At 40.7% G+C, this 70,613-nt stretch overlaps 6 protein-coding genes across 7 annotated transcripts in view; 3 read left to right on the top strand and 3 right to left on the bottom strand.

Moving 5' to 3' along the window:
* Window positions 1–4,701, top strand: part of LOC104443986 — a 4,956-nt gene extending 255 nt beyond the window's left edge. Inside the window, exons 1-6 of the mRNA XM_010057555.3 lie at window positions 1–186; window positions 404–555; window positions 781–890; window positions 2,242–2,327; window positions 4,097–4,201; window positions 4,285–4,701. The exon at window positions 1–186 is cut by the window's left edge and continues 255 nt beyond it. Of these exons, the coding sequence (XP_010055857.2) occupies window positions 77–186; window positions 404–555; window positions 781–890; window positions 2,242–2,327; window positions 4,097–4,201; window positions 4,285–4,402 (681 nt within the window). The 5' untranslated portion in view covers window positions 1–76 and the 3' untranslated portion in view covers window positions 4,403–4,701. The remainder of the gene's footprint in view (window positions 187–403; window positions 556–780; window positions 891–2,241; window positions 2,328–4,096; window positions 4,202–4,284) is intronic.
* Window positions 4,702–18,615: 13,914 nt separating this feature from the next.
* On the bottom strand, window positions 18,616–20,371 carry LOC104443987 (ethylene-responsive transcription factor ERF061). Its single transcript, XM_010057556.3, has one exon. The coding sequence runs from the start codon at window positions 19,906–19,908 to the stop codon at window positions 18,940–18,942; it is 969 nt and encodes a 322-aa protein (XP_010055858.2). The 5' UTR covers window positions 19,909–20,371; the 3' UTR covers window positions 18,616–18,939.
* Window positions 20,372–41,916: 21,545 nt separating this feature from the next.
* LOC104443988 (endoglucanase 6) lies at window positions 41,917–47,178 on the top strand. The gene is made up of 9 exons (XM_010057557.3): window positions 41,917–42,539; window positions 42,750–42,962; window positions 43,235–43,435; window positions 44,762–44,851; window positions 44,968–45,132; window positions 45,364–45,648; window positions 45,813–46,161; window positions 46,254–46,304; window positions 46,394–47,178. The coding sequence occupies exons 1-9, from the start codon at window positions 42,339–42,341 to the stop codon at window positions 46,690–46,692; spliced, it is 1,854 nt and encodes a 617-aa protein (XP_010055859.2). The 5' UTR covers window positions 41,917–42,338; the 3' UTR covers window positions 46,693–47,178.
* A 147-nt stretch (window positions 47,179–47,325) lies between these two features.
* On the bottom strand, window positions 47,326–50,025 carry LOC104443989 (probable protein phosphatase 2C 8). 2 transcript variants are annotated; one of them, XM_010057559.3, is made up of 4 exons: window positions 49,274–50,025; window positions 48,229–48,334; window positions 47,777–47,823; window positions 47,326–47,689 (listed from the first exon to the last, which is right to left on the bottom strand). In XM_010057559.3, the coding sequence occupies exons 1-4, from the start codon at window positions 49,898–49,900 to the stop codon at window positions 47,513–47,515; spliced, it is 957 nt and encodes a 318-aa protein (XP_010055861.2). In that variant the 5' UTR covers window positions 49,901–50,025; the 3' UTR covers window positions 47,326–47,512. The 2 variants fall into 2 exon arrangements, with proteins under 2 accessions (XP_010055861.2, XP_010055860.2); XM_010057558.3 differs by having other exon boundaries at window positions 47,326–47,823; window positions 49,274–50,015.
* A 7,766-nt stretch (window positions 50,026–57,791) lies between these two features.
* Window positions 57,792–62,798, top strand: LOC104443990. Its single transcript, XM_010057561.3, has 6 exons — window positions 57,792–58,119; window positions 59,229–59,383; window positions 59,657–59,874; window positions 60,251–60,860; window positions 61,628–62,134; window positions 62,245–62,798. The coding sequence occupies exons 1-6, from the start codon at window positions 57,944–57,946 to the stop codon at window positions 62,352–62,354; spliced, it is 1,776 nt and encodes a 591-aa protein (XP_010055863.2). The 5' UTR covers window positions 57,792–57,943; the 3' UTR covers window positions 62,355–62,798.
* Window positions 62,799–63,164: 366 nt separating this feature from the next.
* On the bottom strand, window positions 63,165–70,211 carry LOC104443991 (mitochondrial inner membrane protein OXA1). The gene is made up of 10 exons (XM_010057562.3): window positions 70,022–70,211; window positions 69,033–69,542; window positions 68,485–68,575; window positions 67,212–67,259; window positions 66,540–66,598; window positions 65,351–65,426; window positions 65,133–65,264; window positions 64,634–64,741; window positions 63,897–63,951; window positions 63,165–63,781 (listed from the first exon to the last, which is right to left on the bottom strand). Exons 2-10 carry the CDS (start codon window positions 69,518–69,520, stop codon window positions 63,522–63,524), a joined length of 1,317 nt encoding a protein of 438 aa, XP_010055864.1. The 5' UTR covers window positions 69,521–69,542; window positions 70,022–70,211; the 3' UTR covers window positions 63,165–63,521.
* Window positions 70,212–70,613: the final 402 nt, after the last annotated feature.

Here is a 70,613-nt window from a genome sequence, read left to right as displayed (position 1 = left end):
TCGCCGGTCGCTTGCCGCCCTCAGCACAAGGGCTCGAGCCTGGTCCGAGGGAATTCCAATCTCGCCTCCCTCGCGAATGGAGGGATTGAAGGTCTCGGATGCGAACCTGGTGGTGTGCGTCCACCCCTCGAAGGGCCACCGGGTGTCCGAGGCGGTGCTCCGCGAGCTCAGCTCTCACCTCTTCCAGTAAGCTTTCCCGTCGCCCTGTAGTTCATTGAGGATTGTACTGTCTACGATCGCTTTTAGCCGTTGCGAATGAAGGGCATGATGGCAAATGGTGAGGTTTTTCTTCAGGACGGGAATAGCTGTTAATTCATTACTCCGGTGGTGGAATCCATAATGCCTGGCTCAATTAGCTTTCCGTGGCACTGATTATAATTTTCGAGTATTGTCTGTTTTACAGGTTTAGTGAGATTTTCGACGGAGTGCTATTGGCTTACGATGTCAACATTGTCGAAAAGAATGCGAAGATTCTTCCGGGGATCCACCCATACTTCGGTGTGAGACTTAAGGCGAAACTGCTGCTATTCTCTCCCGAGCCAAATATGTTACTAGGTAGATTAGTCATTCGCAGCATCTTCTGTTTTTTGATACATTCGATTTCGTGCATCGATGATTGCAATGCTAATCTGGTATAATTGCGCTCCCTGCCTCATGCCGTCACTATCTCTGGGAGGCTTATTGGAGCTCTTGGTTTTCTTATTTGACATGAATAGATATATGTTGTCTGTTGGCTTCTCTCTTTGGTTTTGCCATTGATTTTCCTTATTTTATTTTTAGAGGCCAGGGTTGTGAAACTTACACCAGAATCCATTCATGTCATTGTCCTTGGATTTGCATCTGCCGTAATAATTGATGAAGACATTCGTGAAGAATTTGATTATAGAACTGTAAGATACTCTTGGTTCCTTTTCTTGTTATGCTTCAGCTATGTGATCTTTCTCGTACGGTGAACAGGTTTATTTGATTTTCTCCTCAGCATGTTTTCTGTTCATTTTTTCTCTTTGTATAATATGGTTATTTGGTTGAGAGACCCTTTTATGTAATGGCCTTTATGAGCATAACCCATTTTGATTGTCTCTACCATTCATGGTTTCAAGCTAACTTGCACTGATGACTGGCTCCACTTAATGTTCTTTTGGCAACTCCCTTTGTAACAGACTGAATCATGCGGAGGTGATTGTTACAAGGACATTTAGCCACCAAACTGGTACTTTGAGTGCCAGTCAGCCTCCACTGGCTATAAAACATCAGTCTAAGCATTCATTGCCTTAGTTGCCAAGTCCTTCCAACCATTTGTAGATTGTAACGTTTTAGTTTGATCTTTTGTGGTATTGGATGGCCTTAAGATGGCAGTGCAATCGAGTACATGTTCTTTTTGGTATGATTCAGTTTACCTTGCGGAAGATTTGGTTGGTTATAATTTTTCCAGGTCAACTTAGTCACAGAACATTGTACATGATTAGCAGTATCTTGTCCTGGAAGACGATAAAAAGGGAGAAGGCCACCAAAAACTCTAAATTATGTCTATTGCGACACATTTACTCTAAATTTTTTTCCTTGAGACCAAAATCCCAAATTTGTACCTGTGTGACACATTTACCCTCCATTAAGGTTTCGTCAATGAGCACCATTAAAAATCTAGCTACATTGATGCCAAAAAGCAATTGATGTTTGACATGGCGTTTATGTAGCTTAAGTGAAATAAAAACGACATAGTTTGACTAAAAAATCATTTGATGAAACTTTGATGGGGAGAGTAAATGTGTCACATAGGAACAAGTTTAGGGTTATTTATGTCACAAGAAAAAGTGTAGGGTAAATGTTTCATATTAATCATTGTTTGGGATTTTTTATGTAACAAAAAAAAAAAAATTAGGGTAAATGCGTTACACTGGGCGTAATTTGGGGTTTTTGGTGGCTTTTCCCTTGATAAAAATATATTGTTTTTCTTCGTTTTAATCACCTTTCCTTGCTAATCATTGAGACATCTTAGGTGACAAGAAAGGAACAAGCTGTACTGGCTTGATATGCTTAAGTTGAACTGCACTAGGCCACACAATAGTAATTGTCACCTTTACATCTGGCATGCAAGATATTCAATGAGCAGATTAAACTGAAGAAAATTGCCCGCAACTTTTCATTTTGTTCTTTCTTGGTGAAAATTTGTGATTTTGCCTTCTCAAGGATTTGCATTCAGTTTTGATGAGCATAATGGCTGTACCAACTAATATCTTGCAGAAGAATGGTAAGGAAGTATATTGCAGCAAAGTGCACAGGCGACACGTTATAAAGGTTGGAACCATGATACGCTTTTTAGTAAAGAGGTGACATTTCTTTCCAAATGGCTGTCGTACATCATTGTTTGCTGATAATAAACAATAGTTCCTTATGTCTTTTGCATGAAGCTTTTAGTTTGTTACAACTACTGAACTTTGAATGCTGTCTTTTTTATTCTTTTTTTAATTTCAAACTAGAAGTGCTGCTCGAGGGGCATTTTGTTGCCATGTACATAGTATTTGAATTTTCCTGTGGTCTTCTTCAAAATAGCTAAAGGCCTATCATGATGTTTCTTTTTCCTTAGAAAAATCAACGGTATTTTAGCCAGTGCGAAATACAATGTTGTGGCCAGAGTCGAAAAATAGATATAAATGAGGAGATTTTGAAGGAACTCATTGGTGAAAAGGGATGGGAGGAACTTGGGAGACTTTTTTGATACATCAATTCCTCTTTTGCACCAATACGCTCTCAATGTTGGGTATCATGCATTTTAACATTAAGAGATCCTGTCAATTAATAATCACAAACCTAAAGGTGCTATTATCTTGTTGATTGTTGTAATATAGCATCAAAACTAGAGAAGTCTTGCGTTTTGAAAGGATTCCTATTATGCTTTTCCTTTGAAAGAAATCCGCATTTCATGATACTTGTTTCTTGGGAAAATTTTGACTTGGTCTAATTGGTGACAGTGATTCTGGAAATTTGCATTTGACAATACTTTATAAGATTCTCCTGCTGATCAGTTCTTGTATGGTAACATAAAACTACTCTTAGCTACATGATACTGCACATGACTATGGCCTTGAATGTGGTGGTCATCAGCATATTAGAATGGTAAAATGGGTCTGTGACTAATGAGCAGCAGCTTGGAAATGGTTTTCTGAGAGGGAAGCACCATTAGATGAGGTTTATTGTAGAGGGATAGCATATGGGAAACGATTAGATAGTTAACGTAAACTGAATAAAGATGTTGAAAGGAGGTTCTAGTCTTATTTCCATTTGGCTATAAAAAGTTCTCATTGACCAGATACAGGATGGTGAACCATTTTTTTTTTTTTTTTAAAGCACAATTTTTAAATGTGAGATCAGTAACAAAGTTTGAGGCTTTTTTATCTTTACCCGACCCATTGCTTCATACCTATGAAACTGCCATTACAATCGCTATCTCTTATCTGTGACAAGTTTGATCAGATCAACACCTGTTGTGCTCATTGGAGTTCATGTTTGATACTTTTTAACTTTCTACCGTGTTTTTTTCATGATGGTAAAACTGCCTTTGATTTCGACCTCTATTTTGACGTAGCTTGACTTGTCACATTTCACATCAACATGGGAATTATTTAGTTGAATGGCACTTCCAATAACCTTTTCCACATATATGTGATTTAATTCCCTATTTAGCTGTTGTCTGGCTCTGTACAGTTTGTTGACCTATTGATAAATGTTTATTATTTCTTTTTAATAAATAAATGAATTTCATTGAGGAGCATCAGTGGGGTGTCAACCCATATACGAAGCTATTACAAGCTTAAAGGAAGAGACGTTTGGACTGTGTAATTTACTTTTGAACACTATTACTGCGATCAGCTCTTTAGGTGGTTTATATTATTATTGAACAGGCACAATGTTGGTGTCTTGTTTGCTGTTGTGGTTCATAATTTTTTTTTTTTTTTTGGGCAAAAGAACAGTTTTTAGAGCATTAGGGTCATTGCTTAATGGATGTTGTGATGTATATATTGGGAGCATAAGGGTCATTGCTTATTGTATGATGTGATCGTAGATGTATTTTGAGAGCCTGAGGATTATTTCTTTGCAGTTTGGACAAGGAAGTACTGCACATTTGTGGTTCCCTAAAACCATCTAACACAGGAAGCATTCATTGGTTGGATAAGGATTCTGAAGAAATATCCCTCATAGATAGGTATCTTTCACAACTGGGTTTTCCTTGAATTAATTGTTGTTATTAAAGTATCTATAAGCTGAAATTATTCCATCATACCACAGGAGTGGTACAAAAAGAGAGAGGGAGAATGAAATGAAGATGCAGGAGCATGCTGTGGTAGGAGGGAAGAAATTTCCTTGGGCAATGGCCAAATTAAAAAGTCCAAGAAACGAAGATTAATAGAGGAGTCTTAGATGTTGGTTTTTGTCAGGTGCGGGTTATTTTATTTGCTTACAGGGAATCTCATCATACCTGAAGTTTGTGATGCTTGTGATTTTGTCAGTGATCTTTCTTTCTCTACTCCAAAAGTTTGTACTGCTTTGTTAGTTGTTTAGCTCAACTTTATTGTAATTTTGTATAATCTCTTAATGTTTATGTTTATGGAACTTCTAGATGCACAACAAATTCTAAATGGACACTTGACCTGGTTAAGCCGGCTTGATGCCAAGAATTTTGAAGCTCTGCGAAATTACTATTAAGATCTTGTTTGTTTTCCTTTCCCTATTATAAGTGGGATGTTGTTGTCCATTTCTTTAGTCGTGTTTCGTTCAGAGGTTTCCTATGTTGAGCGATTGGCTTTCTAGAATACCGTTGCACATATGATTGTACCTTTTCCTTTTAAATTGATTTGATGAAGATTTTTAAAATCTGGCGAGTCATTGCTTTCGAAATGTTTGATTCAATTCATCTTTTAGCGTAATGGTTAAGAAAAACTATGTAATTACTTAGAGCTTCAAATAAGGCCCGAGGAATTTTCCTGTTTCGGGTTTGTGATAAATTCTGGGTTATTACATTGGGACTCATAGTCCTAGATTAGTTTTAGCATCTGCAGGGTGTCTATTAATAATTTTCTTCGACAATGGGGAGCAACAGTGAGTTGAACCGAAAACTTGGTGAATTAAATTCCTAGTCCCACAACAAAGAATAAAATTTTAGGCTTCACGCCCAGAGTTGCCCAGAATCTCCCAAGCGCAATCTAGCCCTTGTGATGGATGGATCGAAGGTCTCGGATGTGAACTTGGTGGTGTAACGTTCGTCCCTCGAAGAGCAACTGCGTGTCCGAGGCGGTGCTTTGCGAGCCCAGCTCTCACCTCTTACAGTAAGCTTTAAAATCTCTTTGATTAAGTCTTACGAGATTGTTGTCTTACGAGATTGTTGAGGGTTTCACCTCTTCAAGTAAACTTTGAAGTCTCCTTGGTTAAGCATCTTACGAGATCGTTGAGGGTTTCCAAGGACATGTTTATTGTTCAAACTGGTGATCCGAGATCAGTAATTCTTTAGTTTATTGAGGATTGTACTATAAATGATCGCTTTTAGTCGTTGAGAATGAAGGATGTGATGTGGACGCGGTGAGGTTTTCTTCAGGATGTGAATACCTGTAATTCATTAGACTTGGTGGTGGAATCCATAATGCCATTAGCTTGCCATTGCTCTGATTATAATTTTCAAGTATTGTCTGTTTACAGGTTCAGTGAAATTTTTTATGGAGTATTGTTGGCGTTGATATTGTCCATAAAAAATGCATAGATTCTTGGAGGGGTCCATCCATACTTGCTCTTTATTTTTTCCCTACTTGCGAACCCATTCTCATCGATTCCAATCCATTCCTGCCTCCTTCTATGTTGATGAAAATGCAATAATGCGTGAATTTCCATTCCCCAATTTGTATCTCCATCCCATCTCATTCCCCAAATTTGGCATTCTGAAAAACTAGGCACCTCCGAAAGGGAATGGGGAAAATTGGAATTTGACGGATTTCAAATGGACACGTGTCCTCCTCCCCAGAGGATACGACAAAGATTTCTTGGGAAGGTGGAGAGATGGAGTTTTGGAGTAGTCCTCCTGCTTTTCTTGATTTATTTTTTATTTTGGGTGTTTCCATTTTGAATTTTTGCACATTCAGGGCCTGAAAACTCTATCAATGTCCGTGTGATCCCAAAAGATTGGGAGAACACATTCAATGACCCTCGTGTGGGAATGATTTGAAGTGAGAAGTTACTAAAGCATAGCTTCTTTTTGGTGTGAAAATGGTTGGTATTCTCAGTAGTGAGGAAGAAAAATGTTCACTTCCAACACGTACCGGGGCACCTCATTAGGGAATTATTGGGGATGGAATACCCCTTGACGACGGAGCTGGCTTAGGTAGTCCAAAGCCTCCTGGTTCCTTGGCTGTTTTCATTTTGAATGTTTTGCACAAAACTCCATCAGATCTCCGCGTGGTCCCAAAAGACTGGGAGAGTTTCTACCCGCACTCCTAGGCTAAAGGCTGCCTTTTCGATTTATTGTGCTGGTTTTTGTGTCTCTGTGTGTATAGGTGTAGATGTAAATGTCACAGAGTCATGGCAAACTCAACCTACTCCTCTTTTAAAAATGAAAAAAAAAAAAAAAAGTTCTCCAAAGCTTCACAATTTCTGCGCCACGCGTTTCCTGCTCACATGCAGAGGACTTCAATTTTTTTTGGTTTATGTAATAATTACATGATGATTCAACACTATCGGTTATCTACGGCTGTCTCTGTGACATGTATAGAAATCCGCGACAAGCTATTTCATAACACGATTTTTCGACCTTTCAAAGGAATTACTTTTTAGTCTTCCGACATCATTAATGCATATCTTAAAACTACTTCAGAATTTTTCAGATTCACAACAGAATGGTTGCAGAAGAGCATGATGGTAGAACTGACTCATAGTGTTAAATTAACCATATAGTTCTTGCTTTCTAATATCATTGGACTTTCTAAAAAGAGAGCTTTATGTTCAAACTTCAAAAACTCCTTTGTAATTGACTTGCTTCTTCACAAGTCAACTTGATATGTTGTATTTATATCTTATCCTTTATAATAGAACAATAATGTTGCTCATCTTGATATTGAACATTTGATTCACTTTGATTTTTCAACCTAATTTATGGATCTTGTAGCTACTTAATTTTAGTGAATTTTGGCTTTGGATCAAGATTGAACGTTGTGTGAGTTAGAACAAGATGCCTGAAAGATCGAATGTTATAGTCTTGCATTCAACTTAGGGTTTTTCACAACCTTTTGTAAGGAGGGCTACGTCCACTATTTAGCTCTTTTTAGGTAGTGGTATTCGTTGTATTCGGTTCCTAAGTTAAACTGACTTCATACAAAATTCAATATAGCTTTGTCTTTGCATTGAGCGTGCAATTACAAGCACAAAATTACACACCGATGGTGACCCAAAAGCTGGAAAACAAAGGCTTGAGAAGGAACCGGAGAACTGGACTTACATATCATTGCATGCAATTTCGTTTCTTATGGCAAAATGGACCAGACATTGCAAATGCAAGATGGGCAGGAAAAGATCGAAAGTGAAAGCGCAATTCATCAGAGAACCCTAGGGTTAGTCGAAACAAAAGTCAAAGCTAGAGATTCACGATTTATCACATCCACTTCCCCGTTTGAGCAATTCTTTCTCCACCACCACTAACTGGCATGGAGCTTGTCCCATGTGAAATCGATTCACATTGAGTTGTTTGCACGAATTCATGTAGGCAAACCTTCTTAAATCATTAACCCTAAAAGATATAAAGAGGAGGAGGAAGATGCTACCCTGTTCGTGCACTCATCACATGCTATATAGCTCTCTACATGTAGAGTGTAACTTAAGATACGTTTAATAATCATTATGTTTTTGGAACAATTTTTTCTTAAAAATAATTTCTTTTATTCTATTTCATAGAAGAATTTTTGAACATTTGAAAGTATTTGGTAATTATTCAAAATTTCCATTTCGAAATAGAAATACGTTTGTAAAATCTCAAATTCCTTTTGAATTAAAATTTCTTTTAATATTTTTAACTTTTATCATTTTTTTTTTTTTTTTTCTTTTTTGGGTTTTCTTCTTCCACGACGATAGTTAGAAGGACAGCCAACGTCGACTGGCTCTCCTTGGCCTTTTTGTTTTCGAAAAGAAAAATTACGAATTTAATGTGATTTGACCTTTTCTCCGAACACGATCCGGTGTACGGCAAAATCATTGAAGAAACCTATCCACCGTTCTGCAAACGCGTTATACCCTCTTCTTCTCTCTCTCTCTCTCTTTCCTTTTGGATACGGTCTTGTCTTCATGGCGGGGCCATCCAGCATTAAAGACGTAAAGATTCCCACGAGGGGGCGATCCTTTTTTTTTTTTTTCTGGAACGCACAGCTGGTGAAAGGACACTCCGATCTTCAACTTCATCAATGCGGTGGTGTTGGGAGAAGTAGAAAAATTAATCCTCGAGGCAGTACCGTCGCTCTCCCCTGCGATTACGTTTCGGATCTCACCCGTCTTCCCGCCTACCCACCTCGTGCCTTTCTCTCTTTTCTGCCCCACCGATTTTGTCTGCTTCGATGTCACTGTTATCTCTTCATCTCCATCTCTCCCTCTAGCTTGATCTGTGTTGGTTAATCTATGGGCATTATCGTTACGTCTAATGACATCGTTCCTAAGTGTCGGGGTGTGAAAAGAGAGTTCGGACGGGAACATGGGCTGCTTGTGGAAGAGAATATATCGTTCCTCGTTATAGTGGTTTGCTCGAAACTTGCTGTCACAGCTAGTTGCGACCCCGATCGAGAGATGGATAAAAATGTGCCACTCTGTTATGTATGTTAGCTTTCCTTGTGACATGGATGATGACACAGGTTGGTGAGCGAAGATGCCTAGAAAAGCATTTCTCGGTAGGTTTAGGGTACTATTGAAAAGAGGAACACTCGATATTGAAATTATTGGATTGTTGATCTTATTTAGTAAACTCCTAGTAATTTGAAAAAAAAACAAATCAAAATCGACCAAGCCGGCCGAGAGTACTCTAATCCGTAGAAACCTTGGCAGAATGCCTTCCGTGGGTTTGGCTCTAACTCTTCCATGCTTCCTTGGCAACTTTTCCAAAAACACTGCACGCCAACTTCACAATAGAAATAAACTTATACTGACTTAGTTGGCGGACGAGATGTGACATGCATGTACATCCGAATGCATCCAAATTCTTCCATCGAGTCCATCCGAACCGAGTACGCTCGCTTAGGGATAAGCATGCATGGTATTGATCACGTTCACACAATGTATTCTGTCCGAATAACATTTTTATTTAAACGAATTTTTCTTTTTCCAAATTTGGATAAGATGGGAATGGGCGATGTGCCATCAATTCATCAGTCGGCCGCTTTGGAATTCAGCGGGAGCAAATGGGCCTTGCTGTGGAATCTTGGAACCTCCCGCAAGGAGAGAAAAAGTAGAGTTTTGGCAGTGACCGGACAGCCTCGCGGGTCGCTGGCTGTCCCCTGTCGTGTGGTCCCCACTCCGACTCCTCCTCCTGTGATCCCGACACCCTCCGTTCTCGCCGCCCTCCGCGCTTCCGTCACCCACGTGTCGCTTTATCACCCCCCCTTCTCCCCCTCCTCCTCTCGGACCACGATATCATGGACGTGCCAAAATCTCGTGACTCCGTCAGAAAGATCGATCCTCTCAATCTCTCTTTCTCGTGTCGAGGTATGGTGATCGCGTATCCCGTTCTCTACCCAAATTTTCGTACTCGGTATTTGAAATTTGACTCAAGCTCGATTGGATATTGATTTCTGTGTATAAGCTTGGCTCCATTGGAGTGCCAAGACATTAGAGAATAACTTGACTCAATTCAATCATAATCTACTCGTATTAATTAAGGTCAAGTATTATATGAACTCTTAACAATTTTTGGATCAATTTTTATGCCTGTTACATATGTCGAAGAAAAAAAAACAATAGGGATTCGATTAACTACTTGCGAGTAACTTGATGTATTTTCACTCGTGCCATGCCCCAAATTTTGCCATTTTTATCATCACTCGATCCATTTTTCCCCTTTTGTCAATTAAAAAAAGAAATAGAAGGACTTATGATGTAAGGGTGATGCCAACATGATGTATGGAGTCTTGCCAATGGGGCTCGGGTCAATCGGGTCGTCAGGAGTCACAGGTTCCAAATGGCATCCTTTCCATCCAACACTTTTTTGTTTGTTCTTTTTATCGTATATTTTCTTTGGCTAGACTCTTTTTTCTTTTTTTTTGTCATACTTTGGCTGGAATTTGACATGTATAACTTTTCGTGATTATTATATCAGAAAATTTACTTCTAAAACTTAAATTATAAGGTGGAGAAAAATTGCATATGTATAAAGAGCATATAAGATCTATTGTTAAGTAACGTGGGATACTTCGACAATTATTAGCATTATGGAACATAAAAAAAAAATGGAACAAAAACGAGATAGTGGCTAAGACGGCGTTAGTATAATAGTTTGTTTCAATCCAAACTCCGATCAAATCATGTGATGTAAGAGGAAACAAAAAAGAAAAAGAAAAGAGCCAATGAATTTAATTCTATCGACTAATCACTCACTTTCTACATCTCCACACTTGGGACATGGACCATACGTGGTCTAAAAACTAGGGCGTTCCTGTAGCCATTTCTTCCTCAAAAAGGCCAAAAATGGTAGGGATGAGGAAGTTCATCCTCATGTTCCGTTTGCCTTGCGACTCAGATCTAAACACTGATAGGTTTTTCCTAAATGACAAGATAAGATGCGAGAAGCATCTATAGTTTTATTGATGTGATGTGCGTGGGTTTAGCAACGCATGCCAATCAAGAAGTTGAAAATTATGTTGAAAAATTGCGATTTAACATGCAATATCTACCATTTATGTTGCTGCCAACGAATTTAAACATACGATTATAGTAGCAATATAGCACCAATAATAGTGATTCGGCGGACAAGGTCGATGAAGTGATTTCTCATTGAGGTATTCTTGCAATGCAAAAGGATCAAATTACATGAGACATGGTTATGTTTACTACACTTGACAAGAGTGAACGTGGTGGCAGCAACAAAAAATGGGGAAGAAGAAGGTGAAGGCGGCAATAGACCTTGCGAATGATTTTTCTTGGCATTTGGACATATTGATAAAATCGAGATTAAGGAAGATAGTGACTAAATACGGACCATTAAATATTAAGAGAAGTTTAGAAACAATACTCAAGGTTTTGGTGCAAAGTTCGAATCCTTAACCCGCCTAAACCAGATGATCATATACATCGGCATCCGAAATGATGGAGCTTGCTAGTTAGGTCTCACCATTCAAACCAGTCCTTCGTGATCATTAATACTTGGTGGACGATGGCTGAAAGGGAAGCTTTTAGTCAAAGCTTAACACAAAAATTAAATAAATGGGAATGTCATATGTGACCCCAAGTCACGTCAGGCCTCTACTTTTTCTTCCACCACGGCCATGAGCTGTCCCTCCACGAGCAAGAATCGATCCAAACTTGCTCTTTTTTCGAGGTTTTATTGCATCGTCTTTCGAAAGTCATCGCTTGCTGGACCCCCCGTCGGTTTGACGATTCCGCTATCAATCCCAAATCCCATTCCATCACTTCCAGAAACCCCCTTTTCTCCTTTTTTCCGGGGGGTCTCTTCGAATGGGCTCTTTCAGAGACTTTGAAAAGACATTTGATGATGAGTGAGGCTGACGTCGAGAGGCTTTTCGTGGCAATAACGGTGGTTCAGACTTGGCTCTCATTGTGGTTAGGATAGGATGTGGAAGAATGAGCAAGAACCCTAGATCGAGGGTAAGCTGACTTCGACGCCGCACAGTGGCCGACGGGCACCGCTGACGCCGCACGAGATGTGTCATCCGTAAATGCGCCCTTTTGCTTTATGGATAGAGGCTTATGTAGGTGGTGCAATAGTGAAGTCAATAAGAATGTAGATGTATAGACACATCAAGCTTTTAAAGGAAGCGGCCATGCATTTAAGGTAAGATAGTATTAATTACTTAGAAAAATACAGTAATGAGTTGGTAATATTGATATAAGTCTCATGTCACACCCTCTTTTGTAATATCTCATAAATATATGTGGAATGTCGATGCTCTTGAATTAGGTGTGCAGATGTAAGTGTGCACTGGATATGCACCTTATATTCCATTTTTATTATACTTTGAGCAGTAGAGGAGATCCTGCTTGAGTTTTAAGTTGGAGATTGACCTAAACTTATGGAAGATTGATATACATTAATCAAGCAACTCAAGCTCAAATATGCTGACATCAATCAAGTCAAGTGAACCTGAATGAGGCTAAGCCTTGTGCTTCTAGCCAAAGTCTAGTCCATGATAAAAATGGTCAAGCTCGACTCTACTATTTTGCCGAGTTTGGTCGACTGACTTCTTGATAATCTTGACGTTCAATGCTATTGAAGTGACTCCTTCCCAGCCGTTCTTCCACGCAATTTAGATTTCACATGCAGTGTCCAAACAAATCTGATTGAAAATGTTGAGAGTTAGATGGAAAAACTTGATGGAGGTGAGGCGTGGGGTGTGAATCCAAAGATTGTAGGCTATAGATAGTCAACAACAACACCGGTTGATTAGATCTCAATTATGAGATGACCTTTTTGTCTCGTGAAGATTTGGTAAACAATACCAATAGGATTTTGCTTGGCATTGGTAGGATCTTTGAGCTTTTGCCCCAATGGAATTAAGTAAATGCCAAATACCTAAAACATGCTTAAATTCGCCATGTAGTGATCTCTACTTCTCATTTCCAAGATGAGTCCTCTTGGAGATAATTCATCACATGTACCTAGAGCACATGGACTCAATAGATATTGGCCATAAAATCATATAGACCCACGTGGGTGGACACAGTTCAACGGCTGGTAAGCTCCAAGCTCATGTGCAACGGACAAAATTGGGTTTGGCACTCTTCTCTTGCTAACCCTATTTGCTTTGTGAGGTGCAATAATTTAGATCCATGAAAAGATTCCCTTTTGACTAATTTGTCCATGAAATTTTCAATAATGGCCCAACCAAATATTGACAAAATGTTGTGCCCATATAAAAGTGATGATCTTCAATGTTTTTTTTTGGGGCTACGATTACTCATTAATCGGCACACCTCAAAAAGATCCAAACTTTACTTCCTCTATCACTATGTTGCGGAAACAAGTGATCGAACAAAAAAATAGATAGAACACAAGACATGTTTTGGTTGGATGATCCACATTCATAGGGGTAATAGCTAAAAATTCCATTATAGATCAAGTGATACAACATAAATTACAACCACACTCAAGTCATTAACACTCTAAGTGTTTTTATGCCTCAATTACATCCAATAACTCACATAATGTTTTAGCTTAACAATTCTTCATGAAATAATCTCTTTATCTTGCAAAGGAATTCACAAATCTTACTTACAAGATTTAATTGATTTCAACGCATTCGAATATTTTCAAGGTGTAATTCACAAGTAGCAACTCTCTTTGATACTCTTCAGAAAAAAAAAAAAAAAATCCACTTCATATATGTGCGTGCATGCACGCGTAAGAATTGGATCAAAAATAAGAAACCTCTCCTTAGAAAACGTAATCCAATTAGGCAACTCATTCAAAATAGAAAACCTACTTGACTTAGAAACCTTCCTTTTCGGGCTCAAACTTGAGACATATCTCAACAATATCCACCTTAGCTCAAGTTTGAGTAAAGTCACAATCGCTTCTCTAGATTTCAAATATATTTGTTATTCTGCCACAGCCCTATATATTGCCACAAACATCTTCTAAGTTTAAGTCTCGCTTGAACTTCGCAATAATTATTAAAATACGAACTCCACCTGCACCTTTAATTGTTCCACAAATATTTTCCAACACAACTTTCTCTACCACAAATAAAGTAAAACTATTGTTTCATGCATATGTATCAGGAGATCAAATACTCAACTCATTAAACTCAACAGTTACAATAATTGTTGGCTTTTCAGGCTTCACCTCGCTATAAGCATAGAACTATCGCTACCTCAAAAGTTTTTAGTTGTAACTCCATCTTGAGCTAAACACTATTCAAATGCGTATGAACACTGCTATAAACACTCCTACTAAGAAGTAATGAAGAATTGTTAAATGTAACTTCTTTGCTAATAACATTTGAATTTAATTTCGGGCACCACAACCAATAGCCTCACTCACCTTGTGCATAACCTAGGAAAATGTACTTTCTTGCCGTTCCACCAAGTTTACCATCACTTGTTCGAACCTAATATGGACAACCAATTATTATAAGAACATAATTTAACCACACTTCTTCGGGAGTCCAACATCCAATCACAATTGAAGGATATCTATTCTCAAAGTAGCTTATCGTATTAAGCGCATTTGCCAGAAATCTCTATTTGTACTAGCACTAGAGAGTATTTTATAGGCCATCTTTAGTAATATTTTGCTCATTAACTCCGCAACATATTGTGATTTACTAGTGCTGGTGTGATGTTTCACTTTGCCTTCCTTCATGTAGAATTTTTCTAACAACTCCAAATAAAACTCCATACTACTGTTAGTTCGCACATGTACTTAGCCTAAATATGGCACTCTTTCTTGAAGAAAATCTAGTTAGCCTAAATATGACACTTTTTCTTGAAGGAAATCACGAAACTTGCATATATCCAAGTGAAAAACTTTGCAGTCCTCGTGGTTAACCCGACAATAGTACTGAAATGCATTTTCCACTATTGATCTAAATCACAGCACCTGCATATGTTCGATTCATCAACAGCATAACCACTCAATAGATTCCTTTCACTTAGAACCTTCAAACTTCTATTATTAATGTATTCTAAATGCATAAGCTACAATTCAGACTCTCGAAAGATGCATTCAAAGTCTTCGCGATGAAATTTGTCATGTCTCGCCTTGAAGCTTATATAGGCCACTATGTTTGACTTTTTATTTTTTATTTTTTCATTTCACCAAGGCACCTTGAACACTCTTCAAAACTCCACATTCTAAAGCATACCAACACTTAGCTAAATCTAGGGTACTCAACAAATCAGGTTCTTCTTCAATTTTGGAATGTGCCTCACCATAGTCAATGTGCTCACGATACCGTCATGCATTCTAATTCTAATATTACTAACTTGGAATGTGCCTCACCATAGTCGATGTGCTCACGATACCAAAATGCATTCTAATTCTAATATTACCAACATCCACAACATCACACTTAGCGTTGTTTTCCAACTGTACATTACTACTATCTATGCACTGATAAGTAGTAAATCAGGTCTTATTTGGTATAGCATCAAACTAAGAACCAAAAATTCCAATCCATCCATCAATCGACAATGCTTAATAACATACAAAACATAATCAACACTATATGAATTATTATTAGCTATTATGACAATATTATCAAAATCTGAAATAGGAAAACTCTCCTTAGGAAACGTACTCTAATTAGGAAAATTATTCAAAATAGGAAACATTTTAAAAAGGCTTCAGAGTAGGAGTGCATAAAAATTACTCAGGAGCGCTATGTCCTTGAAAAGGGCTTTGGTCTACTTCTAAAGCATGTTATTGTATAAGTGTCCAGTCGGTAGAGTAAAAAGACAAACTGCTGCACAGTCAACTTTTCGAGTCAATTGGTTGGCTGATGATGCAAGATTGGTCAGTCTGTCGGTTGCACTATTTCCTTGATGTCCCATGGACTCTTCTTATCCTCCATATGCCAGAGTCTGTGAACCCATGAAGTGGGGCATGCACATGCATGCTGATAGACAATTAAATTTCAATTGTCATTGTTTCTATCAAGAGAAACTTGAGATGTTTGTTATGCTGTCGCTGTTGTCTCTAGAGTCCATCCAGCTTCTGATTCCTGGAATGGAAATACTGACCCCATTAGAAAATATGGTCGCGTGTGTCACGGCATCTAACATGATCTCATAAGGTTTAATTTCCTGATTTTCTTTTATCCCATAGTTCATTTCGTTTTCTGGAATTGCTATTGAAGCAAACTATCCTATTGGGCTAACAAGTTGTATTTTCATGATAGATCTGGATAAAGAGCATCAAATGCTTCAGGAAACTGGACCCCTATATGCAAGCTCTCTCAGACATATATTGCCTCTTCTTTGCAGCATAAGCAAGGACTGCGGATATGCATTGAAGAGATAATTTAAAGCTCAGTTTTCTTGTTGTTCAGAAACTCGTCTCCCTCGAATAGTATGTCAATTTTACTATAAGATGAATATAAGCTAGCTGGCGAGTGGAGACTTTCAGGTAACTTTGCATGCCTACTTGACTATTCTCTGACCCATTGACCTGCAGGTTTCTGAACACATGGACCATTTGCTAAAGGCGCCATTTTGTGTACAGCTGAAAACGGGTGCAGTGGCATTAGAAAACAAATGGCAATTTTCTTGGAATCTCAGATCATGTCTTTTTCCTTTTCCACGTCCACGTTATCTTTCAATAGCATTAACAAATTGGTCCTTAGTAATATCACTTCATTTATTTTCCCTTTAAGCCAGGTCACGTTTCTGTCCCAATTGACCCGAATAATTGCGAGGAATACGGACCTACCGCAGTGCCGGGCAAGTTTCGTACACTTGACCAATACTGATTGCTAGGAACTTAATCTCTCCCGAGTCATCCATTTTTCCGCGACCATGAGGCCTCAATATGAGTTAGCCATTAATAATCAGAGTTCAGTGCCTGTAGTTTCCGAAAGAATCATTTTCTTAGCTGCTGTTTCTCATGTTGGAACACTGGCTGGTGAGAGAAGCATATTTCACATTTTCCGTTCGTCTTCCTCATGAACCGTCATGTATGTACCTTGTATTGAGTACTTGTTCAAGCTGAAATTCATGCTTCTTCAGTTATAGCGATTGATAAAGCCTATCATTCAGTCGTTCAGCTTTCTGATGGTATATAAGACAAATAAATCAAGTTTAAATCATTCATAAGTGCAGAATATCTTCTGGTCCGGCATTACAGTGTCTAGAATATCCTCCAGATGTCACAGATGTAGATAGAATGACGTGTGCCCATGGGTTCGCTCTTCTCTAAAACAAAAGAGTACTGGTTCGCGGGTTCTTATTTGAGCTTTTTTGCCTTACAACTTCTGCGAGAACTCAACAGGAGCTGATATGGATGATGGAAAGAAAATAAATTATCAACTTTTCGTGTTTCCACGTGTGACCAGTTAGCAGTTACGCATGTTTCACTTTCCATTTCATGCCAAAACTGGACAGAACCTCACTTGGAAGAGCAGCGTGATGCTTCGGATCATCATTTTTGCAGCCCTTACTGAGACTTGCATTTCATCCTGCCAACCATTGAATTGGTTTGATGATAGGACTACGTTTTGACTCACTATCTGTTATTTCAATTGGTTCTGGCACTATCCTACAGATAGATTGAGAAATGAAAGATTCTGAGCCCCTTCAAATGAGGATTTGCTGGAGTCATCTTGACTTGCACTTGCAGTTCATTAAGCATGATCACTTGCATTTCTCGTTTAATAAAGGAAAGAGAGAGTCTGATCAGTTCCTAGCGAGTCCTGTTCTAAGCAGGTCACTTGGTCGCTGTTCCGTGCACCTTTTCCCTGATATTATCATCTGTCCGAACATCCATTTGAACAAGGGGAAGCAGTAGATTATCCGTTCAATTCGAGAACGTTCCATCAAGCACATGCTTTCTGTTTCTTGCAGAGGAGATAGAAAAGTGCATACAATTGTCGCCTGCAGCAATCAAGGAATAACTTAAGTTGATAAGCGTCCATCGTTTGTTTGCCTCTGGCGCTCCTTTTGCTGGAATGCTACCACAAGTCCTGGTTGTTCGTGCATTTAACGAGGAAAATGGGAGCGGCAAGAGTTTTCCTGTAGCCATCCCATATCAATTTTCCATTGTACGGAACTAAGGGTGCTTCATTGCATATGTTTTTCATCTTGTGAATGCAGCATATGTCGTAACGCTCTCAAAAAAGTAGTCACTTTATGCTCTTTTCACCAACCATCAAGATTATGGAGGACAGATAATCGTGCTGAACGAAATGGAATGCGCTGAGTTTTTCTGGGTATCGCCTAATTAAGATCGATTGCGTGATGCGTGGCCCATCCTCCCCCCAATTTGCATTGTTCATGTCCTTGTGTCACAGCATCGTCAAGTTGGTCCCAAAAGAAAAGATTGCACGGAACTAGTTTTGCTGAATCATCGATCCGAAGACGGGGCTGGATATGGAGACTTGGTCTTTCCTATCTCATTCAAGTAGAGGATCAGAGATAGGACCACAACCTGTTAATATGACAACCTGTTTACATGTTGCTTTTTCATCAGAAAGATGCGTGGAGGATAAGTCGTTACCGTGGCTGAGCTCATTTCAGGATTAATAATGCTGCAGCACCTATAAATTCCACCCTCCTGTCCAACAGTGTACCTTTTCCTCCGCGGAGGCCTCCTCAAGAAAAATTCCACAGTTTTTCCCAAAACGATTCAGATTTCATAGATCTGTAACAGCATAGTATATAACAATCGGTTCACGCTAAAAGATAGATCGCTACAACACTTGGAAATCGAATATATAAGGGACTCGACAGATACTCCATGTTATATTTCCGTGTAATTGGGAGGGCTTACTACACGAAACGTTATCGTCCTGATACACGAGAGAGCCAGACGAGACAGAAGGACTGGTACTCCACATTCAATGCCCAAATTAAACGAGAACGAGAGAGAGAGAGAGAGAGAGAGAGAGAGAGAGAGAGAGCATCCTGACAACCTTAAGAGCCTAAGAAAACCATGAATTTACAATTGAAGCGGACTAAGTTCCGATTATGTAGATAAGATTCCTTCCTACTAAGCGCAAAATTCCTCTGCTATTCATGCCAAGAAAAATTTCCTTACATCTAATTTGCAAGCACTTCCCAGATCAACTCCGGATCAAACGACGGCATTTTAGCAAGCGAGCATCCTTCACTCTCTGACTCCTCAGCAACGACCGCCGAGCCATCGACCGAGCAAGAAGGCTGCGAATTCTCACACTTCCAAAACCCATCCTCCGAAACGTCAGATGCCATCAGCTCGCTTGTCCAATCCTCTTCGCCAAGAAACAGTGGCGACGGCGGTGACAACGTCGACGAAGAGCAGGACGAATCGACTTTCGTGACTTTCTCGCTCTCGCTCTTGCCACCAACACCGCCATTAGAACTACCGCTGCTGTTCTTTGCACTCTTCTTGGCCCTCTCCCTTTTCACCTTCTGACAAATGGCCTGAATCTTAGCATCCACCGAGCTCTTCAAAGCGTTCAATCTCGAGCCGTCGCCGAACCCCAACTTGCTCGGATCCTTAAGGTTCGGGAAGTTCAACCTCGCATATTCACCTCTTAATTTATAAGCAGCCCTATCATATGCATAAGCAGCTGCTTCAGCAGTGTCGTACGTGCCCAACCACACTCTCATCCTGTTCTGCGGGAGCCTGATCTCGGCCACCCATTTGCCCCAATGCCTCTGTCTCACACCCCTGTAGAGCTTCTTCTTGCATGGACTCGGGTAAGCGGTCGAAAACACCGAAGTCCGAAGCGGGGTCGACGTGTAAGAGAAGTTTGACGATGACCCGTTTCTCTGAGTGAACTTGTGGAGGAGATCTCTTTGGAGGAGATAAACGGAGGAGCCCAGTGGCTCAAAAACAGAGGGGCTGGTGATTGTGCTTGGGAGTGCAGTAGGAGCTGGTGTCGGTGTTTGTGATGTTGATGAACATAAAGAGAAGATCGAGTCTATGGTGCTGCTTCCGCCAGCTAAAATCAGTTGAGACAGCGATGATCCGATGTCAATGTTGTTTTGTGAGGATGAGTTCTGGTCTTGTTGAATCATTTCCATTTCGTTATGGAAAAACCGGTGTCTTTCCCTCCCTTTTTTATTTCCCCCGGGGGTTAAAAACAGGGTTTTTGCAGGGAGTGAAGTCTAATCTGAGGAGTGGAGGAAACGGTCAGGGAAAAAAAAAAAACTAGCCCTTCTTTTCCTCTAGGATCAAGCAAACAAAGGAGCTTTCAAATCACCGTTCAAGAATTGCAAAATATGCAAAAAGAACTTGAACACTAGGATTCGGCCAAAGTGGCAAAGTGAATGGTGTTCAAGAAACACAACGAAAAAAAAAAGGAGCAGTAGGAAAGAACCAGAGAATTGTGAGCAGAGAGGTGGGAAAACAGCTACAGGAACATAGGCTGAGAAATCACAGGTGGAGGATCATCATCTGAAAGGGAGAGTCTCTGCATAAACAGAAGCATCTGAGAGCAGTAGACATTTGGAGTTCTTGAGGGGAAGGCATCTTGTGTTTTGTGTTTGGGTTTACTATGCTGGGCCTGGTTTTGATTCAGCAGGGTCTATTTATAGCTGCAGTGGGAAAACTCTCTCCTTTAGATTTTTTTTTTCTTAACTGTCTTCCTTCCCATCTTTATTGCAATTACAACCTGGAAGACTATTATGGAGTGACTCTTATACCCTTCTGGCTTTCTCATTTGCAATTAGGCATCTTCTTGTATATAGGAATATGGGGTATCGAGAAAAAGATAAAAGGAATGTGACAGAATTATGAGGAATTGACAAACGAATTAACTTAAAAAAATTACTGCATTAGGTGATACATTTGAAATCGGAATGCATCTTTTTATTCGTCTGAGTTTTATTGTTTCAAATTGCTACACCCAATTGAAAATTAGATCGATGTACTTGTCATATTAATTACTACATTCAACCAGTTGGAGTACATGATGGGTTTGTAAGTTTGCTCCCGAACTACTATTTGTCCTTCGCAATTGAAATGAGTTTTGACAATCCATCCCATGCCATCAACATACCACATGCAACACATGATTGGCTCCTAGCAAAGTGGTCATAAAATCACGTAACCACTTTCCTTAATCGAATAACGTGTCGCCATAACATCACAGCCCGGCTAAATATTCTCAACTGAAGATGCGATCACGTGGCGTGATGCGACTTCTATGGTATGCGTGATTTTGTGCGAACCGACTCGGCACCTTCTAAAGGGATGGGGGCAAAATTGGGATTTCACAAACCTCAAATGGACGCGTGTCCCCCTTTCCCTAGAGTGTAAAAAATCTTGGGAAGGTGGGGGAGATGGAGCTTGGAGTCCTCCTAGTTTTCTCTATTTATTTTTCATTTTGGGTGTTTCCATTTTGGTTTTTTTGCACATCAGGACCTGAAAACTCCATTAGATCTCCGCGTGGTCCCAAAAGGCTGAGAGAGTTTCGATCCGTACTCCTGGGCTAAAAAGCTACTTTTTCGATTTATTGTGCTGGTGTTTGTGTGTATGTGTGTGTAGGTGTATGTAGATGTAAATGTCACCAAGTCACCTCAAATTCGACCTAACTTTCTTTGAAAAAACTCCCCCCAAAAAAAGTTCTCCACAGCTTCATAATCTTTGCGCCACGCGTCTACTGCTCACATGCACAGAACTTTAAATTTCTTTTTCTTCTTTTTTTTGCCTTGAGTAGTTTATGTATTAATTGCACGAATGATTCTATACCATCGGGTAATCACGATTGTCTTTGCGATGTGTGTGGACAAATAAGCGATCCCATAATATAGTTCTTCAACCTTTGAAAGGGACCGCTTTTTAGTCTTCTGACATTATAAATGCATGTCCCTCAGAAATTTTCTAGGTCGGGGAATTCACGGCAAAATGGCAAATGGAAGATATGCTCACAGAACCAATTTATTGTGTAAGATTAAAATTATAGTTCTTCCTCTCTAATTTCATTGGGGCTTCAATGAACAAGAGCTCTAGGTTTGAACTTCAAAACCTCTTCTACAACTGACCTACCAATGTCACACATTGTATCTATACCTTCTCCTTAAAAATACAACAATAATATCGTCCATCTCAATATGATAAGTCTCGATTCTCCTTGATTTTTCAACTTAATCTATGGATCTCGTAGTGACTTGCTTTGGAGTGCAAAAAGCCCTGGAGTAGTGAATTTTGGCTTTGGATCAAGATCGAACGCAAGGTGTGTTAGAAGGGGGTGACCAAAAGATCAAATATCTAGTCTTGTATTCAGATTAGGGTTTTTCACTCCCTTATATAGGGAGGGCTAAACCCACTATTTAGCTCTGTTAAGTATAGGCATTCCTTTGATTTGGTTCGATTTGATTGCTAAGTTAAAGGAGTTCATACCAAATTAAATATAGCTTTTATCTCTGCTCTGAGCATGCAATTATACACATAAAATTACATATCGATGGTGACCCAAAAGATGGAAAGAGCTTGAGAAGGAATCGGAGGATTGGACTTATATATCATCACATGCAATTTCGTTTCTTGTAGTAAAACAGGCCAGACAATTCAATTGCAAGATGGGCATAAATAGATCGAAAGTGAAAGCGCAATTCATTGGAGAACCATAGGGTTAGTGGAGACGAAGTCAAGGCTAGAGGTTGACGATCTTACACATCAATAGTTTTCACATCCATTCCCGACGCAAGCAATTCTTTCTCCACCACTAATTTGCTATGGAGCTTGTCACATGCAAGAACGAGCCACGAGGAGTCCATTTGCACGAATTTGTGCAGGCAAACCCTTCTGAATTTGTAGGCGTAAAAAATATAAAGATGGAGGAAGATGCTACCTTGTCCCTACCCTCGTCACATGCTACATAGCTCCATACTTGTAGGTTATGAAAAATCACCTAACTTATGGAGTCACTTGATGGCCAGCCATTTCATAGACTAGAGAGGATAGGATCGAGTTCGCACCAATAGTTATTTCTTTTCTGTATAGTTACAATTTGAATCGAACGTCGTGAACGAAAATTGGATCTTCAGGAAAAAGCTTAGAAAGGCAATCAAAGTTGATCCCCTCTCCTCACCGTCTTCATAGTTTTCTATAAGAAGAAATACAAACTGAATGCAATTTGACTTTTCCTCGGAACGCGATCCGGGTGCATGGGGCGAGATCATCGAGAGAGGAAACCCTAGATCAACATAATGACGTAACCGGTGGCTCCCAAAACGCGATCCACACACGTTATATCTTCGTCTTTCTCTCTCTCGACCCCTGTTTGGACTCGGAGAAGATGACGGATCTCTCATCTTTCGTGGGTGGGGTCTCCCATCATTAAAGACGTAAAGATGTCCACGAGAGGGTGATCCTCTTGTTTTCTGGAAGACAAAGCTCGTGAAAGGACACTCACCATCTTCGACTTCATCAATGTGTGTTCGAAGGAGGAGGAGGGGAAAGGAAAAGGGACATGTGTGGATGCATGTGAGCAAACCTAACTCTCCAGCATGGTCCCAAAGTCAATCCTCAAAGCAGTGCCATCACTCTCTCATGTTATCACATTTCAGATCTCGCTCACCTCCCTCCAAACCCAACCCCACCTCGTGCTTTTCTCTCTTTTCTCCCCCACCAATTTTCTTTGCTGCCATGTCGCTGTAATGTCATCCCAAATCTGCCCTCCACCGGGCTCACCTTCACCTCTCTCTCTCTCTCTCTCTCTCTCTCTCTCTCTCTCTCTCCCCGTGGAAGTTGAGACAGTTTTTGCATGGGTCTCTCTTCATCCTTGTCGAGCATACTCATTACATCTAATGGTATCGTTCCTAAGTGTTAAAAGTGTTAAAAGAGACAGCTTTCGCATGGGTCTCTCTTCATCCTTGTCGAGCATACTCATTACATCTAATGGCATCGTTCCTAAGTGTTAAAAGTGTTAAAGAGAGTTAGGATAGGAATATGTCTTTTGCTTGCAAGGAAAATATCGTTCCAAGTTATAAAGGTTTGCTCGAAACTTGTTGTCATGGCTAGTCTCTACACCGATGGAGAGATGAATAAAAATGTGCAGACTTGTTATCTACGTTAGCTTTCCCTCGAACGTGGATGATTAAACGTGAGTTAGTCAGTGAAGATGTCTATAGAAGCATTTCTCGGTAGGTTTAGGATACTATTGAGAAAGTAGAACATGTCATGCTTAGTAAAAAGAAGTTAGCTGCTTGGGAGAATGACTAATATACTTGAAAACGAAAAGAATTAAACTCCTACCATTAACGTGTTTGGCTCTCACCCTCCCATGCTTCTTCAGCAACTTTTACAAAAGCATCATATATGCCAATTTTGCGAAAGAAAGAAAATGACATCGATTTAATTGAAAGATGGAATGCGACAATGACGTGACGTATCGAAACACGTACATTCGAATGCATTTGAATTCTTCGGTCGGGATCAGCATGCACAAGGTGGATCACAGTCACACATTGTATTATTTTTTTTCGAAGAACAATTTATCGAAGAATTTTATTCTTTTCCCCACTTTGGATAATATTGGCAATGGGAAAAGCTTTGGAAGATGGCGGGAGCAGATGGGCCCTGCCGTGCAATCACGGAACCTCCCGCAAAGGAGAGAAAAAAGTAGAGTTTTGGCAGTTATCGGACAACCTCGTGGGTCGCCGGCTGTCCCCCGTGTGGTCCCCACCCCCTCCTCCTCCTCGCTGATGCCGACACCGTCCGTTCTCGCCGCCCTCCGCGCTTTCCCTCACCACGTGTCGCTTTATCACCCCCCCACCCTTTCTCTCGGACCACGATATTTTGGACCTGCCAAAATCTCGTGACTCCGGCAAAAAGAAGGATCCTCTCCGGAACGATCGCGTATCCCCGTTCTCTACTCAACTTTCGTACCCGGCACGTGAAATACGACTCGAGCTCGATCGAGTTTTAATTTAAGTCAAACTCGACTCGATTGTAATTAATTTATAACTCAACCTCAATCTTGATTAGCTCAAATGCTATATATATTATAATAATTTCCGAGTCAATTGTAGCTTGCGTGAGTTTATCGGGATCTAAAGCGCTTAAGCTCTACTCGACAAGACGATAGAGCATTTTGAACTCGAGTGTGACTCCATATCGGGCAAGCAAATCTCGAGTCGAGCCCACACCTCGAGAGTAACTTGACTTAATTGCACTTGCAGTACCGACAGGTTTTGGCATCGGATTGGACAGCTCGAGTTCCACATACTTACCAAGAAACAAAGTTGGTCAGGTTTGAAAATGAACTCTAATTCAATGGTGAAGCTTTTAGCTTTTTCCAATCGAGCATTTTTCAAATTACTTTGGATTTCCTCAATGGTCATCCTTTTTATGTGAAAAGGGGATGAGGAAGTCAATTCATCACCTCTTTATGAATGTTTAGTTTCAAATATGGTGTTCAACTTGCACATTTTGTAAAGAGATAAGATAAAATTAAAAGTTAAAATAGGTATAAAAAAAAAAGTCAAGCAATTTCTAATCCTAAAAGTGCATCATTTCTTGAAGTCAATACCATTGCAGCATTGTAGATGCAATGGGGTGCCGCAAAATTTGCCTTTTTTTCCCATCACTCGGTCCATTTTTCCTCTTTCTTCGACTGAAAAAAAAAATGTCACAAACTCTAAACTTCCACTTAATGTGCAATCTCATCCCTAGACTTTGAGGAGAGGGGATCAACTTTGATTGCCTTTCAGTTTGTATTTCTTCTTATATTGACCAATCTCATCCCTAGACTTTGTTTAATTTAATCCATGAATTATCGATAAATGTCCGATCTAATTTCTGATTATTTGAAACTTGACCAATTTCGTCCTTCCGTTAGTTAAAGTTAACGGAATTGGCTCACATAGCTTTTAGTCTCTTAAATATAAAATAAAAAAAGGACATGTGGAATATTCACATGGAAATTACCTTTAAAACAGGTCAAAATGTGGCAACCGTCCAAAACAAAGATACAAAACCACTTCTTCTATCTGCTTTTGCAATCAGTGCTTTCATCTCCAGTTGACCCCTAATTTGTTTTCCTTTTTAAAAATATATATTGAATCATAATTCTAGTAATCTAACTTAGTTTCATGTCATCAATTAATACGGTTTGAACAAACGGAAATGAGCAAATCGAAAATTTATGAATGAAATTGAACATTATATGAAAGTTTAGGGGATCATTTGTGACATTTTCCCAAAGAAAAAAGGACATATGATGTAAGGGTGACGCCAGCGTGATGTATGGAGTCCTGCCCAAAGGGCTTGGGTCAACCGGGTCGTCAGGATTCACAGGCTCCGAGTGGCATCCTCTGCTTTTTCACATGTGAAATTAACGTCCTCCATCCAACCCTTTTTTGCTTTTTCAAAAATATTTATCATGTCATCACACAACTTTTCATTCATTATTTAGAGAGCTGAACCCTAAAACTTAAATTATTATGTAAAAGGAGATTTTGTGACATATAAAAAGTATATGAGGCTCATTGTTGAGTGACTAACATGAATCAACATCGTTAGCATTGGGAACTTTGCGAAAAAAATTGACAAAAAAAAAGGAACACGAAATAAAAATAGGATCCTATTGATTCGAACTACAATCTAATTATGTAATGTACAAGAAAAGAATAAATGGGTTTGATTCTATCGAATAATCAGTCGCTTTCTGTAGATTTATATATAATGTGAATTATCGGGGATTTCGGTGTTGCTCTTTATTGGCGGTACACTTGGAACATGCCTTAGAGGACATGGTGTCTTCATGCAACATGGGCTGCACATGGTCTGAAAATTAGGACCTTTCTATCGCATTTGCAAGAAGTCAAAAATGGTAGGGATGAGAAAATTCATCCTCATGGTCCTTTTGTCTTGCGAGCCAGATCCGACTCCGATGGAGTTCTTCCTAAATGACAAGGTTAGATGCAAGTACCTATAGCTTTTCCCCATAGTGAGAAAGGGGAAAAAATAAATAAAACAAAAGATGTTCGTTAAGGCTTTATTGATAGTGATGTGTGTGGGTCTAGTATCTCATGCCAATTGAAAAGTTTGAGGTCATGTTGAAAAATGCAAATGACCACGCCATGGCGACCAATTTTATGTTGGCATGGATGAATATCAACCATTGATCGTATTAGCTTCGTGGCATCCAATAACAATGATTTGCTGGACCTCGTAGACATGGTCGAGTCAATGAAGTGATTCTCCATTGAGGGATTCTTATGGTGCCCAAGGATCAAACCACAAGGTATATGTATCAAACGCGATGCCGGCATGATTGTGTTTACTATACCTGACTAGACTAAAGGCGATGTTGGCAAGTAAAAATGGGGAAGAAGAAAGCGAAGGCAGCGATAAACCTTGCGTGAATGATTTCTCTCGACGTATGCCTTTTCCGATGAACTTTGTAGCGAAGTGACCGAATTCAGACCCAATAATATTGGGATAAGTTTAAAAACTATACTCAAGGTTTCGGCACAAAGTTCGAATCCTTAACCCACCTAAACGAGATGACCATATACATCGGCATGGACCGAGACCGAAATGATGGAGCTCCTTGGTTAGGACTCATCATTCAAACCAGTCCTTCGTGATCATCAATCCTCGGCGGATGATGGCTCAAAGGAAAGCTTTTAGTCAACAACATCGAGCTCGACCATAGGTCATGTCAAGTCTCTCCTTTTCTTCCCACTCTCATGAGCTGTGTCCCTCCGTGGGCAAGAATCGGTCCAAAGTCGTACTTATCTCGAGTCGTTTTATCGCATCCTCTTGAGGAATTCGTCGCTCGCTGGACCCCGGTCGGTTTGACGATTCCGCCATCAAAACACATCCCGTCGCCTTCCAGAAACTCTCCCTGTTCCTTCTTTTTTGGAGGGGTTTTTCTCTATCGATGGAAAGCGAAGAGACATTTCGATGACGGGTGAGGTGGACGTCGAGAGGCTTGTCCCGGCAATAATGGCGGTTCGGTGATGGCTCTCATTATGGTTAGGATGACGAAGAAAGAGCAAGATCCCTGGATCGAGGGTAAGTTGACTTTGACGCCAGCTGCGTGGCCGGCGTGCACCACCGGCTCCATGCGAGATGGATTATCGTCCATGGATGTGCCCTTCACTTTATGGAGGGAGGTTTAGGTAGGTGGTGCGTAAATGAAGCAATTTTAGAATATAGGTATAATGCCACTTCAAGCTTTTAGAGGAATTAATCGTGCATTCAAGGTGAAATGGAATTATTTCCTTGGAAAAAATTAGTGAAGTGTCGATAGTATCAGTAGAATTCTCATGTTTGCACGCTCTTTTTGCACTCGCTTGTAGATAGACGTGGAATGTTAATGCACTTGAATTAGGTATGTGGATGAAAGTGTGCACTCATAGGTCAATCGGGCATGTTTCCATGGGAAAAGAATGCTCCGAATAATTGCGAGATAGGCGCCTAATTTTCCCCTCTTTATTGCACTTTGCACAATAGAGAAAATCTTATTTAGGTTTCAAGTTTGAGATTGACGTAAGCTTATGAGAAGTTTGTGTACATTAGTTGAGCAAGTCGAGCTCGAACACATTGATATCGGTCGAGTAAAGTGAACCTAAATGAGGCTGAGCCTCGTTGTGCTTCTAAAACCGATTAATCTCGACCTTGCTTGACTCGGCTATTTCGCCAAGTTTGGTAGACAGGTTTCTCCATATCTTGACGTTCAATGCTGTTAAATTGACTCTTTTCTAGATGTTCTTTTGTTCAGTTCAGATTTCATGTGCTGTTTATTAACGAACCTGATCGAGAATAGAGAGTGTTGAATGAAAAACTTACCCTTATTATGATGAAGGTGAGGACCCGAGGTGTGGTGTGAGAATCCAAGATTGATTAAAGATCCGGTTGGTTAAAGATCTTAATTATGACATGACCTTTTTGTCAAGTGAAGAGTTCGTGAAAATGATGTTGACTTTTTGTCAAGTGAAGAGTTCGTGCTTCTAAAAAAAGACGAGCTACTAATAATATTTTGCTTAACATTGGTAGGGTAGAGCATTTCAATAAGACATAAAATAAATGCAAATACCTAATCATGCGTAATTTCATTATGCAATCATCAATTGATCTCAGCTGTAGAATCATATAAGCCCTTGTGGGCTCGACATAGTTTGACCGTCGATATGCTCTGGGTTCATAAATATTAGACGAAATAGTGGTGATTACGAACTTCTCATTGTGTACGCGCTAAGCAAAATCCGAAAAGACAAAAGGAGAAGAAAAAATATATTTCCCTCTTATGAGCAACGTTAATGGGATTTGGCACTCTTCTCTTACTAACCCTAATTGCTTTGAGAGGCCCGCCAATTTGGGCCCGTGGAAACATTTGCTTTACACTAATGAGCTTGTCCATGAACGAACACAGCGGCCCAACCAAAAATTGACAAAATTCTGTGTCCCCATAAAAGTGATGATTTTCAAGTCATTTCTCTGGGCCAACATGACTTATCAATTGTCACGGACTAGGTCATTTTCTTTTAAGGGTCCGTTTGTTTCTTGGAAAATTGGCTATTTTCGGAAAATATTTTTCCAAAAGTCATTTTCCAGGAAAATGACAATATTTTCTAATGTTCGGCTAAAACCTGAAAATGTTTCGGAAAACATTTTTCACTGTTAAGTAAGGAAAATATTTTCTAAGATTTCACCACTCAGGCATGCATCACTTACCGACCATTAAATCCATCAAATATAAACTTGCATTTAAATCCAAGCAAACTTACTTCATATCTTTGTTCCTTCATTGTCGCTAAACACTCATCTACTCTATAAAAAAAAAGAAAAAGAAGGGGAGGAGGAAGTGAAGATTTGTAGAGTAGAGGTGATATATAAGAGATCAAGTGAGGAAAATATTTTTCACTTTTCAAAAATGGAAAACATTTTCCCTTAATTTATAAGACTTTTTTCCTTTCATGGAAAACGTTTTCCTCAAATAATTTATTTTCTGTGAAACAAACGACGAAAAATCTAGAAAAAAATTTCCCCAAAATTATTTTATGCGAAACGAACGGAGCCTAAGTTTCGTTTATTACACGACAGGAAGTACCACACCAATTCGTAATACGGGGACGAGTCTACAAACCACGAGCAATCGAATCGTGGTGGGGATGCAAGAAAGTATCCGAGAGGCCCTCAATGTCATAATCATCGGCGATATTATTTCTCATGCTAACATGGTATCGCAATGTCGATCATGATTCTAAATTTTGTTTGCATGATAACTTGATAAGTATAGGCCCATCGATCCTGTGGACGGGCTCAAACAATTAGGCCCATTAGTGCCCAATTAAGCGGTCCACTTGTCAGGCTCGCCTGAGCCAAGCAGACTTTCGAGAGAGCGGGCTCGACCATGTAAGCCAGAATAATCGGGCCTTTTCTCGGGCCGGGTCGGCACAAGATCACCCAACCGAACCCTCTTTTTGATCGAGCTCAACTTTCATACGATTTCTCATTAAAATTCCAAAGCATGGTCAGAGAGAACGATAACTCGTTAGGACACTTGTCACCAGGACGTCAAGGAGCGTGAGTTCTAGTATATCCTATAATGTACCTCACTGAATTAGAAGCAAATCCAGCAAACAGCGTGCGATAATCAATCCATAAAGAAGACGACCAGCTGTCAGCTTGCTGATGCTTGTTCGATGCTTTAGAGTGACAATTTCGAAGGAAAAGAAAGATAAGGTGTTTTAATCGAATCGACTGAAGAGGTGACAAGTGTCGATCTCCGTATCTCAAATCCTGGAAAAAGCCTGGATAGACGATAGCCATGTGACTACAATTAGACATGAAATCGAGAAAAGCAAAAGAATACACGAGGCGCATGTACTTTTTTACACAGGGATAACGTAATTAAACAGACCGGTTTCGCCTCTTTTATTGTTTTTCTTACCGTACTAATCCGAACCTAACCAAATGTGACAACCGTCCATGCCGATGTAATTAATATAAATTCTATCGCCTTGACTATGATCGTGACACGTGGAGGGTTGTCTTGCGTGAAATTTAGGATAAAGATTCACATGCACAGATTCGCATGCACCGATATGAAAATCGTACTTTGTCGGAGTTGTTATCTTGTTACAAATATTACTTGTCACGAAAATAAAACGAAAAATTACATTCCAACCAATAAATATTTAAATGGGAGGTTAGAAATTTTTGTCAATAAAATAAAGGTAAAAAATAGGTGTAAAGTATTTGAGATAGGATTTACTTTCAAGGCTTGCCTAGTTGTCATTGTAATAAATTTTATCACGCGGAAATGTATCTATTCTAAAGACAAAAAGTAATGATACAAATAGTTATTAATTTTTAACCTAATGTGTAATGTTTCTCATCTTTTCTAGGTTTCATGTCCATTTGTACTCACGTGCCTATTGTCTATCCAGGCTTTTGCAAGATTTGAGGTACAAAGATGGACACTTGTCACCTTCTCGATTGATTTCATTGATAATTTCGAACACGTTATTTTTTTCTTTCTTTTGAAATTGTCACTCTAAAACCTCAAACAAGCATTGGCTAGCCGGCAACGAGTTGTCTTCTTATGGATTGATTATTGCAAGCTCTCTACTGCATCACTCTAATTTACATCATCTATAAACTAAATTAAACATATATAAAAAATTAAATAATCATATTAAATAAATTAAAATTTTATCAACTATATCATAAATTATTTTAAAATTCAAAGATCGCATTACATATTAAGCCAAAAATTATAAATTATTTATATTGTTTTCACAAAAAAAATAAAAAAAGCATCGTCCATTTTCAGCCATATACTTTATAATCAGTATGTTTATAATAAATAATAATAATAATAAAAAAATAATAAATACCTTAAAAAGAAGAGAGCTAGGTCGAGGTCTGGTGCTAAGTAACAGGTAGTTAAGCGCATGTGATGAGTCGCATCATCGCCCTCAAATCGTGTCCGCCCCCCATTGGTCCCGACTCCGAACCTAGCTGCGAAGCACGTGCGCCTGCATTTCGGACCGCGACAGGGGACGGCGATCACGTGGGCGGGCCCCACCCCAGAGGGGGGCGCACGTGCGCTCACATGACCGCGAGGGAGGAAGCGTGCGAACAAGCCCACCGGCGAACATGGAGGCGTGTCCCCACCCCCACGCACACGTCTCCGGATTTCGCGGGCAGGGGGCGGATCCACCGTCGATTGTGATCCGAGGGAGGAGGCACGTGGCGCGCTGCGAGGGAGGAGGGGCGGGGCCCACCGGGCTTCGGTAAAACTCGCGGAGGGATTGACGGCTGAGATCCGCTGTAAACGACATTCTTGGTAATCGTAACGTTACCGTTCCTCCTCCTCCTTAATTCTCACTGGGGTCAGACCAAAAAAAAAAAAAAAATTATCACTTGGGTCGTTCACGAACAGTCCTTGTCAGCCGACATCGAGTCTAGCAGGGAATTGGAATTACGTGAAAAGAAAATCGTGGCTGGGGAAAAAGAGAGGAGAGATGAGAAAACAAAATCCGCTTCCTTGTTCTTTAATTTTTTTTTAATTATTGAGTTGTCAAAAAAAACACAATTAGGAAAAATTCTAACGAGTCAATAGACGATGCTAATAAGATATGATTACAATAATATATAAATTTTCGCTTTACTTCCTGCAGCCAACATATTTCTCCTATGATTTAATAGGAATCACGCTCTTACGAAACTAGCTAAATATGCACCTATAAAAACTTGATTTTATCCTTTAGGGATTTCTTTTTCTTTTTTTTTGGTTGATTTTTCTAGAGATTTGGATTCTATTCTTCGATGCGGAAAGCTTGGCACGATTTAAAAGGGTGACACCTCCTACAAAGTGGGCATTTGTTTACATATATATACCTAGTAACATGAACTCGTGTACAATAATTTGATTGGAAGGAAACAATTAAGAGTCCAATTCCGACAAATCGAAATCAGTCAGGCTAAAAGTCAAGTTTTTTACAAGCTCTAATTTTTCCCCCTTTATTGCATCCGAGTACAGAAATTAAATTTCTCTCTCTTTCGCAGAAATTCATTTCAACGGCAATGTTCCGATCAATACGACACTGCTAGTCAATGCAAGTACGCGACTAAAGAAAAACGTTTCCCCCTCCCTCCCCTCATCTTCGCCCCGAATGGGGGAAGGGAAATTGCTCAAAATCCGCTGAACCAGCACCCAATAAAAGTTGACCCCCAACTTATGACTCGCATGTCCCTATTAGGCCACTATAGTCTATAGATACGCATTGACGCCATCCGATTTCGTGCCCTGACCATTAAAAGAAAAAACTTAACTCCACCCACATATAAAAATGAAATAAAACCACCCAAAAAAAAAAAAAAAAAAAGCCCGCTCCACTTCCTAGAGCCCCCGCATCATCTTCTCGTTCGTGTTCTTGTTGTCGTGCGGTGGGGAATTTTCCGTGCGTTAAAAATTTAAAAGAAAAAAAGGAAAAAAAGGGGGTGATGGGGCTCGATACGATCTTCTCGCAAAAGATTTTGTGGTAGTTTAAAAAAAAAAAAAATGTCCTGAAACGGGACAGGAGAAGAGCGTCGAAAAGCCGACACCGAAATCTTCCTGCGTAACGTCCGCACCAACTGCCGATGGTGTTTGTAAGGCCCTACCCCTTTTTGGTAAATCCACCAACTCGTCCCACAAAAAGATTGAGAAAATAATATTTAATTTTGGTCCTTTTGAAAAAACAATAAAAAAATGAATCAGCCTTTAGAGAAGTACAAACTTTTTAGCCTTGCCAGAGCCTATGGGATAGGTAGGGTGAATGTTTCATTCATTAGGGTATTTGAGTTGAATGTCACATCTCCGAGATATTTTTCCGAAAATGAAATTTATTATCCTTTGCATGGTGGATGTCCATTGATTTCAACAACGATTGGCTCTTATTTACCACCAAAATATTTAATCAAATATATATAAAGTAAAGGTGATCATCGGGTGGGATCAATGTTCACGCCTGGTATGTCAACTAAGCCTAACATAGTATTAAATTTCTCGTACAAAATGAAAATATAGTTCGGCTGGGCTTTTTCCCGTGAGAATGTTACTTAAGTTTGCACATTTACATTTTGAGCCTCTAATGCCCTTGTGACGAGATATTTTCACAAATAACCATTATGGAGGAATATATTTAAATGCTTCCAAAGCCCAACAATCAATTCATCTAAGTAATAATCATTTGCCAAGTGCTATTAATTACATTTTCTTTTCAAAATTATATTAATAAAAAAAAAGTGGGATGGAATTGTCATATGCACTTGAAAATCTATTCTTTCGACGGAGAGATGTATGGATATCCACAACCACTAGGTCTTCATTGTATTTTTGGTTTTACTCAAAATATTTTGATTGAGTATTTTCACATAAAAAATTGTAAATCTCGCCTAAACTTTAGTTCAAATTTCCAGTCCATCCCCGTTAAGCCAGAACTCTGTTCCAACCAATGCTTGTAAGCATGATGCCTATGATAATGACATTCCAAGTCTTATGTTTTTAACCAACGTATCCGACATTTCATAGTAATCCCCTATTTCAACATCTTGTCTCGGCACAACCAACAACTGGAAATGGATATCCCCATTCCATCCAATTTCTCTATGTCTTTCATCCTTGTTCCCTTTTATGCTCTTAGTGCTACTTCACCCAACTTGTGAGATTGGTGACAACAATAAAAGGAGATGGAGGTAGCACAAGTCAAGCCGATAGAATGAGTTCATCAATCAGGGGAATGGAAAACTAAAATCATTGTGCATCTGGTTATCCACTCGTGCACTACGGATTTGAATTCGACAACTAATTTTTTGTCTCACTCGATAACTCTATCATTGAAGTCAATTCTAATGGTTTTGATATGATTTGATTGCAATGTGAATTGAATTCAAGAAGATTTAAAAGAGGTTAATCATAATGGCTTGCATCCTAAAATTTTGTCTCTAGCATTTCATGCACACATGCTAATGATCTCCAACAAATATTATGAAAGCGAACCATTTAATTTAATCAAGACCCTTGATTAGATAGTTTAATTTCTTAAAAATTCCGACCCCCACGATGGCGTTCGTTTATAAAGCGAAAGGGTCTTTTTTAATTGTCGGATTCTTATGGAAACCATGCGTGGTTGCCAGAATTGTAATGATCAGAATTTGGAAAAATCCGACCCCTTCTCCCTTTTCTTTTCTTTTTTTGGTAAAGACCTTCTTCCTTTTCTTTTTATCTGTCAATGAATGGACGAAGCTCTACGTCTTGGATTTTTGCAAGCAGCCGCCGTGGAAAATGACGAAGCCCTTTTCCGAATTGCCTTAAAAAGCGGGGGAAAAACCATTTATGACTATGTTGACTTAATTAGGTTAGGAATGTCAAAAAGAGCCGCCCAAATCAGATCTTATCATTGGTCTTTTTCCGCGACAATTTGGGCTGGGTCTTTTTCCTTTTCTTTTAAAATTATTTTTACGATAGTTTCCAAAATTTTAAATTCATGTTAAATCAATTATCAAATGAATGTGTTGGTTTGAGTCATGTCGCAAATGATGTGTCTCAAATTGTCAATTTCCATACAATAAGATCTATTAACTTAGACCCGACTTGATATGTATCCAATTCATATTACTAAAATATATTATTGGGTGAGAGTGCGGAGCGAGTAAGTGCAAGATAGCGTGAATGAAAAAAATGATGAAGAGATAATCATAAAAATGAATAGGTGTAAATAAGTAGTGAACTTATTTGATACTTATATTTTCTTTTAAGCTTTACATCTTATTTTCTGAATATAATCAACTTTTAGAACAATTCAGTCCACCAAATATGTGTTAAAGAAATATATCCATGATAGATCCCATTTTGATGGATCTAGATTATGTAGATTCAGTTTGGGCGGCTCCTTTTGACACTCCTACAGCACGACGATTGAATGTTCTCCGTTGGTTCCGCTTTCATTCCCATCATTCGAGAATGGAGACAAATTCATGAAAAAAGTGATTGGATGACAAGTGGCAAACGCTGTTTTTTATAGTGCCAAATGTCGAATTTTGAATTCAAGATGCGTTTCCCATTCGTCTTATTATTTGCTTTCCGAAAATCAAGACACAAAAGAAGGAAAACCCCCAAAAAAAAAGGGAAAAGGTAAAAAAACAAATTAAGAAAGGAAAGTGAAATCTTCCTTGATTTGCGCCTTTCTTTTTCTTTCTCTAGTGCCCTGATTTGCGCTCAGCGGCCAGCGCATGAAAAGCGAGCGAAACGCATGGACTCGAAATGTCGCATTCATATTCGAGCATCGAATGTCAGAAAAACTCAGCAATTTTTCTTTTCCCCTTTTGAATTTTAGTGACCATCTTCAACTAATGGCTTTCCGACTGCCTTAGTCAACGTTTGACCCACATGTCTCATGTTCTCTCCCACTTTTCTTTGGTTTTTTTCAAGATAGGTTGGGGGGGAAGGACTGACAGATTTCTAATTGAAGCAGAGATGCAAGGAAATTGCGGGACTGAATCGAATTTTAGCAGCAGATTATGGGCTGACATGTGATGGGGTGGGATGAAATCTTCCCAATTTTTTAATATAGCTTTCGTTTTGCGCTTCGAAATTACGTAGTTGCTCTAATTAGTCAGATCCAGCCTAATTGTGCCAAGTCAACAGCTGGTTTCCTCCACCGAAACTGTCTATCAGGGCAACATCAATCTCGGCAATGATGAGGTTTAAGGAGGTGATATAGCAATGGTAATTCAACCTTAATCAAGAGAAGCCTTGATTCAACTATCACTTTTGTACGGAATCAATGATGAGTCCTTTCTATTTTTCTTTAGAAGGCTCAAAATCTTTACTCGGTATCATTTCATTCGCATGAATTCCGATATAAACATTATCCATACCCTAAATAAAGGGTTCAAATCACATCCTTGGTACAATCTCACCTTACACCTAAATCTGAATATCTATTGACTATGTTATATATAATTCTTTTCGATCCCCGTGGCTTAGCAATTTCTGAGGAGCTTCGTGTGGACAGGAAATCAGTACCTGAGGCTGTCTCCTGTCGGCAAATTTTAATGTCACGTAATTTGCAGTTTCAGGGGCTATTAGAGCTGTCCCTTGTCAGGCCGTCCTTGCCGAGAAGCATCTGTTAAGATCGCACCCCGAAACAATTCCGCAATTTGGCAAGTGACCACGAGGAGAAATCAAATTCCGATTAATCAAAAAGTGACGTCGGCCGCAAGATAAAATACCGAACAAATTAGATCCCGGTCCATAACAAGGGGGGAGAAAAATAATAATTAGTAGAAGAAACGGAATCTGAAAGAAACTAGGGTTTGGCTTCGATTTGAAATTGAGCTGCGAGTCAACGTCCCTAGATTGACATGATTATTAGGAATTCGGGACGAAATTTCCGTGTCCCCGAGAACGGGTTAGGGACGCTCCAGCGCGAGGGTCGTCGTTTCAGATTGCCCACATGCCTTTGTTCATTTGCGGCCTAAACTCCGTTTCGTGCAAGAAAGTTCAGATTAAAGAAATTACTTTTGCACAAGCGCATGCGATGGAAAAACCCTAGTAAACTCGGAGCAGAAGGTATAAAAAAGGGTTTTGCCGATGAACGCCGATGATTTAGCTCGAGGGTGCTCTTCAAAGATCGAATCAAATTCGAGTCTAACTTCCTTTTTATCCGCAACGCATTGACGAATGAAAGGACCTGTTGGTGTAGGGAATGTTGATAGGGTCTTTAGCAAGGAGATCGCCTTGCACTAGACATGAACACCGATAGGATTCCATTTTCCCACTTGACAATACCCAAAGGAGGGTCTCCAAAGTGCGTGTCCACTGGCAATTTCGTGTTATTAGGGAATGACCTTAACAAATAGCATAACACTTTAAGTTCTCGTGTTACTCGCTTCCTACACTTTTCGCCGATGCACTCATTAGGTACCATTTGTACTGACTTTCACCGTTCCACCATGCGGACTAAAGTTTCCTAAAAGTACTCGAAGTAGGGACCTGTTGGAGACAAGACTTATAAATTAAGCAACGTATAAGGGCACCGATTGATTGTAATCATGCCGTGAAGTATTATAATGTGTATGTCTAGGGATACATCTTTTTAAGTTACCGCGATGCTCTCTCATCGTAACCGAACCTACTAGAGGGAAATTATATTAAGTAGTCTCGAAATCATCTCCAATTTAACGTATGGTTCAGCTATAACACCTTAAATTTCTATTAAAGGGTATAATTCGATATCATAAAAGAGTACTTATCTTAATTTGACCATGTTATATTCACATGGAAATGTTATACTTTTACATGAAATCGCACCATATCGAGAGGTTGAATCCATCTACAAAAGCTTTGGCAGAAACCCACTAAAAAACATGAATTAAACAGACTATCTACATCTAAATCCATTCGTATTGAAGCTTAGTCCTATTGTAACAATGTGCTATATCCCATGTCAAGAGGGTTTGCTTAACTATTATTCTCATTCGCAAGAGGTGCTAATGCGGGGGAGATGCTCACCCCACAACTACCGTTGACAGCCGGTGGGCACAGCCCCGCCTGAGCTGCCTGCCGTGGCCGTGACAAAACCGGCGCCGACCGGTCATCGCGGAGCCGTGCTTCCACTTTGACTTTGTCGCCACGGCCGCACGCACGCACGCGCGGGGTGTCTGTCCCCGGCTACTATCTTCCTTCTTTCCCGCCTCCCTTTTTCCCCACTAATTTTATCTCTTTTTTTTTTTTTTTTGTCTCCGGTCAGTATTTAATTCCCACTTGCTTTCGTAAAAGCAAAAGGGAAAAGCGTAAAATAAAACAAAACAAGAGAAAGAAAAGAGGAAGTAGAAAACTGAGATTTCCAACGTCTTTTTCGGCGGAGACCGTTGATTGCGGTTGGAACACATTAAAAAGCGGTCCGAACGTGGGGGCCCACATTTGTATTTTTTTAAAATTTTTTGACCGCATCTTTTTTTGTCTTTTCTCTCTCTGTATTGAAGGGGGAACACCACGACGAAAGTGCCCACGGTTCTGGGTCGAAATCACGGGGAGTGCCATCCGACGGTGCGGATCAGGACTGTCCGGTAAACAATTAGGTTTTTTACCGGCTGCTGTCGGTGGACTCGGGGGCCCCCTTTTAGAAATTTAAAAATCGAATTTCCTTTTCGAGAAACGAAAAAAAGAGATATTGCTGAGCGATGGTGTGCTGTTTGTCGGGCTGTCGGGTTTCGATTCCTGGGAATGCGTACAGGTCAATCTGGCGAGATCGTTCTACGGAACATGTTATTGTCGCCTTGGCTTCCATTGGAAGAGGAAAAATACACCAATTTTTCTCCCTCTCTCTTTCTCATCATAAATTTCTCTCCCTCTCTCTTTCTCATCATAGTAGCATTATCGTATTTTGAGACTTGCACGTCATGAATCTTTCTTTCCAGGCACCAGACTATTATTCAAGGTATAAATTTACCCAGGAGTGAATTTCTCAAAATGTTTAATTAAAAGAGAAAATTCTAAGTAGCAACTTAAAATACCTTTATTTTTTTAAATAAGGACTTGATGTGAACTTTATTTAAATAATGGTCTGAAATAGTCATATCAATCTCAAATAATAGTATGAACTCACGGTCCGATTGAGGGTAATTTCGTCTTTTAAATTTTACTATTTTTTTCTTTTGTTTTTCTGTAAAACTAAAAAAAATTTTTTTTAAAAAAAAGAAAAAGTGGGAGGGGAGGGCTCCCTCTCGCCTCCTGCTTGCATTTTTGCTTTAATTATTTTTTTTTTTTAAATCTAATTTGATTAAAATTCAAATTTAAAACTTGTTTGGACCAAATTACTCTTGATCAACCAAAATATTTTACTAGCTGGCAATATTAGACTTTTATTTGAAATAATCATAACCATTTAGATTCTTATTTGATAAAATGAGAGCAATTCATGTCTTTAGTTGAAATTTTCCCTGATCAAAATGGAGAATTGTGACATGGGTGTGCATGAAGTTATTTATCGATTTGATGTGGTAACATGAGTTCACACAATAATTTCTCAAAACTTTCCTTTTTTCTGGCTAAATGGAAGTATATTGTTCTAACTTTCCGCTTGCAATTGTAGGTTTGAAGCATAGATCATTCACTAGTTATAAAGCTAACATAACAACTTTTTATAGCTTACCATGAAGAGATCCCACCAAAATGGTTGGACGGGTCCATTGAATGAGATCTCATCTTAGACAATTGTATCAAACTGGGACCTTAGTATCTTTAGTGCTCGAGGGGGAACTTTTGGCCATGTCATTAATTGCATGGTATACTTGTGGAATTGAGAGCATTAGATCAAGACGGGTTTGTAAATGCATGTTCCACTTGAATCTACATTACGAACCAAATCGCTTATCCCATGTGATATGCTGATGTGGGGACATGCATCACACTCAACCAATCAAATGTCCATCAAAGTATCCTCAGTTTGGCCGATACTTAAAATTTTGTTGAACAAAGGCATTCGCCTAGATGGATAGTGTCGCGTCAATCAATTGTATGACGTGATTGACTAAGGTGACATGTGGTTTTTTTTTTTTGTGAGGGTATTTAGCTTTGGGATACTGGTTGAGTTAATTAGAAAATGAAAATAATAATTCTCACGGTACCTTGAAAATGGAAGAAACACACGTCGTAACAAAATCACTTACTCCGACCAGTGAATTTTAAAATCGGCAAAGTACACTTGATAAGACCCCATGAGTACTCCCGAACACCATTTTTTAAACGTTCTTCTTGGGTTAAAGATTTCTCCCTTGGCCCGCCCACGAGCGGCGATGCAGACCGCTCAACCGCATCTAAAGCTCTGAGAATTAACCCCCATCCTCCCCCCACGATCTAAACATGATGGAGAGAGAGCGTTGCATGGAAAATACGAGCAGCGTTCAGCCCTATATAATAAAATCTCAGAATTTCATGCGGATTAAATGCGCCTGATGGACTGTCATTCCACAAATTACAACGGTAGTCCTTGTTCGATGGTCCGGACGATATAATTTTAAGGATCGGGTCAACTAATCCTATGAATTCACAATCGAGCATGCTGAAAACGGTTTAAATTTGAAAACACCGCTTGCTCGTGTCGGCGCATTTGGCTCCATGATTTCTACGTACAAAATGATAGGCGAGTAAGAATATGCGCACGGGCTGTCCTTTTTCAGGTGAATTTTACACTAAGCCGATGTTAAAATTTCGTGGGTTCACAGTCATATATACTAAAAGTCGAAATTATCAATTGGAAGTATAATTTAATATTTTTAAAATTCTATCGTTCGCGAAGGCATTTTCACACGCGAATTACCTCACCGACACGCACGACTTTAACTTATTTTTCCCTTTAGGACGGGCAGAGGCGACTTTAGTCAGTAGTCCCACAAAGCCATTTACCCCATTTTCTAGCAGGAAGGACATGCCGATATCGCACGGAAGATTTGGGTGGAGGCCCATGACCGCACCGAACCCTTCTTTTTCACGTTTGGGGGCGATCGCATTGACTCGGCAGCCTCGCAACTTCCCCATGCAAACGCGACGCCAACGAACCGAACCAGAACGTCGCGATCCGCGCTCCTCAACGGTCAAACTTCCATTCAAACATCGGGTACGACGATCTGCTCCATCGCTCCTCGATCGACGGCCCTAACGTAGGACTCGAACCGTGGACTTCGACCATCTCTCTTTCGCCGAACCAATGTTTTTTGTTTGGTCGAACACCGAACTTATATACATTTTTCCTTTTTTTAATCCATCTTACCGTCATTCTTGGACTTTTTCCTCCACGTGAAAGTCAAAATCGACTCCAAATCCAGGTTTAAACGGATGAAATTTTACCAGTTCGAGCACAGCAGTAAATGAATCCGCACCCTCTCTTCGCCATGAACGGGGGGTTGAGCGAGCGGTCTCTTCTCTCTTTTTCTGATGTGTGCATTAAAATCCGCACCGACCCTCGCTGTTAAAAAAGCCCATCTCCAAGGGGGGGCCCCCTCACATGGCTGCTTCTCTTCTTCCTCTTCTTCCTCTCTTCCCTCTCGCCACCGTTCTGAGAACTGAATGGACAAAATTCGGTAATTAAGCAATAATAAATAATAAGAGCAAATGCATTTTTTTTTGTTGCTTGCATTTATTGAGGCCTGCCATTTTCTTCTCGGCCTTGTCGATTATAAAGACGCTCGAGCGCCCCTCCATTTCGTCCCAACCCCTCCTCTTCCTCTGCCTCCCTTTCTCTCTCTAGCTCTCACACTCTGTCTTGAGCTGTAGTAGAGTCTCTGCTTATCTTGTTTCTTCGGTGTGCTGGTTAGTCAGAAATTTTTAGCTGACGAAACTGTAGCCGCATTACCGGTTTTTTCTCAGGAGGGGGGCAAAGTGGGATTGATTCTCTTTTGTGTGTTAGAAGCTTGGGAGAGAATCTCATTCTCCGCTGATACGCATAAAAGTGCTTCGGTTGTGGCGCAGCACATTCGCATTTGCTCTGTTTTTTTTCCTGGTATGGAGAAGTCGACACTTGCTCTGTGTCCTCTGTTTCTCGTGCTCCTCTGGAGTCCTCTGGCCCTTGGTGGGCATGACTATGGCCAAGCTCTGTCCAAGAGCATCCTCTTCTTTGAGGCTCAGAGATCTGGTTACCTTCCCAGCACGCAGAGAGTCACATGGAGAGCCAATTCCGGGTTGAGTGACGGAAAAGCTAGCGGGGTAAGTTAGTCGCTCTCACGCAGAGCAAGTCTGTTCCGAATACACTCTGTTTTTCAATTCCCTATTGCTCATGCCAATTTAGGCAGGTCCAACCCGTCTTTTTGAACAAATCTCGGATACCCATTATACTAAACATAATGAATTTCCAACATCTCATAGGCTCCTAACAAATTGGTCTTGCTCCTCAAATTGGGATTTAAATGGTTTCAGGTGGATCTGGTGGGAGGGTACTACGATGCGGGGGACAATGTGAAGTTCGGGCTCCCCATGGCATTCACCGTGACGATGCTGTCTTGGAGCATACTGGAGTATGGCAAGCAAATGGCCGCCGGCGGTGAGCTGAGCCACGCCATAGATGCAGTCAAGTGGGGCACTGACTACTTCATCAAGGCTCACCCTGAACCAAACGTCCTCTATGGAGAGGTATATAGCACCCTCATTAATTCAGTCCATCTGTTTTTCAATTTCATTCGTCGGACAGAGATAATGTTAATTAGAGAGTCAATGGGGTTCAACTTATTGTGAAGGAATCATGAAATATACTTTTGCAAAGCTGGGGTTTTATATTCAGTCTAATGTCGCTTTCAATGGGATTACCTTTCCCTTTTTCGCAACTAGAGACATAAGCGAAGCCATGTTTTTGGTTTATAGCGTTTTTCTGATCGGTTCATCTAACGGTCCAAATGCGTGGTCAGGTGGGAGATGGGAACACCGATCACTACTGCTGGCAGAGGCCGGAGGACATGACCACCGACAGGAAGGCGTACCGGATCGACCAGAGCAACCCCGGGTCCGACCTCGCCGGGGAGACCGCCGCCGCCATGGCCGCCGCGTCCATCGTCTTCCGCCACTCCAACGCCGCCTACTCCGGCGAGCTTCTCCGCCATGCTGAGCAGGTTCGTTCCACGCTCTTTGACTCACCCTCAGATCTCGTAGTCCTCCAACGATTTCTATAAAATGTCTAAACCATTACAGTCCTCAGATTACTCACCACAGTAATTCAGCTGCTTTCCATAGAACGCTAAAAATGTAAACAAAATTACATTATTTACTTGTTAATAATCTGACTAATGATAATTTGAATTAATGGAGGGAGAGCTTGAAAACTACAGATAACGAAAGCGACCGAAAGAGGAGCGGAGGCTTTAGCGCCAAAATTCCAAAGAGGAGACCGAGAACGACAATTGTAAACGGGTGCGGTAGGTTATATTTAGCGCACGTTAGCAGCTAGAAACTTTAAGGTGGTCCCATTCCCCCAACATCTCGTCCCTCTGACCTTTCGACACTTTTCACTTTTCCGGCCATATTATTCACCTGATCCCGCCGTCAATAGGGTAGCTAGCTGAGCAGCGAGCGTTAGCAAAGAGCGGTGTAGGAGTCAGTAGGTAAAATAGGGAAGTTGGAATAAAGCTATAAGCCCATCTTGTCAGGTGGGTCGGTGCACGCTTCGTCCGCTTTCACGCGTGTCGCATTACTGAGACCAGTAAACAGTAAATAAATAACGTTTCCATGAATCGTGAAATGGGTCGAATCAACGGTCGAGAACTCTTCAAGTATTTCGTTAAAAAACCCATCTTTGACGTGGGATTCAGGTTAACTTCTGATGCTTTTTTACAGTAAATAAATAACATTTCCGTAAATCCTGAAATGGGTCGAATCCATGGTCGACAACTCTTAAAAGTATTTCGTTAAAAAACCCATCTTGGACATGGGATTTAGGTTAACTTCTGATGCTTTGCTGAGCTAGCAGCTGTCGGGTGGCGTTGCGTGATTTTTGTTTAGCGTAAATCGAGAGAAGAGTACACACCTGAGTTGCAGATCCAGCAGCTTGATCCAAGCGCAAGCCCGGCGCATAAGTTGGATCGCGGGAAGTGATTCTTGCGCCCATCACGGGTCTCTGTCCTTTTTGACCGTACACTGGTTTTCGTGTTCAAACTTCAAACCGGGTTGTCATGCCTATAATATAATTCCATCCCATTTTAGCTTAGTCTAATCGTGGTGATGACCTCGGCACGTGACCGGTGTCACGTGATAAATCGATGTCGGTGGTGCGGGTAGCTACTTCAATATGTTGTGAAAATCAATTAATTCTCGAGAAGACAGCAGAAAAATGGACGTTCTTGTTGGAAAGTTTTGAACTTTTCATCTGTTCCTGATAACGAATGCTTTGCCGAAATTCGTATGATTGATCCGAGTTTTGTGCACCGTCTTTTGGTTTTCAGCTCTTTGAGTTTGCGGACAAGTACAGGGGCAAATACGACGGCAGCATTACCGTGGCCCAGAAGTATTACAGATCAATCAGCGGATATAATGTACGTATAGACTACCCAAGGTTTTTATTTTTTATAATTATTTGCTAGAATTATGTGATTCGTTCTTTGAGGTTTTACTGAATTTCGATATTTTCTTTTGTTTTGGTGGTGTGAAGGATGAGTTGCTGTGGGCTGCAGCATGGTTGTACCAAGCCACCAACAACCAGTACTACCTCGGTTACTTGGCCAACAATGGTGACTCGTTGGGCGGAACCAGTTGGGGCATGACCGAGTTCGGCTGGGACGTCAAGTATGCCGGTGTTCAGACACTCGTCGCCAAGGTACCCCCACTTGATACTGTGGCCTAACTTCCTAGTGATTCGTTTTGCTTCTCTCGAAATCCTAAGGTCTTATTTACAGGACAATATTACTGAACGTTCATGATTCATTGCTTATTCAAATTCGCGTTGTGAAAAGAACGTCCCAAGTGTTGTATAATTCGACGCGTAATTATGTACATTTTCACTTCCGCTCGAACATCGCATGATAATGTTGTTCCCTTTTTGCTTCAGTTTCTGATGCAGGGGAAGGCCGGTCACTATGCATCCGTCTTCGAGAAATACCAGCAAAAGGCGGACTACTTCATGTGCTCGTGCCTTGGGAAGGGTTCGAGGAACGTCCAGAAGACCCCCGGCGGCCTCATCTTCCGCCAGAACTGGAACAATATGCAGTTCGTTACGAGCGCTTCGTTCCTCACGACCGTCTATTCCGACTACCTTTCTTCCTCAGCCAAGAGCTTGCAGTGCTCATCCGGAAGCGTTCAACCATCAGAACTCCTCTCCTTTGCGAAATCGCAGGTAATACAATCTGTCTGATTGTGTCCTAGCCACTGATACAATCAGTTAGTCGAGGAAAATGTGACAATTCGATTCGATGTTTGCGCTTGGAAAATCTCGAATTCTTTCCTTAGCTTCAAGATCCAATGGAATAATATTTTCGCCATGAATGTTGAATTATGCAGGTGGACTATATCCTGGGAGACAACCCCAGAGCCACGAGCTACATGGTCGGTTACGGGAACAACTACCCAAGGCAAGTCCATCACCGTGCAGCTTCCATCGTGTCCATTAAGGAGGATTCGTCCTTTGTGACCTGCCGAGGTGGTTATGCCACATGGTTTAGCCGGAAGGCGAGCGACCCCAATCTCCTCGCTGGCGCTATAGTCGGTGGCCCCGATGCATATGATAACTTTGCTGATCAAAGAGACAATTACGAGCAAACAGAGCCCGCTACTTACAACAATGCTCCTCTCCTCGGCACATTAGCCCGGTTGAGTGGTGGTCACAGTGGTTACAATCAGCTCCTTCCAGGTATTTGATCTTTGAAAATTGCTGTTATTTCAGACAAAAGCAATGTCTTGACATATTTCGGTATCTGATGGATGGGTTTCTATTCAATGCAGTGGTTGTTCCTGCGCCGAAAGCAGCCGTCGCCAAGCCGAGTCCGGCTCCTGGTATGATTTCCTCTGCCTTACCTTTTTTTCCTTGATTAGTGCTGTGATTCCATTACCTCATTCTTCCAATGTCGCCTTCTCGATTCCAGTAACAGCTTCCAACGAGCTGTCCATCGAGCAGAAGCAAACGGCTTCATGGGCTGCCAACGGGAAAACTTACTACAGATACTCAACGGTGGTGACCAACAAGTCGGCCAAGACGCTGAAATATGTCAACCTGTCGATCTCCAAGCTCTACGGTCCTCTGTGGGGACTAACCAAGTCTGGCGACTCGTACGGGTTCCCTTCCTGGATCCAATCCTTGCCTTCTGGGAAGAGCCTCGAGTTCGTGTACATCCACGCTTCGCCTCAAGCAGACATTTCCATCTCAAGCTACACTCTGGCATAGGGAGATACTCCAGCTTCAGAAGTAATTGCACGGTTTTTCTGGGTTTCAGGGATGTAAAGAATTGTGCAGCCATACCCATCGGATACGGCCTCGGAAAGTTCTCGCTTTCTTTCTTTTCGAAAATTTTCGTCTTCACTTCACGACGCCGGAACCTGCTTCCAAGCTGAATAAGGGCGAGGATCGGAGGACGAAAGGAGTGAAGAGACATTATAAAACGAGTGCTCATCCTCTTTCCCCTCTACTTCGCCGGCTACAAGAGTCTGAGATGTGCTACAGCAAAGAATGGTTTGCTGAGAAGTGAGAAAAGAAAGGGCTTCCCTATAGTTCGCGAAGCCCTTTTTGTTTCTTGCATTTTTCCTTCTTGTGATTGTGTTGTTAAAAAGCTTTGCAACAATTTCTCTGTTTGTTAGGATATAGTCTTCTGCAAAACAGTTGTATCTACTTTGTTTTTGAGGAATTTAAGGTATGAAAGTTTACTTTTGCTCATTTGGAGAGAGCTCTTCCCATGTTGACTCTGTTCATGAATTTCCAGCACTCTGTCACAAGTTGAGATTAGCAAGTAGTCTCCAACACAATGTTGATGCCGTAATTGTCAATCCTGGGATAGAAGCTTGTCGGTTGAGGTATAAAAACGATAAACAACATGAAGGATGTGGCATTTTAATATCAACTTGAAGTCAGTACAAGGGAAAAAAACAAGTTGAACATCGATAGCCCAACTAGAAACATTCTCAGTCGCAGAGTACCTATTTACATTTTTGCTAGTTTACATGGTGCCGGGAGGTCATTGGAACCCGCCCAAATGAAGAGTAACTTCTTTTTAAGGACTCTTCGAGTTTGGTTTCTTCAGCTCGACCACAATCACGCTGATATTGTCCTGGCTACCTCGAGCCATGGCCAGTTCGGCTAGCACTGCCGCTGCCTCGGCGGCGTTACTTCCTCTCAGCTCCTCAGGGAACCTTCTCTTTATTCGTCCATTGAGGCATCTCCTCACGACCTGGCAGGCAACCTCATTAGAGAGTGCATCCCATAAGCCATCGCTTGCTATCACGAGGAAGTCGTCCAACTCTGTTCTCTTGCTTACCGTGACCTCCGGCTCCGCTATCACAAATGGCTTCAGATAATAGTCTCCTGCAACAAGTAAACGCTGCTATCTGATACTGTCACCACACAAATGGCGCGCACACAAAAGAAAAGCCAGTCTCCCCCTAAAACTTTTGCATGACAGGTACTGGTTATTGCTCCTTGTCAGTAATTCAGCCTTGAGCATTGTTTCAAGTACATGTCGACAGGCTGCAGTTAACAATTCTAACAAATTGTTACCAAACTAGAATCTGAGTGATCCAACATGTTCCCTTCAAGTGTAGAGGACTGGCACCACAAGTGTACTAATGCTAACCACATTACTCAGCACTTGCCGAAGTGACGAATGCAATTGGAAAACAACATTTCATGCACAGATTATGTATATATTCCTATAAAAGCATCAAATAAAGTCCATCATTAGAGCCATTTGCTAGACGAAGTTCCACGTACCTATTGACCTCGATGTAGCAAGCACGCCGAGGACACGGGATCCATTCCAATCTATGATCCTTCCTCCAGCTGCTTCCACTCTCTCCTTCTCATCTGGCCTGTCAGGCTATTCAGGGGAGTCAGTAAGCCATTTTAATCAAAATCCAAGAGATTTAGCCCAAGGGTATGACGCATGACAGGATGTAACTATTTTCACTTTAGCACAACTAATTTATTCTGCTAGCAATCTAGCATTGGCAACTAATCGAGTATCTACCATGACAAATGCTCTAAAGATGTTGCTCAGGAAAATCTTCCCACAACTCAAACTGTACCATTTCAATATGAAGATGACTTTACCCGCTTTCACTGGCTGAAGACCTTGCTACTGTTTCAATATCAGAAAATAGATATGTCACTGATGAAGAGGCGGTATAAAATTACTGGCAAGAGCTTTAAAAGGTTCGCGTTCATCTATCAAACCAAATAACGTGCCATATTGCGAAGGGCCGCACCTAGCTATCACCCATTCACGGCTACTTGAAGTGGTTTCAGCAGTGTTTTATCAAAGAACCGCAGAATGAATATTGTGGAGGACCACAAAAAATCACAGGGACGAATTCTAGTTCACTGATTACACCAACAGGGAAGACGGGCCTCAGCCGGTCTACATAACCATAAACAAAAAACAGAGAATGCCAGAGCGTAGTAAGTTCCCCTAATCATAGGATGTCAACCTTGTGAAGCATGACCCCAAAGTCAACCTAATCTGGATCAGACATTTTATGAATTTCTTGCACATCCTTTCATATAAAACCAAAACCATAAGAAAAATTAAGCACCTTTGAGAGAACACCCAAGTGATCTTTTGGAAGTATTACCCAGAAACGACACCGAGTAGACAAAAGGATAAGACTTGTAGATCAGATTGGTCTAAGTCGGTTCAAGATTTCTGGGCAAAATATATGAATAAATGAAGTGTCTTTTGAGGGGAAGAAGAACAAGAAGAGATCCCCTGAGCTACACAGCTTCAGTGTAAACAAACAAACACGAAGCGAGAGCTCACCTTGTGATCAACAGACAAGGGCACGGCCACATCGCCGCGGCACAACACCGCTCGCGAATCCCCGCAGTTCGCCACCACGACCTCCTCCTTCCCCACCACCGCCACCACCGCCGTCGACCCCGCCATCCTCGTCGACGCGTCCACCCCCTTCCCTCCGACCTCCTCGTCCATCTTCCCGAACGACGCCTCCATCACCTTCCTCCACTCGCTCTCTCCGCCTCCGTCGCCGCCGCAGACGTCGGCCCTCCCCTCCATCTCCTTCACCAGCAGCTTGTGCAGCCGGTCGCGGCAAGCGTTCGCCACGTTCGCGCCGCCGTGCCCGTCGTACACCCCGAAGAAGTCGTAGCAGCCCAGCTTCCCGGCCACCGCGCCCCGCGCCACCGTCACCGCGTCCTCCATCGACCTCCGCCTCCCGATCACCGACATCGACCCATGCGACAAGCACGTCAGTCCCCGCGCATCTCCCTCCCCGACTCCTCCGTCGCCGCCGACAGGCGCCGGCCCCAGCGGCCCGTCCTCCACCTTCTCCGACGACGTCACCTCCGGGGCTCCCCGCTTCCTCTTGAGCGCGCATCCGTCCAGCGCGAGGAGGCGTTCCTGCTCCGGCGGCTCGACGAAGCTCTCCATCCGGCGAACAAGCCGACGCTCCGTCCCGTCCGTCTAGGCCCGCCGGGGAACTTGCGGCCAGCAATCATTCGCTCTTTGCAATGATGGGAGGGAAGTGAAAATGACCGGAGGCGTCCGGTAAGCTCTTAAAAAGAGGGGGAGGAAAGGGACGAACGTGGGCCGTCGGATGTGTGGGTCCCGGTGGGGGCCGGGGTGGAGCTGACAGGTGGGGCGGCCGAGGGACGGCGGGGGGCGTTTCGTGGACCGGTCGTGGCGGCGACGTGGACGGCCGAGATTGGGAGGCCGGCGGCGGTACGTGGCGCCAGGGATTTTTGAAGGGTTCTTCTGGCGGGAGCCGGGGTGGGAAGAGGTACGGCTCGCGGGGCTCGACGACGTGTGGGGCGGAGAGCCTGGCGGCGACGGTGACGTGGCGGGTCGCGGTCGCGAGCGCTCGAGAAGTGTCTCCCTTTGTTCGGGCCGTGTCCGCCATCTCTTTCTCGATGGAATAATAATAATGAATGAATAATTTCATTGGACCTTTCTCTTACTCATGTTCCATCCTATCCGATTTCTAATTTTGAGTTTGGAAATTTGTTCTATATATATATACACATATATATTTGTATAGTATAATGTAATATAACACAACCCTTATCTGTATCGAAATTACTTTAATAATTCTTACGATTATAAGATACATGGGGGTAAGCTAGCCGAACTGTCCGCTGCTAAAGTGACAGTGCGATGGCCACACAAACTCATTTTGAGGAAATCGGTAGACTTCTTAAACTGATTTTAATTTTTTTACGGCTCATTGGGATAGACATAGATAAACTAGAACCCCCTAGAAACGTATACGAAGCTTTCTCTTTGTATGGCTCGAGAAATTAGAAGATATGTCTATGTATACAATTCGAATTTTAAATAGATTATTGTGAACTTAAATCTAGAGACAAAAATTAGACGAGGGCTAACAGAATCAATGTTCTTAAATATTATTACTTTAGATGAAAAAATTATTTTTTGTTCTATCCATAATCAAACAATTTGTTTTACACATAATCGATATTATTGACTTTCCTCAAAATAAATTTGTAGTTGCCCTCTGACCGTTTTACATTGTCATTTGGCAATGGACAAACGGTTGTGCAAGCATTTCTCAAATTATATTTATAACCTATAGGGGTGAGTATGGTTCCATAGACCACTAGTCTAATTCTGGATTCTAAAATATGCACGACAGATTCTGGTTTAAAAAATTGAGAAATTTGTTCTAATACGTGGGTTCTAGGTTCCGATTGGAACCCGAAACAAGTTTTTGTATTTTTTTTTTTTTATCTATGTCTCCACATAATCTAGTAACATTTCATTGTGTTCAATGATGAGTATGTAATCAGAAACTAATAGTTTGAGTTTTCATTTCTAGTGATATTCATTATCAAGGTTATTATTTTGTTAATATTTCAAAATTTCTGTATGTATAAATATGAGTTGTGATTTTGTAACAAATTGTGGTTATTAAAAATAATGATTTACGTGATTGCAACAAAGCTTGGCCAAGGGGAGGCAAAAGTTGCTTGGGAGGAAGTATATGTCTCCCTAAGGTTGAAGGTGGATTGAGCATTCGCAAATAACATGATTGCAACAAAGCTACAAAACTCAAGTATATTTGGATTCTTTTCACTGATAAGGTATTCTTGTGGCGTATGTGGATTCATACAACCTTTTTAAAGAAGGACAATTTTTGGATTTCTCACACTCCGTCTGTATGCTTTGGGCATGGAAGAAGATCTTGCAGTTGAGGCGGGAGTTTCAATTATCCTTCTTATGGAAAGTTGGAGATGGTTTTTCTATGTCTTTATGGTTTGACCATGGGCACCCGAGAGGCCCCTTAAACTTATTTTCATTGGACTCCTTCATTGATACTTCGGGCTTTTCTAGACAGGCGACGCTGGTGGATTTATTCTCCCCTTATAGTGGTGCGCTCAGGACTGTATTAGAAGCTGGTGACTACTCTCTTCCGGTCCTCTCTAGAACCCTAGATAGGTTTACTTGGCGTGGGAGCTTTTATGGTGTTTTCACGATAGTCTCAGCGTGGGATATGATTAGGAGGAAAATGATTGTGTTCCTTGGGCTTCGCTTATTTGGAATGATTCGATTGCTCCAAGATTCCAATTCATCCTTTGGCTTATTATTCGGAATCGCTTACCTACCCAGGTTCTCCTTTTCTATGGTAAAATTGATAGTGGCCTTTGTGCTTTTTGTAATGCAAGACCGGATTCTATTGTTCACTTGTTCTTTGATTGCCACATCTCGGCTAGTCTTGCATTTTTTTGGGCCACCAGATGTAATCTTCCTTGGAGAAACAGATCTTGGTCTGAGAACCTTATTTGGACTTTGAAGTTCCTTCGTGGCAATGACTTCTTCCATTGCATTGCCCGGTTTTCTTTTGGTGCCATGTGCCACTTGATATGGAAAAAGCACAATAGCATTATCTTTCGGGGAGAGACCTTGGAGTTGCCGGCTTTGAAGAATCACCTCATCAAAATAGTCAAGGACAAGGCGCTTATCTTCACCAATGTGGTGGACAACATTAGGAATAGGAGGCTCCAGCGATGTTGGGACTTGACTCTTCCATCTTCGGTCCTATTGTTTAGTGTTGTCTTGCCTTTTGCTTGTTGCTTGTTTCCTGCTTTTGTTCGTTTCTAGTAGTGTTTTTTCGACTCCCCGTTCCTTCGGGTGTCTTTCTTTTACATCGGCTCCCTTCCACTCATTATGTTTTGTTGTCATTTTGAGTGAAAGTTTTTGGCGCCAATTTTTGTATAGTTGGTTAAGCTATTTATAAATTTTTACCTTTACCAAAAAAAAATAATAATAATGATTTACTTTAATCATTCAATTAATAGTACACGTGGAATCTAGGTAGATCTTGAAACTTGTGATAAGTTAGGATTTAAGTTCCTGAATAGGAAACTTAACCTGATAATAGGAATACAATTTGGATAAAACTTGGAATTGCTCACCTTTGATAGCTTGGATTAGTGTCATGGCTCATCTAAGAGCAAAATTTGCATCAATTATCTGTCTCTTGCCTTCGGCTTTCCTTATATATGTAAGAGTAATCGCAAGCTTTTTGTGCCAATTCTTACCCACCTCATTTACTAAAATACTGGTCGCATTATTGCCACCACTACTTGCTTGTTGGAGTCACGGCAACGCCTTCGAATCTATGCCATTACACGTGCGTGATCGCACCATGATCTAACGGGATCACGTAAACAATTTTTTATACTTTTCCAGGCGCAAGAGCAGTTTGATAAGCTTGAACAGTTGGAACTTCCTGGAGAAAGATGTTCACCCACTTCGTAACTCTCTCACATCACGTTTCCCGTTCCCAGTTCCGTGCTTTTTTGTCCTCTTTTTCATAGACCATTCGCCATCCATCAAGGGCTCTTTGTCCCGGTCTTCTCAATCAAACATGAATGCTGATCTTTTGAGGGAAGGGGGGAGGCTCCTCAGTGACCCCGCAACTGCCTCGATAAGCAAAGCCCCGACGAGCCATCTCTTCACCAATACTGGGCGACACGTGGGGTGTGCTCCTTGGCTTTCCGCATCACAAAAAAACCTATGAATAAATGTCCCGGATATCAATCATTGAGAAACTATTCAGCAAATCTTAGGGTGCGTATGATAAAATTTCTAAAATAAAAGTTGATTTTTAACAGAAATTGATCTCTCAAATTCTATTTCAAAATTGAAAGGTTAAAAATTTTAAACGATTTCTTTTTTAAATCTATTTACGGAATATAAATGTTTCAAAAATAGAAAAATCAAATTACGTTTCCAAACGGATTTTTGTTCCAAACTTGTTCCGATGAACAGAGAAATAGAGAAGCATAAATTTTATCACGCGGACTCTTAGTGTAGCTATTATAATGAACCTAAACTTGTTTCACTGAGACTGTTTTTGAACAAAATATCTTTCACCAAAGATTGGCTCTTGGGGTTATTGTGTATCATGTCGTTTTGGAAAGGAAGTTATGAATTTTATTTTAATTGCGGTGAATAAAAATTGAATCCAATACAACTGAAAATAAATGCGGGATAAAGATAAATAAAGAATGATAGCCAAAAAAACGAATGCATTGGTTTTTTGTTCAATTGTCCGATCTCCTTTCACAATGACTTTTCTTCATTTATTCATAACCAAGTTGTAAGAACAACCACTTCGATGGTTATCGTTTTAATTTCAAATTGCCCGTAATACTCAATGTTCCCTCAATAATTGTGTTGACTTATCCGTGGTTGATATCGAGCGCTTCGGCAACTAGCCTCCTTCTTATCCTCTTACATTCGAGCAGTAGCCGGTACTGAGCCATCGGTAATTACGACGGCGGCTCTATGCAGACTGCCGCGAGCCTGTTCATCTGCTTTGGGCTTGGTGGGCCTTATTGATTATCTACGGCCGCTGAGCCATTTTTGGTATTGACATAACCGGTGTCGGGTACAGCAAATTTCCATTCGAATTTTGGTGGGATCGGACGGATCGGGTTTGCCATTTTCAGTGGGGCATATGCTCAGTTCGATACATGTGGTGAACTGCTTGTAGTAATTTCTCATGAGCCGCCGCGAACCGGCTCTTCGTGCGAGGAAGCAAGGAGCTCTCGTTTATTTATGCATCGCGTTCGAGTTCACGTAAGGCCCGAGGCCTAGCCCTGATATTTGACGGGCCAACTTCTGGTCTGGGCCTAGATGATGGGCCTGACTACTTCGCTTCGAGCCCAGAGCGCGACGAGCATGGCGCGCCGCTAAGCTGTGAATTAGAGTCTAGGGGACACAATAACTTTTTTCTTTTTCCTCTTTTCCCAGTTTGTCTCCGCTGAGAGATATTTCTTTAATTAAAGTGAATTTCTTTAAGGCTCCGAAATAAATAATTTGAAAAACATTTTTCCAAAAACTTGTTATCTTATGAAAAATGTTTTCATTACTGGTAATGATTTTTGTCTAAATACTGTTGTGAATGAAAAAAAAAAATATTTTCCTTTCAATCATTTTTTATAAGTAATTATTTTCAAGATAAATGTATTTTTGATTATTTATTTTTTATGAAATAAATGGATCCTATACGTTTGTCCGGAGTAACTATCATCACTTGACCTTCTATTTTACTGCTTGAAAATTCGATTTTCGTTTAGATCTAAACTGGTGTTTAAAGCCATGCGGGCAGATGGTTGCTTTTCAAGTGGAGCGGGTAGTTCGACAAAAAAAAAAAAAAAAAAAAAAAAGGTGGAGCGGGTAGGTATTTGAATGGTAGATGGAATTTAACAATTTATATTATTACTTTACGAAAAGTAAAAAGCGAGGCAACCGAGGGGTTTGATTTGTAGATGCCTTAAATAGTTAAATATCTAAAAACATACTTTATTGACAACTTAAGTCCCTCGGTTAGTTTGTAACTTCAAAAAAATTCATATTATTACTCGTGAAATAATAGGGCGGCATTGCTAAAATAATAATAATAATAATAATAATAATAATAATAGGGCGGCGCATACACCACAGATGAAAGGGAGGGTTTGAGTTAGATCTCTCCCTCTTCCATGTTTTTATTTTTCTTAAGCTGATTTCGTCCTCTATTTTCATTTTCTCATTTTCTTTTTGAACACTCTACGGAAGCTTCTTTCTCCCATTTCAGGGAGGTTTCTATCTCGATGTAATATAGCTATCATAATTTTTGCTGTATGATATGATATCGGGATTTTGCTTTCCTTAGATTTCATTGGTGAACAAATCCAGTTTCGAAGGAAATCGAATAAGTTTCATGAAGATTTTGCTTTTGCAAGTGTCGTATTTATGCTCGTGCAACTTCGTTACTTCGAACGACTTTGATTTTTGGGATGAAGCCATATCAACATTTGGAGATTTATAGACTTGAGAAGATTTTGTAGCATCTTCCTCCATTGCAAATCCCTTCTATATTGAAAAAGTGACTCCTAACCTTATTATGATGATTTATATTGTTTTCTGGAACTTGCTTTGGTTTGAACCCATTCGGGATTTATCTTGATTTGCAGTTGGATTATGAAATTTCGTTTTTGGTATCTTTATGAAAATGAATGAAATGACACTTTGACTCTGCCCACAAAAAAAAGAAAAAAAAAACCTTAACCCAAGTACATGATATGCCCCAACTCGATTCAATTATCAAAATGGAATTTTAGGGAGGATGCAATAATAACCATGGCGAAGACTTAATTTGAAAGGATAACATAGAAATGCATATTATTAACAAGTATCTTGAGGCGCTTATAATATAATTTGGAAAATTTGATTTCCAAAATGAAGTTCTTTGTAGTAACAATAAGTGCATCGGGGAGCGTAAAAAGAGAAATGGTAATCATATTTGGAAGTTTTAAAACTTATTACGACTATCAAAAAGTGTAATTAAATCTGAAAACTTATCAAGAAAGTGTAATAGAATCATAAAACTTTCATAAAGAGCAATTAGATCCTAAAACTCATCATAAATGTGTAATTGAGTCATAAAACTTTTTAAAAGTGCTAAAATGAAAGGACTCGATTTGATCAATTTGATAGATTTTAAAATTGAATTGTACTTTTTAAAAATTTTAAGACTAAATACATTTTGTTTACAAGTTTTAGGACTTTGAATAAGCTTATCCAAAAAGGAAAGGGAAAATGTCACAAATGATTTCCAAAATGCGGTTCTTTGTAGTAACAATAAGTGCATCGGGGAGCGTAAAAAGAGAAATGGTAATCATATTTGGAAGTTCTAAAACTTATTACGACTATCAAAAAGTGTAATTAAATCTGAAAACTTATCAAGAAAGTGTAATAGAATCATAAAACTTTCATAAAGAGCAATTAGATCCTAAAACTCATCATAAATGTGTAATTGAGTCATAAAACTTTTTAAAAGTGCTAAAATGAAAGGACTCGATTTGATCAATTTGATAGATTTTAAAATTGAATTGTACTTCTTAAAAATTTTAGGACTAAATACATTTTGTTTACAAGTTTTAGGACTTTGAATAAGCTTATCCAAAAAGGAAAGGGAAAATGTCACAAATGATCCCTATACTATTACTTAATGTACAATTTGATCCATGAACTTTCGATCGGCTCAATTTGGTCCTTGAACTATTGATAAATGTCCGATTTGGTTCTTGAACTTTTGATCGGCTCAATTTGGTCCCTGAACTATTTGATAAATGTCTGATTTGGTTCATGAACTATTGATAAATGTTTGATTTAATCCTTTGTTACTGTTTTTATTTTTATTTTTTTTGTTTCTTTTCTCTTCCCTCTGCCGGCTCCGATGGAGGGAAGCCGGCATTCGGCGAGGGTTGCCCTCGCCGGCTGGCCCTCGTCGGCGTCGAGCGAGGGGCTCCCTCATAGATCGGTGAGGGAGCCCCTCGCTTGACGCCGCAAGAGGCTCCCTCATGGATCTGGCGAGAGAGCCCCTCCCCGGCGTCGGGCGAGGAGCACCCCAGCATCGGGCGAGGGCTAGCCGGTGAGGGCGACCTTCATCGGACGCCAGCTTCCCTCCACCGGAGTCGGCGAAGGAAGAGAGAAGAAAAAAAAAAAAAAGAAGGAAAAAAGTAACAAAGGACTAAATTGAACATTTATTAATAGTTCAGGGATCAAATTGAGCCGATCGAAAGTTCATGGACCAAATCAAATATTTATCAAATAGTTTAGGGATCAAATTAGATATTTATCGATAGTTCAAAGATCAAATTGAGCCGATCAAAAGTTTAGGGATCAAATTGCATATTAAGTAATAGTACAGGGATCATTTGTGACATTTTTCAAAGGGAGGTAGCTCGCGCATCGTGGAAGGGACAGAGTAACTTCGTGCTACTGGCGTTACGTGAGCGCAAAAGGAGAAGCTTCTCAATTTTGAGCAGAACTTCCTCTGTCACTTCCGCTCTTCCATTTTTACCGAATTGAACCGAATTTCAGATCAAACCAGTTCTAGAGAGAGAGAGAGAGAGAGAGAGAGAGTCAACCTTCCCAAGGGAGAAGACGAAGATCTCGCGCATGGAGACCGAGAGCCGGCTGCTGCGCCTCTGCATCGAGTCCGCCTGCCAGAGCGGCGACGCCGTCGACAGGTGGCGGAAGCAGCGGCGGACCCTCGAGCGCCTCCCCTCCCCGCTCGCCGACGCCCTCCTCCGCCGCCTCCTGCAGCGCCGCCTCCTCTCCCCGTCGTTGCTCGTGTAAGCCTCGTCGCCGTCGCCCGTTCCGCTTTCGCTTGTGCGCTCGAGAGAGTGAGAGGGGAGCGACGAGATGGTTGTCGAGAGGGAGGATATCGGTCGCTTCTGCTGGTCGATCGAACCTGCGATCGCGCGCGAATCGCGTCCGTTTTGTTTCGGTTTAGTCCGTTCGTGACGAGAGCTGAAAGTGACGAGAGCAAGGCGCGGTGGCTGCACTGTGCTTGTGCTCGTTGACTGGAGATTCTTTGCTTCGAGAAAGTCTCCTGTCCGTTCCGATTTACCTTTTGAGAAGGAAAAATCGAATAATGATGTCGTAGAGATATGAGCTGTCTCGCTGCTGCTTGAACAATCCGCAAACTGCAATCATGCACTCAATGTTTATTCTCTCCTTGTAATTCGTTTCCTTAAATTTCGCTGCTTTAAAAAATAACAGAAAGAGATGCCTTATGTGATATGGTATAGAGATTGTTCAGATGGACTTGAAATCCAGTGTTCAAAATTTTCCAGTTGTCTTGTAGTGCACATCTTGTATAAGTAAATTGGTCGATTCAGAAAAAGGCAAGAGTCGTTATTGGTCATTTCACTTGATTCTTCTGAGGGAACTTGGGAGGGACGTCAATGATACTGACAGACTTGCTTCATTTTGATGGAAATGCAAAGAGGTCATTATATTTGCTGGATTTGTTTCACCTGTCAATGGCCGCCTCTTTCCAGAACTTGCCAAATGGGTTTTAAAATTACATGGTGTTGTTCAATTGGTTTCATCATATGTGCCTGCTTCAGTAAGCCTTTTCAAATTTATAGTGTGAGCTCTTGCAACAGGGTCATTTCTGTTTTTTGTTATTTTAATTTCTCGAATGACAAAGGAAGACAGAGAAAAAGGAATGGATGGTAATTAGATACTGTGCAACGATGTGGTTCACCTGAATATGAAAAGTAAGTTGAAGAGTCCAAGCATATCATCGGGGAAGTGTGATAACATTATGTGTTATTCACTTTCGGTTTGAGCACGTGGATTGCTGTTTTGAACTCTGAAATGTGGTTTTCATGTTCTAATTTAATTTCTTTTATGCTAGTCTAGGCCATCTGCTAAACTGAACTTGCTTCGACAGGGTATTCAAAAGATGTGTCGAGGAGGCTGATTTAAGAGGGGAGATCTCTGTGGATGCAGAATGGATGGCATACTTGGGAGGATTCCGTTACTTGCGCTGTTTGAATGTTGCAGATTGCCATAGGATTACCAGTTCTGCTCTTTGGGCCATTTCAGGTTTGCTTAGGATCATTTCAATTTTCAAATTTGTTTGGTCATCCTCAAGATCGTTGCTATTTAATAGGTCTTTGTACATAACAAAATGCTTAGAATAATGATATTGAAACTTTGCATGCAAGGAAGTGGAGGCATCAGACCTTTAGTTTGAGAATCATGTCAATTCATATGTTCCCGGAGCATCTTTCTGCTTTTAATTAATCATTGATACCCGTTTCTTTATAGAAATTTAGTAATTGCATTAAGCTTATTGTCCACTTCTTTTGGTTCAAGGAATGGATAATTTGAAGGAGGTGGACCTCTCCAGATGTGTGAAGGTCACTGATGCCGGCATTCGGCATCTTCTGTCTATCTCAACTCTGGAAAAGCTGAGGGTCTCAGAAACTGGTCTCACGGCCGATGGCATCGCACTTCTGGCTTCCCTTTCAAACTTGTCAGTGTTAGACTTGGGTGGCCTGCCTGTCACTGACAAGGCTTTAAATTCACTTCAGGTATATATATATATTTTCAATCTTATTTTTATTGCAATTGTTAATTTTTAGACATGGCAGTGAAATCGTGGCAAGTCCTAAGAATTTTTGCTTACTCTGTTTTTCTTCTATCAGTAAACCTTGTTTTCTAGGTTATTGGGAGGAAATAGCATACAAATCTGATTGGATAGAATTCAGACCATTTATTCATCTGGATCTTTTGTCGATTATTGAGGATCAGCTCTGTGAAATTCTTCTTCACATGAAGTCTTTAGAATTGCTGTAACTCGAGTTGATCTTATATATTGTTGGCAAGTCTTTGTTAGCTGATGTTACTGCTTTGGCAGTTCTTTGCTACGATACTGGGATTTTGATTTGTCATATATCCTGTTTTTAGGGACTGACGAAACTCCAGCATCTTGACCTCTGGGGGAGTCACTTAACAGACGACGGTGTCATTCTTCTTGAAAAATTCCCTAGATTGAGTTTCCTGAGTTTGGCGTGGACCAAGGTGACGACATTGCCATATTTGTCCTCTCTTGAATGCCTTAACATGAGTAACTGCACAATTAAATCCATCCTTGGAGGAACTGGTGATAAAGCCCCTCTAGTAAAGCTCCAAATTGTTGGAGCTACATTGCTAAATGAGGCCGAAGCCTTTATGCATCTTGAGCCAAGCTTCTTGACTTTTCTAGATGCTTCTCACACTCGGATTCCCAGATTTTACTTCTTATCTTCCATGAAATCATTGGAGTGCTTGGACCTCAGTTCTAGTGGAATTGGAGATGATTCAGTTGAGCTAATTGCTCAGATAGGAGGCAACCTGAGAAATCTGAATCTCAACAACACAGGAGTGACTTCTTCAGGTGTGGGTATTCTGGCAGGATATGTTCCAAATCTTGAGATTTTTTCACTTTCTCGTACATCAGTCGATGACATTGCCATTGCCTATATCGGCGTGATGCCTAAATTGAAGGCTATTGACTTAAGCCACACAAAGGTTAAAGGTACTTCTCATGGACCCAATCATATAAGGTTGTTCTATTTGATGCATCTGATTATTGCTAATATGCAGACGTTTCATAAGACAAAGCAAGCAAAGATTCTAAATTCTCTTATTTTAGTCTGCGTTGACATATTATTCTGTCAAAACATCCCAAACAATTGTATTAAGGAAAAGGCGAAAGAACCTTTAGATCAGATTCTTTAATATGAGCAAACTGGGAAGTGAAATGAAGGAGATTGTCGATTGTTTCTGCTATTACCTGTTTTCAGCTCAAGTTCCGAATGAAAATGGATGTTAGGGAAAAAATCAGACTTAAGCTTTCTGATATTTTTAAGGATTTGTAAATGAGTTGAGCATTGTAGTGATCAACTACAAGTGAGCCAGAGAGGACTTTGGATGTTCGAATGTCCAAAACAGCCCATTCCATGCTGAATGGTTCTGTTTTTTCCTCCACTCTAGCATAGCAATGCCCTGCAAATTAGTTTTTATCTCCTCTTGCGAAGTTCATATCAAAACCAATGCTGCTGATGAATGGCGTCTAGTATTTAGGACTCTTGCTTGCTCTTTAGCAATGTGAAAATCCATGGACCAAAAATCTTGTTTGCAAAATCTCTTGATGGAGAAAATGTCTCATTTGAATCCTATTCTCTGCTTGAATTTCCAAATTTTGTAGTTTATCTAAACTATGAGCCAAATGAATGCTCTCTTGGCTGCTGCTGTGAATTGATATTGTGCTGGCTAACTGTTTTAGGTCGTTTGAAATTTCAGGTTTCATCGACTACGGAGATGCTGAACCAGATAAGGTTTATTCTTTGACGGCTCTGCAAAGTCTTAGTTTAGAAAGCTTAAATTTGGAGCAGATCCATTTCCAGGATGATGCTCTGTGCTCTTTACTGGAATTTCCAGAGTTGAGGCACTTGTTCCTTCAAAGTGGCTATCATACCGACCTGTCCCTTCACCACTGGTCATCCCTCCGTTGCCTGAAAACTCTTGGCTTTCGTGATGCCGTGCTGACGAATCGCGGGCTTGATTCATTCAAACCCCCGGCAGCACTGGAACTGTTGGATCTGAGGGGTTGCTGGCTATTAACCGAGGATGCCATATTGCTATTTCATAGAAAATATCCGCGGATTGAGTTGAGGCACGAACTCATTCATATCTCAGCTTCAGACCGTCCCCCATCTAATTTTCCATCTAAATCATCACAGTTTAATAGAAGAACCCCACCGGTGAATATCAATTCGGAAAAGCTGTGCTTGTCCCCAACTTTTGTAGGCGAGTCTTTCCTCTCTTGACTGAATAAAGCTTTTTCTTGAATCTCTATGCTTTTAGTATCTGCATCCGATTTCATTTATTTATTTTCTTTTCGATTTGTTTCTCAACAGATCAAAGGTTGAAATATAACAGAGAAGAGTTACTCACGTTGCAGTACGCACCTCTATCTCTTCAGCTGAATCATAGGGATGATGCAATTTTCAAGATGCTGACAGATTGAAGCCTAGATTGTTGTTCTTCACTGCTGTTGTTCCGTCACGAAATCGTAGGAACATCCTCAGTAACAGAGATGAAATTGACAGAATTCCAGGGTCCCCATTTGCTCAAGCGTCGATGCATGAAGTTTTTGCCTTCATGATTTATTACCGAGCAAAAAACAAGAGAGGAGAGGGATCAATGGTTCGCCCAGTGTTTCATCACAGTTGAGAATGGCATGGTCATTCTAAGCGTGCTCATTTGGTTATTCATTTGTTTGCTTTCGCTATGGCTTATTTGGATTATTGATGCGCTTCCTCTTCTAGGGAAGCACCAACTTTCAGCCAGATTTACCTTTTTTTTTTTTTTTTTTTTTTTGGCTTAAAGACAGATTTGCTTAATCAGCTAGTTGTTACTGGATTAACCGTCAAAGAGAGCTGTGCAAGATTATGATTTATGATTAACATGAGAGAGGCTGCATTAACAATACTTCCTTACTTGGTTGTTTAACAGATGTCTAGAGACGCTTTTAACCTAATCCCTACAATATTAAAGAGACATCTTGTTAAAAAATGCCATCACGGTTCCTGTTGAGAAGTCATTCAAAGATAAATTTAATCCATAATTTAAATATGCTTAACAAATTCCTAGGGCATTTGTTAACAAGACATGTAAGAGAGAGGGGTCACCGGTCCGACACCATCTTTTGGACGAAAATTTGGAAAGCAAGAGCCTTCATTATAGCTGGATCGATGAAGCATTTGTCCACCAAGTAACGAACAATCTGTTAAGCCGTCAGCATTGAATTGATAAAAAGTACACAGTACTAGAGGCAGACTTGAAATTGCTCTGTTTTAACCCAATGATAAAACCTTTCATCAGGAAGAATGCAGCTTCATACATCAGTGTGCTCAACCAGATTATTCAGCGGAACCGCCAAAATTTTCCATTGGCACTCACAATGAAGGCCAAGGCGATTATTCTTACGAAAAAAATCAGATACATAGGAGGCCCAATCTCCTCTCAACTCTCTGTCATAATGCCATCCGGTGGAGGACCGGCGGCAGGTGGTGGCACCACCATATTCTGTAATCTATGTTAAAAAGTAGGAAAAGTCCGAAGAATTTAACACCACTCAGCACCTCCTAATAATAAATAAAAAGGGTCTACTATGAGTAAATTGAAAATCTCTTCACCTTTTCTTGCTTTTCTTTCGTCCCTTCACCTCCTTCTCCAGACTCCTGAGCCTATGACTAAGTACTGAAGAAGAAGATATCCTTCTGTCGTTCAAATTGGACGGTTGAGCAGGAGCAGAGGTAGGTTCCTGCACTGCTGAAGTTGGTTGTTTGAGTGCAGAGAATATAGAGAAAGCAGGTTGTTTTTGCGCGGGTTTCAAAGCCACAGGCAACTCTGGGACACCCACGATCTTCTTGAAGCTTGTATGTTTGAGTACTGAAATGATTGTTGACATGGTCAGATGCTTGGGAATAAATTAAAAGCAAAAACACATCGGTGTCAGAAGTAGCTCAATTATTTGCTTAATGTTTTGGATGCAGAGAGGACTTACCAAGTCCATATACGAGCGAGAAAAAGTTGGTGGTTATCCAGTAGCAAAAGATGGCCTGCAGAAAAAGGTAATGTCCGGGGGATAAATGGTTTGTTTCCATCTGAAAGTCACTAGAAACTTATCTATTGGAGTGTTCAAAGTATCTCGAGACAACAGGAAACAAGAAAACCAGAAAAAGCAGATGTGCCTGTTCTGCCCATATTCAACCATATGCATGCGTAAAAGCATTCCCGAATCACATTAATTTTTTTTTCAAGATTTTGATCCTAAGATGAGGTGACATAAGGCACCACATTGTGAATTAGTTAACATAATCTCATCACTATCCATGCGATTAACCGGCAGTACAAACTTAGTATGGCCTTGGCTCTGTATGCTTTAAGAAACTTGTGGTGTCTCCAGTATCTATATTTGCAGGTGAGTCCAAATGAGAGTCTACAGAAATAACTGAAAACGCGGTAAATGTTACAGCCTCATCACTTATATATTAAAGGCCATACTCTCTTATAGGGGAAAAGGAAACAATTTGAACTTTCAGATGCTCCTACATCACAGTGCAGGCAACTTGGAATGGTGAGATGCAGATGATCAGAGCAAGATGACAAAACATTCTGCAATCAGTATCTATCTTTTCCACATATGGAATTATTTAACGAGTAACAAATAGAGCCAAACATGGTCACACTGTTCTTGTGGTGTTGCTATCAAGATCTTTACACCAGAAGCAGGAATTTTACCTTGGGGAAAGAAGCCGTAAACGGAACAGTGAGAACAGCAAAGGCCCTAAAAACATTCTTCATTGTACCAGCCATGGGGTTTCCTTCCATGCCTTCCTGTGCGTTGGACTGAGTAAAGGCTTGGGGTTAGTAGGCCAAGAACTAGCTATTCAAAATACTAACACAAAAATGAGAAGAGAGAAGGAAAGAACATAAAGCAATGATAAGACCACGTACACTTCACATTCAGTATGAAGAAAAGGTCGATTTCATGTTGAGATAGACCAGCTACTCACAAAATAGAATGTGCACGAGAGAGAGAGAGAGAGAGAGAGAGAGAGAGAGGGAGCTCATTGAAGGAACTGAGGGCCATTCATGGTAAAAGGTGATAGAAAGCAATGTTATACTCGTTATTTTGCAAATGGCCAAAAAGATAATTTGGTTATATGCCAAAACATCCATAAGAAGTGGTTCAAGAATGGATCAATGGAAAAGCTAAATCCACGCTAAACCAATATACCTCCACGGTAATCAAGAATGTTAATCCTGTCAAAACTGGAAAGACGTATAAAGCATCTGGGGTAGTGAGGTCTGTGAACCAGTACGCTCCACCAGTTTTAAACGATGGAACTTTTTCTGCCATGTTAGATACCTACAAAAAGGAGGAATGTGTATTCTAAACATTGATGAAAAGGGAAAGACGAAAGATGATACAAGCAAAAGCGGTTGTTGTCTTACAGCAAGGAAGAAACTGATGAAAATAGGGCCTTGGATAAAAATTCCCTTCAGTGGTGTAAACGGACTGACGCCACTTCTGCAAAGTTTTAAATAAGAAGTCACGGTTATAGACTTCCGTTCACTAAAAGGATGACCCACAATTCAGAAATTTAAGAAGGGGAAACTTTTCCACATAATTTACAATCAAGCAAGATCCCTTGTTTTACTGACTCGCTTTATCTAGTATCTGAGACTCTGTATTGATCTCTAGAACATACACAGAGGTGAATTGAGCAGCCTATTCTTTACAAGAAAAACAGTGGATAATCTTTTACCGAGAGGCATTTCTGAGAATTGATTCTCCATTTTCAGGACGCAATATATGCTTTAAGAAAGCTTCTCAACTAAGCAAATAAATCGGTAATCTTAATAGTGAGAGGAGGAGTTGCTGAAAAGAAGTTGTTAAATGGCAGACTTGATGAACAGGACTTTTCAAAATACACATAGAATCCTCCAAGCAATCTACCCTTTGACTAACTGGATTGCTTAATACATAATCCAGTACAGGTACTTGAGTTCTGAGAGTAGACTGTGCAAACATTATTTGTCTAAGCTGAACAATGTTTCTAATTGAAAGTCTTTTGATTCATAATTAATGGACAAGACAGCTTCCACATTTCTAAGTTTTTTACTAACAGCATGTTGATGTACTCTAAGGAGACTGTTGCTCAAAATATTGGAGCCTCGTAGAGGCCATTGTGGTCAGTGAAGAGTCGCAAGAAAGGGCTACAATGTCGAGCAAACAGGGAGGGAATAAATAGTGAAGCTTTTGGGGATGTTGAAATGACTCTTCCTATCGTAAAGATCATGAGGAGGACGATGATAATGACACTAATGTAATTTATTAGGTTTTCCATAGCATACAATTTGGCTCGGAAATGTATACCCTTTTATCCTGCAAGTTTAGAGGGTGGAAAACCTTGCTTCTTACTGAAGCGCAGAGCTAAATAATTGTGAGAAAAACTGGTGCACTTTTCAAAACCCACCGGTCACCGTCCAAGAAGACTTTTTTAGTCTTAACAATTTTCACCTGAAATGAGGTTTCCTTTCCTTAATCTTTTCTAGACATAAAACATTACTATGGGGATGATTGGCAGCAAAGCAACTAATACAAGAGATTCAATGGCGTCGGCACACAAGGGTTTCTTACTCATTGAACAATTGCTTCATCTTTCTCTGCCCTTCTGCCACAGCAATTGGATCCATACCCTAAAAGACATGAGGAAGACAAGTACGTAACTTTCATCTAGAACAAACCCTTGAATTTTATTTGGAAAAAAAGAAAACCCATCCATATATGACAATTGCTGTAATGTTCAGTCATATAAAAATAACACGTGAAACAGTCCACACACACGTAAGGCCACCCATATGTCAATCTGCAGAGTTGAGAAAATCAAGGATATTGCCCCACATAGGAAAACGGCAGTCTTAGGTAGCTCATCAAGCTAAACTCCTTAAAGAAATTACACACACACACGCATGCACACACACACTACAGTATATGTAGATATGCGGTCTGCTTACTGGGAGCCAGTCATGCCACGCTAGACAAAGATCTTGAACTTAATTGATAAGTGAGGATGTGAGGGGCAAGGAAGGAGGAGATAACTCAAACAGAATCTCCTCCACCGAGCTTCACGCGTTTCATGATTGCGGCAACTTTGGGGGCACACAAGTATTCACATGCAAATCCGGCATACAGTGGAAATTCAAACCCAAGTAGAAAATTTGCAGCAATACATGTCCTAATAAGACAAAAACAGCTGTATACTGGAACATGGGTAAAATGTCATGCAGAATACAAGACTGCCAATCATACCTTTGCATCCATTTCTGCTTTTATCTCCTCCATGCGTGGCTTAATTATCTACAGAAAATGAAAGATAGCATCAACTATAAGGGAAATGGATCCATACGCAATAAAGCAGGAAACAGTTCAAAAAACATGTCTAGCCGTCTGCACCATGAGTTGCAAAAGGCAGCTCATCGATCTAGCACTAAAATTCAATGTGCGCCAAGGGAGATTAAAACAGCTTGAGCAAATCAATAAGTTCAACCGTTGCAATTCCAGAAAAATGGAATATTGGCAACAGTTGCTATATACAAAAAAGGAACTTCATAATCCTTACTCGATGTTATGTTGGCAAACTTTTTAAGCAACATTTGAAAGGTGACTATAAGAACAGCTTTTAAATGTTTTCTCTTTGCTGCAAAAAAATGGTTGGATAATGGTAAAAGTACAAATTTATTTGCTTCCAATTGTCACACAGACAGCAATTAAAGTTCCTAATATTCTGATTCTCCCAAACATAAGATTATGCCGAGCTTGTCATAATCTCATGCTTAATTTTGGAGTAACAGCAACATAAGTAACCACGGAAAAGTAAAGAAGATATATCAATGGCAAAGATTATTAACAGCAAATAGACAATAAGAAAGTCCTTGGCTTAAAAAATGTCATGTTGGTCTAGAATGACTTATAGACGATACTGAACAATATATTCATCTAAGTGCAGCAGATTAGTAGCCTATAATCGAAAGTCTTGAGTGTGAGGGCTGCTAATGACACAGAAGCTAATGCGGCATGTATGACAGAGGTGGAGCAGTTATGATGGTATTGATCGAGAAAGACTACGATGTAGTATATTAGAAATAATTTAAACATCCTAAGGCTGAGTGCTTTTTCCAAAAATTGAAATAATAGAAAATTTCAGAAGCTTTCTTGGATGGCTCAAAGAAAACTCACATTGACAATTTCATCTAGATTAGAAAATGCATTAACTGCCTTAAATTTGATAGATTCAGCATAATAGAAGTCTTACTCATTAGCAGTTCATATTATAATGTCAAGTCATCTGAGTGATGAACTGAATTGAACTAGGGCTGAATTGTCGAACAGCAAATCAGACATGATTAATCTGCTATCAAATGTTCGTCCGTGTTAAGTGAAATTGAGCAGAAGATTTCATTCTTAATAGATGAAATGCAACAATCTCAACAGGCGATTACACTGAGCATTGCAATTAAATGTCTTTGTTTACTAAGAACATAAAGCAAAACATGGAAAATGTAGCGATAGAAGTCCAACTTACAGAAAGTTTGGTAGTAGATTTCAGTTGATTTATCAAAAGAGGAATCGTCACAGTTCGAATCAAGAGAGTTGTCACCACAATGGAAGCCCACCTGAAAGACATGTGCAAGATATTGTAAAACCTGCCTGCAAGATATTGTAATACCTGCCTTATAATATCACCCACATTAGAAAGTGGATGCTCCCCATTCAAAAAGACAAATCCTAGCTTTATACATAGAATACTAACTAGTCAAGTATCAATTATTGCCGTCTTCAATAGCTTCAACAAGCAATCAACACCTTCTAAAGGCAAAGCAATTACAAATTTTTCCATGAAGGGAAAGTCAAACACTAAATTTACAAGATTTTGTCGATTTATCTAGCAGGATTTTGAACCCACCATCAAAACTGGTGTATGATTTTCTAAATATGTAAGCCCATTGCATTTGATTGAACCATATGTGTTTCTTTGAAGAAAACTTCTGGACGAGATGCCACTTTACATCATTAGAGATTTGCCAACAGGTCCAAGAAAACAAACATCAGGAAATAAATATCCATCCATACCAGTTGAGGCCAGTGAACTGGTGCACATAGTCGATCACATACTGCAAGGCCTGTACAGGCAAGTATGAATCCGCAGCTGCTACAGCCACTTCACTAACAGCAGGTGCCTGGGAAGCAACTGCTTGTATTGTAGTATCTGTAATGGCTTCCGCTACGTCACTTATAAGTTCTATCTTATCTGCGCTTTCACCAACTGTGGTTGACATATGCCGATGGAAAGAAGAAATCCCAATGCTCGATGAAAACAAGAGACTCGAGCGAGCTGAGCATGAACCACTCTTGAAAAAGGCCCCCAATCCAGCTGACTTATTGACATTATTTGTAAAGGACCTCCGTTGGGATACATTATTTAGCATCCCTTGATTTGCATCGACATCGAGCGTGTTACCTCCATGATCCTCATCGCGATGAGGAATGTAGGTAAATGACGCACGATACCGCTGAGCAACCAGGCCTGATCGCTTACAGAGGCTATGTCGAAAGGCCATTGCCAACAGGAGTGCACTCTCCCTAAACACAAAAAGAGTCAATGCATCAAATTGCAGACTTAATAAGATAGCCGCACGACGTACCAGCATAAATGTGCTTAAACCACCCACTTAAAAAATGGAGCTCAGAATCGCTAACGAACCCGCGTAAGCTGGCGGGTCCGCCAGATGTTCGACAAATTTCCCCACCCAGATCTTTTACGGTGCGCTTTTAGCCACAGCACATATAGAAACAAGCCGAGAGAAAAACACGATTCCGCATAACATCAGCAAAAGCGCACAACTTTTCAGTAAATAGCGCAGCGAGAGAGAAACCCACAACATTTCCCGCGGTACCCAGAACGAGGAAAAGCGCGAGAAGATCACCGAAACGCGAACTGTTTTGCGGGGCAGCCCTTCACTTCGCGAGCTCAAATTCGAAGCATGCATGGCCTCTCGGTGACCAAAACCCCGCATAAATCTCGCTAAAGGAAAGTGCGAAAGCGGCTTGAGCGAACGTACCGTTGAATTATTCCAGCTTGCCGGGAAACGAACGTCCGGCGATCCGCGGAAACTCGCTTCGGGATGTCGTAGCGAGGAGACGATCGATCGACCCGACCTGAGAAGCAGAGAGACGGCCGGCAACTGCGTCGTCTCTCCGACTAGGTTGAGAAACTCACGACAGAGCCTGAGTTCGAGGCGTTCGCATGAATAAGATCTTGAGCTTTGAGATGACGACGGCGATCCGAGGAGAAATCCTCGTTGGGCCCTTCAAGATTGGGCTCAAATTGAATGGGCCGTGCCACTTGGGTCAGCTGTTTTCCCGAGCGATAAGCCATGATTGGTTGTCACGAAATAAGAATCCAAAAGTTGGGATTATGCGTGAGTGAACTGGTGAAAAATTCGGCTCATGTTCGAGCGGGTTCCCGACTCTGTTCGACATCCAAACGGTATTTATTGGGGTACATGGCTAGAAATGCGAGCGACTCAAGCTACTTGTGAGCTCCTCGTGCACGACTAGACAGCTACTTGAGATCGGCTTGCTTTTTGCCAAGAGTCTAGTTCGAGCCCAAAAGTGTTTGACTTAATCCACGCCCTCGCTTGTAGGGGATGA

The sequence above is a fragment of the Eucalyptus grandis genome, chromosome 10 (assembly GCF_016545825.1).
Source record: "Eucalyptus grandis isolate ANBG69807.140 chromosome 10, ASM1654582v1, whole genome shotgun sequence".
Taxonomy (NCBI): Eukaryota; Viridiplantae; Streptophyta; class Magnoliopsida; order Myrtales; family Myrtaceae; genus Eucalyptus; species Eucalyptus grandis.
Note: the sequence above shows the minus strand (reverse complement) of the source record. Positions and strands in the feature narration are given on the sequence as shown.

Coding starts and splice junctions, on each gene's coding strand:
- LOC104443987 (XM_010057556.3), bottom strand. CDS start 19,908: ATGGAAATGATTCAACAAGACCAGAACTCATCCTCACAAAACAACATT.
- LOC104443988 (XM_010057557.3), top strand. CDS start 42,339: ATGGAGAAGTCGACACTTGCTCTGTGTCCTCTGTTTCTCGTGCTCCTC. Junction 43,436..44,761: donor TTCTCCGCCATGCTGAGCAG/GTTCGTTCCACG, acceptor TTTGGTTTTCAG/CTCTTTGAGTTTGCGGACAA. Junction 45,649..45,812: donor TCTCCTTTGCGAAATCGCAG/GTAATACAATCT, acceptor TGAATTATGCAG/GTGGACTATATCCTGGGAGA.
- LOC104443989 (XM_010057558.3), bottom strand. CDS start 49,900: ATGGAGAGCTTCGTCGAGCCGCCGGAGCAGGAACGCCTCCTCGCGCTG. Junction 48,335..49,273: donor CCTTGTCTGTTGATCACAAG/GTGAGCTCTCGC, acceptor TCCCCTGAATAG/CCTGACAGGCCAGATGAGAA. Junction 47,824..48,228: donor TGCTACATCGAGGTCAATAG/GTACGTGGAACT, acceptor TACTTGTTGCAG/GAGACTATTATCTGAAGCCA.
- LOC104443990 (XM_010057561.3), top strand. CDS start 57,944: ATGGAGACCGAGAGCCGGCTGCTGCGCCTCTGCATCGAGTCCGCCTGC. Junction 59,875..60,250: donor AGGCTTTAAATTCACTTCAG/GTATATATATAT, acceptor TCCTGTTTTTAG/GGACTGACGAAACTCCAGCA. Junction 62,135..62,244: donor CTTGTCCCCAACTTTTGTAG/GCGAGTCTTTCC, acceptor GTTTCTCAACAG/ATCAAAGGTTGAAATATAAC.
- LOC104443991 (XM_010057562.3), bottom strand. CDS start 69,520: ATGGCCTTTCGACATAGCCTCTGTAAGCGATCAGGCCTGGTTGCTCAG. Junction 65,265..65,350: donor TCATCAGTTTCTTCCTTGCT/GTAAGACAACAA, acceptor TCCTTTTTGTAG/GTATCTAACATGGCAGAAAA. Junction 63,952..64,633: donor TTACGGCTTCTTTCCCCAAG/GTAAAATTCCTG, acceptor CTTTTTCTGCAG/GCCATCTTTTGCTACTGGAT.